The 72,089-nt window shown below is 33.8% G+C and overlaps 4 protein-coding genes across 4 annotated transcripts; 2 read left to right on the top strand and 2 right to left on the bottom strand.

The window, feature by feature from the left end:
• The first annotated feature begins 18,931 nt into the window (after window positions 1-18,931).
• On the top strand, window positions 18,932-24,209 carry LOC143551320 (ubiquitin carboxyl-terminal hydrolase 14-like). Its single transcript, XM_077041784.1, has 20 exons — window positions 18,932-19,111; window positions 19,924-20,095; window positions 20,202-20,314; window positions 20,390-20,726; window positions 20,869-20,963; window positions 21,053-21,186; window positions 21,291-21,347; window positions 21,440-21,517; window positions 21,660-21,714; window positions 21,798-21,827; window positions 21,949-22,029; window positions 22,128-22,326; window positions 22,410-22,467; window positions 22,561-22,683; window positions 22,796-22,884; window positions 22,982-23,071; window positions 23,144-23,308; window positions 23,395-23,510; window positions 23,578-23,692; window positions 23,808-24,209. The coding sequence occupies exons 1-20, from the start codon at window positions 19,010-19,012 to the stop codon at window positions 23,984-23,986; spliced, it is 2,388 nt and encodes a 795-aa protein (XP_076897899.1). The 5' UTR covers window positions 18,932-19,009; the 3' UTR covers window positions 23,987-24,209.
• Window positions 24,210-28,775: 4,566 nt separating this feature from the next.
• Window positions 28,776-34,336, bottom strand: LOC143551316 (uncharacterized). The gene is made up of 5 exons (XM_077041777.1): window positions 34,232-34,336; window positions 31,941-33,276; window positions 30,601-30,870; window positions 29,536-29,691; window positions 28,776-28,914 (listed from the first exon to the last, which is right to left on the bottom strand). Exons 2-5 carry the CDS (start codon window positions 32,952-32,954, stop codon window positions 28,795-28,797), a joined length of 1,560 nt encoding a protein of 519 aa, XP_076897892.1. The 5' UTR covers window positions 32,955-33,276; window positions 34,232-34,336; the 3' UTR covers window positions 28,776-28,794.
• A 13,406-nt stretch (window positions 34,337-47,742) lies between these two features.
• On the bottom strand, window positions 47,743-56,475 carry LOC143551315 (cyclic nucleotide-gated ion channel 4-like). The gene is made up of 7 exons (XM_077041776.1): window positions 55,942-56,475; window positions 51,240-51,455; window positions 50,819-51,135; window positions 50,303-50,411; window positions 49,978-50,214; window positions 48,885-48,971; window positions 47,743-48,377 (listed from the first exon to the last, which is right to left on the bottom strand). Exons 1-7 carry the CDS (start codon window positions 56,419-56,421, stop codon window positions 47,862-47,864), a joined length of 1,962 nt encoding a protein of 653 aa, XP_076897891.1. The 5' UTR covers window positions 56,422-56,475; the 3' UTR covers window positions 47,743-47,861.
• A 4,846-nt stretch (window positions 56,476-61,321) lies between these two features.
• On the top strand, window positions 61,322-61,768 carry LOC143551322 (uncharacterized). The gene has a single exon (XM_077041785.1). It carries the CDS (start codon window positions 61,322-61,324, stop codon window positions 61,766-61,768), a length of 447 nt encoding a protein of 148 aa, XP_076897900.1.
• The last annotated feature ends 10,321 nt before the right edge of the window (window positions 61,769-72,089 follow it).

Here is a 72,089-nt window from a genome sequence, read left to right as displayed (position 1 = left end):
AACTAAAATTAAAATTTTAATAAAACTAATATTACATTCTAATATAATTAATATTAAATTTGGCTTAATTAATTAATCTTCCCGACAATAGTTAGCTAGCAATAGATATTATTCTTATAACTAACCTTTGTGCAGAGTTATGTCAAGGAATAACGACTACGTACCGGAAGAAGAACCGATAATCTCTGCTGAGCAGGAGGATCCAGAGGAGGAGGACCCAGAAGAGGAACCGGAGGAGGATGAGGAAGAGGTGGAAGAAGAAGTTATTTGTAGAGAGCTACCCAGATATGTGCCTTATCTGTCCGGCTACAGATGCGATAGTTACCCACCCAGGTCACCACGTAGAGATCAAAACGAAGTTAACAGTCAGTACCATTCACCCGCAAGAGTAGCCAGATCACCTACTGAGCCTATTCAACTATCCCCAACGACTTCAGCTACTGCACGAGTCCGATAGACTGCTCGTATTCGGGTAACCCCGATTAACCCTACCTCAATTCCATTCAGATCTACCCACTACCAGGGAGGACCTTCACGTCCTAGGGCAGATACTTCATCTTCCTGTTCGTTGAGTATACCTACCCCTCGCCCTGACCTCCAAAACGCAGGAAACAACTCTTGGATGGTTGTTTTGACCGACTGTGTGATAGACCACTCGATAGCCATAGCTAACATTAACCAGGAAAGGAGGGACCTGACCCAGTGCTTATTGACGTTACAGCAGATAGTACTGAACTTGCAGCAGTCAGATGCCTACCACCGTTGGTGTTTGGATAGGGTGACAGTTCGACTATGGAACTGTTACTGGATGATTACGGTGTTGTTTTTATGTTTGTGGCTAGTCTATCGTTTGTATGGATAGATTCAGGATGTTACAGATACGTGTACGTGATATTTTGATACTCCATGTATGTATATAGTAGTATGTTATGTTAACATGGGGCACAATTTTGTACATTATTACAAGCACCGACCCTTACAGGATTAAGTCTCACTTAGTGACAGATTTTGATTATACAGGCAAGCACTGGCCTTTATCAGGCTAAGTCTATGTACCTTTTGTTATCAATATACAGGGCAGTTTGTGAAATACCAGTGTTTTATTTGATTTACTATGCAACCTTTATTGTGATTATAGTTACAATGTGTCGTACACTGGAATTAGTCTTAATTGACTTATATTTGTTTATCATTATAGAATGGTCCCAAAGAAAGCAAATCCTATGACTGGGGCAGAAATAGCCGAGATGATTGCTCGGCAAATGCAGGCAGTAATCCCACTTATTGTAACACAGGTGACTGCCGGTGTAAACACAAATATGCAAACAAACCAACAACCCATCAATAATGTACCCCCAAACAACACTGAAACTGTCACAAATAACATTCCCCCACCTAATACAAACGCCCCTCCCAATGCAAATAATCCCCCACCTGATACAAATAATGTCAACAACAATAATCCTCCACCGAACCCAAACAATAACAATAACAACCTTAATCCCCCTCGGAGAGAATATTCAATTAAGAACTTCATGGCCTGTAAACCGATTGACTTTAAAGGTGCCGAAGGGCCAAAGGGGTGATCAAATGGATCGAGAAAACTGAATCTGTCCTCAATATCAGCAATTGTCCACCCGAAAATATTGTCAAGTATGTTGCCTCTACATTTACTGATCACGCATTAATGTGGTGGAATACTACGGTGCAAATAAAAGGTCAAGATACGGTTAATCGCATGACATGGGCTGAACTCAAAACATTGACGCTAGAACATTTTTGCCCAAATAACGAAATACAGAGATTAGAACATGAACTTTGGAGCTTAGAAATGAAAGGAGCGGATCATTTGGGATATACAAACCGCTTTAATGAACTGACTCACTTAGTACCCTGGTTAGTAAGTCCCGAATACAAACGAGTTGAACGTTATATTTGGGGTTTAGCCCCGGAAGTGAGGAGTTTGATAAACTCCGTGGGTCACACGTCGTTTGAGAATGCCGTGACTCAAGCCGGCATTGTGACTTTTGACCTGGTAAGGAGTGGAGTATTGAGAAAGGCTGGAGAATCAGTAGGTATGAAACGAACCGACTACGGGACGAGATCACAAGGAGGACAATCAAACAAACGTGCACGTCCAACAATAAGAAATTATGCTATAACCGGTTCAGATACGAAACAAGACAGGTATAAGGGACCCTTGCCCAAGTGCGATAAATGTAATTACCATCATGTGGGAGAATGCAGACTACCGGTATATCAGAAATGTGGAAGAACTGGGCATTATGCCCCTAATTGCAGCACAGGTGCAGAAATTGTGAACCAACCAACCTAAACAACTCAACCTCGTCGTCCACAGCCACCCAGACTTCAGCCAATCCGCCAACAACCTATCCAACAGACTTCAGCCGCAACAATCTACCGTGCCTATTATGAATGCGGCAGTACAGATCATATTAGAAGAAATTGCCCCAAGTTGAATCCAAGAGCAATAGCTAGACCGAACCAAGCATTGACTTCAAATGCGCCTAGAGGACGCGCATTTGTAATTGGGTCAGGAGAAGCACGACAAGACCCGAATGTGGTGACAGGTACATTTATAGTCTCTGATCAATATGCTTCTGTATTATTTGACACGGGTGCCGATAGAAGCTTTGTTTCCACTAGTTTTGTATCCTTGGGAAATATGCCAGTTAGTGAACTAACAAATCCCTATACTATAGAACTCGCTAACGGTAACTCTATAACTGTCAATCAAATAGTCTAAAACTGTTCCATTATTCTAAATGATCACCCATTCTTTATTGACTTACTCTCGGTAGAGTTAGGAAGTTTTGATGTTATTGTCGGCATGGACTGGTTAACCAAGTATAAGGCAGAGATTGTGTGTAACAACAAGACGGTTAAAATTCCCCATTTGAATGGGGAGATGATTATGGTACAAGGAGAGAAGTCCGGTACGATATTACCTCTCCTGTCTCATCTTAAAGTGTTGAAGTGTTTACGCCAAGGGTGTATGGCGTTTTTGGCAAATGTAACCTTAAAGAACCTTGATGAGAAACGCATAAAAGAGATCCCCGTTGTACGTGAATACCCCGATGTCTTTCCCGATGATCTACCTGGATTACCACCGAACCGACAGGTTGAATTCCGTATTGACTTAATCCCAGGATCAGCCCCTATTGCTAAGGCACCTTATCGACTGGCACCCTCTGAAATGCAAGAATTATCCAACCAGTTACAGGAGTTGTTAGATAAGGGTTTTATACGTCCCAGTTATTCTCCTTGGGGAGTGCCGGTATTGTTCGTAAAGAAGAAAGATGGAAGTTTTAGAATGTGCATTGATTACCGGGAATTAAACAAAGTTACCATCAAAAACCGATACCCTCTTCCACGAATAGATGACTTATTTGATCAACTTCAAGGGGCAAACTATTTCTCGAAAATTGACCTTCGATCCGGTTACCATCAAGTTAAAATTCAAGAGGAAGATGTGTCTAAAACGGCGTTCCGAACTCGTTATGGCCACCACGAATTCTTAGTTATGCCGTTCGGGATGACTAATGCTCCCGCGGTTTTCATGGATCTTATGAATCGAGTTTGTAAACCGTACCTCGACAAATTCGTTATCGTGTTTATTGATGACATTTTGATATATTCGAAAACCAAAGAGGACCACGATCAGCACTCACGAACCATTTTGGAGTTGTTGAGGCAGAAAAAGTTGTATGCCAAATTATCAAAATGTGAATTTTGGCTACAAGAGGTTCAATTTCTAGGGCACGTTGTTAATCGACACGGAATCCATGTAGACCCGAGTAAGATTGAAGTCATCAAAAATTGGCAAGCCTCGAAGTAACCGAAAGAAATCCGTCAATTTTTTGGGTTAGCTGGGTATTATCGGCGCTTTATTGCTAACTTTTCTAGCATAGCCCAACCTTTAACCCTTTTGACTCAAAAAGATCGCGATTATGTGCGGGGAGAAGATCAAGAAGCGGCCTTTCAATTGCTGAAACAGAAACTATGTCAAGCCCCAATACTGAGTCTTCCAGAGGGAACTGATGACCTGGTAGTTTATTGTGACGCGTCCCGGAAAGGCTTAGGATGCGTACTAATGCAAAGAAATAAAGTCGTAGCATACGCTTCTCAACAATTAAAGGTAAACGAGAAGAATTACACCACCCATGACTTGGAACTGGGCGCGGTTATCTTTGCACTTAAGATTTGGAGGCACTACTTATATGGCACAAAATGTACAGTATACACCGACCACAAGAGTCTACAGCACATTTTCGACTAGAAAGAACTAAACATGAGGTAGAGGAGATGGGTAGAGCTGTTGAACGATTATGACTGTGAGATTCGATACCATCCGGGCAAGGCTAATATAGTAGCAGATGCTTTGAGCAGAAAAGACAGGATCAAACCACTACGGGTTCGAGCACTTGGAATGATTGTCTAAACCAGTCTCACCGAACAAATCTGTATTGCTCAAAACGAAGCTCTGAAAGGAGATCACTTGGAAAATGAAAATTTACATGGAACCGAACAAAACTTTGAAGAAAGAACCGACGAAATTTTATACTACAAAAACCGAGTTTGGATTCCCACTCTCAGCAATTTGCAGGACTTGATCATGGACGAAGCCCATAAGTCCAAATATTCCATTCACCCAGGGACAGATAAGATGTACAAGGACTTGAAAGAGTATTATTGGTGGCCTGGTATGAAGAAGGATATAGCCATGTATGTCAGTAAATGTTTAACGTGTGCGAGGGTTAAGGCCGAATATCAAAAACCTTCAGGAATGTTGCACCAACCGGAAATACCACAATGGAAATGGGAACAAATTACCATGGATTTTGTAACACACCTCCCTAAAACTTCCCGAGGAAACGATGCAATATGGGTGATAGTTGATCGATTAACCAAATCCGCACACTTCCTTCCAATTTGTAGCACTTACTCAACCGAAAAACTTGCTCACATTTACATAAATGAAATCGTATCCCGACACGGCGTACCCATTTCGATTATTTTTGATCGTGATAGCCATTTCACCTCTCGTTTCTGGCAAGCCATACAAGAAGCTTTGGGAACCCGAATTGACCTAAGCACCGCCTACCATTCCCAAACCGACGGTCAATCTGAGCGAACCATTCAAACCTTAGAAGATTTGCTTCGCGCTTGTGTACTAGACTTCGGTGGGAACTGGGATCAACATCTTCCACTGGTTGATTTTTGTACAATAATAGCTATCACAGTAGCATTCAAGCGGCACCATATGAATCGCTGTACGGGCGGAAATGTAGATCACCTTTGTGCTGGACTGAAGTCGGAGACACTCAAATTACCCGATCTGACCTGATTCAAGAAACCACCGATAAAACCCGTAAAATTTCCAACAAATTGAAAATCGCTCGAGATCGACAGAAAAGCTATGCTGATGTTCGTAGGAAACCGTTATCTTTTGAAGTAGGTGATAAAGTATTCCCCAAGGTATCCCCGTGGAAAGGCATCATTCGATTCGGTAAAACCGGTAAACTAGCTCCACGATACATTGGACCGTATGAAGTAATTTCTAAGATCGGTCCTGCAGCTTACCGACTGAAACTTCCTTTGGAGTTAAGTTCTATTCACGATGTCTTTCACGTATCAAACCTGAAAAAGTGCCTTACTGACGAAACCGAAATCGTACTGTTAAAAGACTTAAACATAAACGAAAAACTAAACTTCGTTGAAGAACCGGTGGAAATATTAGAGGGAAAAATTAAACAATTAAGACACAACAAAATCTCTCTAGTCAAAGTTCGGTGGAATTCAGAACGAGGACCCGAATTAACGTGGGAACGAAAATCTGAATTTAAGAAGAAATACCCGCACCTATTTCCAATCAAGGACAAAGTTGAATAATTGAATTTTGGGGACGAAATTTTTTAACGGGGGGAGAATGTGACACTTGAGCCAAAACAAGGTACACCTCAGTACGTATTTATCGATTTAGCAAATAAACGCTTTTTGCGTAACAAACGAACGATTAACCAAACGGGTGAGGTTATGACCCTGATATCCCAGGGGACCATCTATAAGTGATATACGTTTAATATAATCTAAAATATTAGTAATATGTCCTTAGTTCGATAGCAAACAAGTTAGACGAAAACATGCTCGTTTAACTACCCGCTATAGATTTAAACGCGAAAGATAGTTACAAACCAAGCATTGTATCATCCGTTAAGCCGAAAAAAACTTACCAAACACTTATTTGAAATGTTTTAAGCGATCCGTGAAAATATTTTCGATTTTTACAAACATATAGTATGTTTTTATAATTTTACACAAAACTAGCCGAAAAACACTCGTTTTCGCACTGTTTAACGCACCCGATAAGTTTTTCATGCCAAAAACCGAACCCGAACTAAATTTGGACATGGGATTTCGCATTTGGGCCTATAGAATCAGATTAATGGGCCAAATTGGGTCCAAGGGAGCCCAATCTTTCTTCCGGTCGCAAAGGAGGGTACCCCACCCCCCATTTTTTGAATAACTTCTTGTGTAAGACTCCTAAGCACATCATTTTCAACCCACATCATCTCCAAAGCAGCTCCAACTTCTGCTCTATCAACTCTCCAACAAAACCCTAGGTATTTTGATCATTTCATCATTTTTAACTTGATTTCATTAAGTTTAACAACATATAAACATGTTTTAATTGTTAAAAATCATAGTTAGCCATGTAAAACCCTCAAAAATCATTAAAAAATATAATTTCATGCTAAACCTAGTTTTGAATCAGAATCATGATATTTTTTGGCCATAAACACGGATTAGAGGGTTGAAACGGCGTTTTTACGGTTCAAAAGTTTGTTTTTTGTACACTAGCCGAAACCCTAAGTCAAGGGCTGTTATGTTGATAAAAATTGCTTGGTTTGGGATATAGGACTTGTATCTAGCCTACATAGGAACACAAGAGCTTGAAAAGTTGATTAGAAAGGCGGAAACGCACCAAAACCGCTAAGGTAATGCTGAGACACTCGCTTACGGGCTGTTTAGGTTAAGGTTGTGATGTGCATATTGTTAGGTCTTGAAATTTTGCAAGGACATCAGGGACCATATCATTGAGTCCCTGTTCAAATTTGGTAATTTTTTCGACCATCCGGAAATATTTGGCGAATTTATTACCTAATTGGGACGTTTATTTGGGAAAAATAGTTAAAATGCTTGAAAAATTATGAAATTTTGTGGGGAACTTAGGTTTAGTATATTTTGATCACATATAAAATTTGGGATCATTTGGAAAACTTTAAGGGTGTTTTGTGCATATGCGTTTGTATGAATTTTTATAGCCGAATATGGGCCGAAAAGAATATTGAACAAGCTTATTGCATTCTGGAATTGATACAGTTTTTTTAAGACATAATTTGAGTATTCAGGAATTTTTATGTAATTTTTGGAAATTGTTTGGGATAAATGGACGGTTTTCAGGCAAAATATAGCTGATAAAATGAATTTTTATAAATTAATAAATCAGTAAATAATTCCAGAAATATTTTTATAAAAATCTAAATATTTTAATTGATAAGTGGCTAAATTTTCATAATTTAATGATTAAAGTTTAATTAATTATGCTAATTTGAAGATTAAACAAATTCAGTTTTTATAAAAACCAGCAAGTTCGCGATTAACGAACCTGCGGGAATATCAAAACACCAAAAGTGATCAAAAATAATATTTTTGGATTAATTAAGTAAAAACGAACCTTTTTATGAGAAACCTGGACAATCTGGATAGATTGTGCATGTTTCTTCTCAAATCAAACTGAATAAACGGAAACGGGCCCCGTAGCTAATCCGGAACCCCAATATGTGATCTTTCTTTATAACTTAATCATTTTATTAACCAACACATTTACCGAAGTTTATTTCCCCATAACTTTTTTCAGAACGCGTAAACGAACAACTTGGCCCAGCTGGGAAAACGGGAAACCGAACCAAGTTCGGTTTTAAGTATCAGACATTGAACAACATCACAACCTAAGCCTATTACCACTTTCTGGGCGTTCCAGCTATACCCAGATTAGTTATACAGCCTAGTTTAGTATTGAGATTATAATAATACTAAAATATTGATATTATTATAATATTGATTATAGGAACTAATGATAGCAAACCGAATAAACCGCGAGCTGACACAGTGCTGAGTATCTACTAAATAGTGAGTTTCATGACCCCACTCTTTAAACAGTTTTACGAACTTTTGGGGTGAAAATCATATTTGATTATGTATACATATTTGAAATTTGTAATGTTGTGAATTATCTAAGTGCTAACACACGAAAGTCCTCACGATCACAGTGATTAACTTTGAGCCGGTGGCTTGTGAATAGTACTATTGGTTTGACAAACCCAAACGGAATCGGCCTGGTTTCCGTGTCACATAGCGCCGTTTGCGCATGACCATATTTATATATACAGGCTATGTAGTGTTAGACATAGCTACGTGGGCATGTTGTGGGCGGAAGGGGAGCCACAGTGGTTGATTGAGCGTGGGAAATGGATGCACGCAGCACATATAGTCAAGGCTTCACTGTAGCTTAGCATAATTACATCATTTACATACATACTTATATCATGATTACAAGTGTTAACTTGTGATTATTCATAACTGTTTTCTTGAAACTCGTGAAACTCACCAACTCCAGTAGTTGACCCGTTTTAAACTGCTTTTCAGGATTACCAAGGTTGGAATAAAGTGATTTCGTGCTATCTATTGTGGAACATGCTCGATGCTATGTGAATAGATGCAAGGTTATTAGTACAAATAGAATAGTTTAACGAACGTATTTTGTTGTAACACCTATTTTGAACTCAAAGATATATCAATGTAATATAATGTAAATTAGTTTGTAATGTTTCTTTATAAACAATGTTTTTGATACCAGAGGTGTTTGTTACATTCCCGTTTTACGCTTCCGCATTGTGCTAGTCGGGGTGTGACACATTTTAATTAAAAATATGTCATAAAATGTGTTTTTAATTACGATAATGCCATTTATATTGTAGACCATTGATTAAACACAATCAATGGTTCTGATTCATTTCTCGGACTTCTCACTGTAATATCACTTCTCACATTATCCATCCCCTATATATATATATATATATGTATGTATATGTATGTATAATTTCGCAAAACCGAGAATTTTTTTATGAAGCCAGGATGCAAGATAAATGTTTTAGTTTTTTTACTTTTTAATTTTTTTTTTGTTTTATGATTTTTTTAATATATTTTTTTGAAGGGGTTTTGTTTGCTTCAAAATGGTTCTCAAAGTTTTCAATTTCAAAATGTTCTCTTACGATCCTCACCCTATATATATATACATAAACACACACACACACACACACATATATATATATGTATATGCATAGGGTTTGGATCAAATACAAATGAAATTAACGCGCTAATTGTGAGAATCAAATAGAGTAATTATATATATATATATATATATTATATATATACAAGTAGAGTAATTATGTAATTACATCATAAGAGTAATTACATAATTACTCTACTTGATTCTCATAATTAGCACCTTAATTTCATTTGTACGCTAACTATACACACACACGAATACTAGAATAAAAACCAAGTTATATGAGAAAACTATGAAGACTGATCTAATGGTTCTTAAAAGGCCATGTTTTCAGCTGAATATCTTGATCAAAGGGTATTTTCGTAAACTGAGCCTAACGCATCAATCTATACATATCAATCTCCTAACAAGGTTATTCATTTACTTTTCTTATCTCTCTCTCTCTCTCTCTCTCTCTCTCTTATTTCTTATCACATTCGAGATCCAAATCCATCATGTACATACATAATCCAAATCCAAAGATCAGACCTTGGTAAGCATGTGTTCATCAATCATCCACCTGGTCAAGTGGGTTGGGTCAATGGCCAAAGCATTGAAGGCCTTGGGGAAGATACCAAGATCTGACCTGATTATATCTCGCCGACATGGTTCCATCACAGGGCTCTACTTGTCATTGCATCTAGCCAGAAGTTTTTAAGTTCGCGGAGTTTAGGTGGGTGGTGTCGGAGAAGCCGTTGGGGATTTATGACCCGGCCTTTGATAAGGATGCATGTGGCGTAGGGTTGTGGCGGAATTGTCGGGCACCGGTAACTAGAAAACGGTGGTTTGATTTTGAAGGTTACCGTTTGTTGTGAAATTAATTAAGGATGGGTTTCAGTATGTGTTGTTATTCCATTTGTTGTGAAATTAATTCGTTTTTTTAAAGTAATTTATTGTTAGGTTATGGATTTAGGTAAACAGAACACATTTTGGGAGCTTGATGAGTTTGAGAGATTTAATTCAACAAGTGACAAAAATAGGCTGTTACATTTTGGGAGTTTAGGTAATTAATATAATTTGTGTAATTTTGTGTTTATCGTGGTTGGGTAATTATGTAATTTGGATAATTTGTGTAATTGGTGTAGATGTAGTTGATAGTTTGTGTATTTAATTTTAGCTTTCTAAAATTTGATTTTTGTTTTGTGTTTGTTGGTGAATTTTTTGAGTTTCAAAGATAATGATGATGATGTTGATATTGAAGAAACACAGAACATGGTGTGTGTGTGTGTGTGTCTGTATGTGTGTATATATGTTGTAACTTGTTTAAATTAAGAGTACATTTTTTTTTGTGTAAATTAGGAAATTGTGTAAGATATATATATTTACATGTTTTACGTATGCTTTACAGTTTTTCAATTGCTACAATTTACCAATTACATGTTTTACATTTCGTAATATTAGTATAAAAGTGGAGAGAGAAAACGAATAAAATCGTGTCCCGCCTGCAAAAAGTAGGAAAAAGTAGGAGAGAAAAATAACGTTTACATGTTTTACGTATTGTCACACCCCAACCAAAGGCGGAATATGCTGGGGGCGTAATGTATTGATTGGACAGTATCTCAAAAGACACTAATTAAAGCGACAATAATTATTTAACCTCATTAACATTAAACAAGTACACAAATTCAATAAGTAAATACATCATAACTTGTAATTTTAATAAATATCCTAAGGTCAACTAACTATCTTCGATCTTGAATATATCAAACACTTGAACCTGTAACATGTATGAAAATAGAGTTTGTCAACACGAATGTTGGTGAGAATACATAAGTTTTAGTTGTATATATATAGGTAAATCACAATTCATATGTAAATGGTGAGTATTAAAAAACTTATGAACATGTAAACAACTAAATAGATGTGGACCCATTACAATTGATATGAAATCAATGTACTTGGGTAAATGTATGATCATACTAGATGAGGATGAGATACCAACCATCAAACATAAAATAAATACTTAAGCACATAGAGCATAGTCATAAAGCATGCAATAATCACACATAAACATAAATTGAATTGTGTTTTGAACAGGTGAGGAAATAAAACATGAGTAAAGTTAATAAGGTATACATGCTACCCCCAAAACATAAAAGATGAAAAAAGGGGATATGTAAACTCACCTTAACGAGTGGATTAGCGAAGATGAGATGACGATAAAATTAAGATAAAAACGGTTGAGTTCCTCGGGATACGTCGACAAAAGTTCCTAGTTGTTAACGATAATAAAAGTTAATTATAACGAAATAATTGTAACTACAAGACTATGATGGATTTAGGATTTGATAGAGTTTAAGTAAAAATTGTAATATAATATTATTATGTTTGTAAATAGTATAAGTAAGTTAAAGAGCACAAATAAATAAAATAAGGTGATACGACGTAACGGTTATTGATTGGTTTAAAAGGATTTGAAGTGTCTTAGGGTTTTGATTATTATATATATTACCTATTATTATAATTTGCATTTATGATTGATAAATAAAGTTAATATTAATTAATAAACATTAATATATATATATATATATATATATATATATATATATATTAACAGGAAAGTTAAAAGAAAATTTTATTTTGGACATCTAAGGTGGTTCGATAGGTGGTGTTAAAAAGAATATTATTATTATTATTAATGTTTTATTACGATTATCAATATTGATGGATAATAGAATAAATACGCATTATATGATATTTATGTATATGTATATATTTATTATATATTAACTATTGATTATATATTACATATATATATTTATACATTAACGAGAAAACATAAACAATTCAAAAGAAAAGAAAATTTATTTTGAACCTCTCAAGATAACATAGTTTATTCTAATGTAAGACGAAAATATATATTTATTGGTATTCATAATAATGTATGTATAAAAATATATCTATGTGTATATGTATATTTGTATATAATATATAGGTATCGTGGAAAGTTTAAAAGTCTGGGTAGGACTGTTCAAAGGGTAAGACCCTACCCATTTACCTAATACCCTACCCGGACTCTTTACCCTTTTAGGAAGAAATGTGGACCCGAGACCCTACCCTCTAAACAATAAAAGGGTCGGGTATAAATAAGGGTTTCAAGGGTCCAACCCTTTACCCTTTAAAGCAGTAATCGCAGTTCATCTTCTGCATTTACTAGTTGCATATATCATATATGACTTTAATATATAAATCCTAGAACCATTATACTTTAATTTAATAACACAGTAAATTCTAACTTCGAAAGTTTATCAACCATTTGAACCGATGCAAATAATATTCACATTCACAAATTTCATGTAGAGAACAATTCAGTGATTTTCATATATACATTATATGTTTCCAATCAGTAGTATGGCCTTTTATTTTTATTTTTATTAGTAGTTAGAAAATTTATGATGAATCATAAATAAAATACAAACCTCTCATACATTTCAGATTAATCACGAATCTGATGTATATAGAAACTAGTAAACGGGTAAAGGGTCTGAAAAAGGGTCGGACCCTTGAAACCTTTTTACCCTTTAAGGAGAAATTTAAATACCCTTTACCCGACCCTTATTATATATTCGGGTCTAATTAAGGGTTTTACGAGTCGGGTAAAAGGGTTTCAAGGGTCTGACCCTTATCTTGCTCACCCCTAAGTCTGGGAATCAATATCTTGGTGTTTGATTTAACAATATGACGTTTTTTAGTGGTACATAATTGTAATAATATCAATAATATGGTTAAAAGGCAAAAATAAAAAAGAAAACTTAAAATCGGGTTCAGGGGGTTCGAACCCGCGTCTGGACCGGTTCCAGGTGTTTTAACTCATGCCCACCAGCCACCACGCTGGTGTTCGCAATTGTGAAATACATCCGATGGAAAAATATATAACCAGACCTTATTCCATCCCAATTCGATCATAAACCCTAGATTTCAAATTGGCTTAAGTGATCCATGTTTGATTAAATTGGATTGGGGTTAATGTTTATTGCATCAAAGCGATGTGAATAGATAATTTAATCACCAGAAAATATTGCGGATTGAGGGTACACGGCGCACTAGGGTCGCGGCTCAATTCTGAACTCAAAGCTAACCAGAACGTCTTCTTGGCTTGAAATTAGGTTAGGGCTAAGTGTAAGGAGTGTGTGGGCGCGTTTAATTTAATTATAATAAAGTATTTATAGAGTTTTAGGATTGAGTTAGTCGCGGGTTGTTCTTGTTCAAATTAATTGTCATACCACGTTAATACCTTAATTAATTTGTCGGTGGGATGCGATTTTGGTTAGTAAACGATTTGGCAAGATCAATTTTGATTATTAAAGCCGAGAATTAAGGAACAAGCAAGGTGGGTTTGATTTGAGTCCGTCGGTGGGAGGAAAAAAAGAAAGAAAAAGAAATTTAATAGATTTGAATATTTTATATTCTAGCCCTTGGAGTTGGATAAGTTAGACAAGTTAGATTAAAGCATAGACAAAGGGTGAGTTTTGCAATTTCGTGATAGTTTTAATATTCTAATAAATAACTGAAACAAGACCGAGTGGCGGAAGGCGAATTAAATACCCAATGATCAAGAGAATAATTAAATTATTGATTTTAATAAATAACGAGAGTCCAGATAATAATAATGTTCTTTTTTTTATGGGTCAGGTTTCAGATTTGAAAAATAACGAATGTTACACGTATAGTTTAGATCTTTTACAAGAGTTTACTTCTTTTTACAAGAAGTTGTCCCACCTACAAAAAATAATAAAATAGTCAATTACCAAAATACCCTTCCGGCCATATTTTGAAGCTTATTTTACTTTTTAATGTGGGTTCACCTTCATATATTTATCTCAACCATTGATCTTTAAGACTAATGGTTTTAAACAAGTTTCCATAGTTTTACATATAAATGGGTTATACATATATATATATATGTGTGTGTGTGTTTGTGTGTGTGTGTGTTATTAACAAGTTTGCTGTGCATTAATTATTGTACATTGTGCTTTACTAATGATTTTTACAACTCTTTTTATTTTTAACCCCTGTACTCTTTATCTTTTACAAATTTGTCACAATAACATTTTTCATTTTTAATCAAACACTTTTCTACTTTCAAATTTGACCCCTTATACTTTTCATCTTTTACTATTTTTTTGTTTAATATTTTGGTCTAAATTTTGCAAGTTAACACACACTACAACACGTGTATGTGGTTCCACGCTTTCACGTCTATTATTTTCGTTTAATGGTCACGTCTCAATGCGCAAATCCTAAGTCTACTTAATTATTACTTTTGTGTTTTAATCTTATTTTTGTGTGTTAACACACCGCAACGGGTAGTCCAACGTTTTTACGTCTACTTTTTGTTTGGATTTCTTAATGGCTCACGAAAGTTACTAGGCATGGGAGTGGGGATGATCACCGAAGGAATGTTTTCGAGTGGAGTGGATGTGTAATCCATATCTCATCCATTTTGCTTTTTTGTATCGAATCATAATTATCAAATGTATATTTGAAAGTGAAACTATTTTTAAGTGTATTATAATTTCATATTCTATATAACGTAGTTCGGTTCATAATTCGATCTAACCAGTGATAATTCTTATAAAATGTAGGTTGGACATCTGCATGACAACTCATCAAAATCCTAATTATATTTTTTTCAACTAAAGTAATTTAAATACATATCATAACTGAATCAAATAAATGGTTTTACACCTCTATCGTAGCGCTTGGTGTTAATATTAGTTAAATCTAATTCATGGAGATCTTACTTATTTTTCCATTAACTAGCCCAATAATTACAGATTAGTATCTAACAGTTCAACATTAATGAATTAGTGAGTACAGTTTTAACTTTCATTTAAGACCCATCATCACCGAGTCCAATTTAAAAGCCTAATTTCTTAACCAAGTGTCTAAGCCCAGTCCATAAACATCTAAATATACAATTTTTAATTGTAACTTTAAAATGATTATATTTCGATTTATATCTAGCACAATCAAACTATTCCATATATGCATGGTTAGATATAATAACACAATGTGTCATGCAAAGTGATTACAACTCGTCTCCGACCACAACTGTGCTCGTATAATGGTCCGACTCAAGATTTGATGACTTGGTAATAGTAGTTCTAAACCTCATCCACAAGACCACTAACATAAAAACTACAAGGACGATTAACAAAGACAATCGAGATGTTGAGTTGTTTGAGGTTGCAGGTTTACTATCTCTCTCGGTAGTAGGTTTCACCTGTAATCGTGAATTAGATGGAAGAGGTGGCTTCTTATTTGAGTTGACTCGTGACATTACTTTTTTCTTGGTCGGCGTTTGGGAACCATTGTCTGTTGTCGATAAAGCCACCGAAGATGCATCAGTTTTCGGTGGCAATGAAACTACCTTTGAACTCTCGTTAGAAGAATTATTATCTACCGCTGAAACTTTCACAGCGTTTGGATTATTATCTGCCTCTGAAACTTTCACAAAGTTTGGATTATTATCCGTCTCTGAAGCTTTCTCAATGCTGGTATTATTTTTATCTTTCTCTGAAACTTTCACAACGTTCGGATTATTATTCTCCTCTGAAGCTTTCACAACGTTTGATTTATTGTTTGTCTCTGAAACTTTTACAACGTTTGGATTATTATATGTCTCTGGAACTTTTACAACATTACGATTATTCTCGTTGAATGAGTTGTCGGTTTTTTTATCTAGTCCTGACGGTGGATTCGTGGGCGGCGCGACAGTTGTTTTTGAAGGCTTTTTGCCACGCATTCGCTTCTTCTATATCATCGACCATATATGATAAAAACATAAATTCAGAATAATCTTTTAATATAAAACGTATAAATGAGAATAAAAATGTTTAAAACACAATTAGTAACATACCATTGCCGTATCAAACAAAACTGCTTTAAATATTGTAGACATACGACCCCGAGTTGAGGCGGATTTGGTCTTGGTGGATTGATCGCCATTAGGGCCGTTGTTGGAGATATCGCAATAAACCAAATTGTCATCGGAGGCGTGAGCGCTATCATGGCTCGAGCCTGATAGGGGTAACAATGATTTAAAAATCAAGCTTCTCCCTCTCTTCCTCTTCTTTATCTTGCTTGAACCTTCCTCCATAATTTCAATTCAAACAAAATGAAAAAGATGGATTGCATGCATGCATTTGACTTTTGCATAATATGGGAGAGATATTTTAGAGGAATTGATGGTCAATGTTTTTTAAGATTTTTTTAAAAATATTGTTAAGGCTAAAGGGATAAAGGAAATAACAAATGTTATATACTATAACTCATCGTAATTTTTTGTGGTCTTATATAATTTGTTCTCGTTCATCCCTAATTGTGGTAATAAGGCTTGGGTTCTCCAGCAAAGATTCAAGTTCGCTTCTCACCTGCATCACTTTTGGTGTATATTGACAACAAAGGATTTAAGCTAGGCTTTGCGAGGTTGTCAATTCGGATTCTGAACCCACCTGGGTTTTCGTCTCACCGTATGTTACGCTAGAGAGTTCTGCTCTTGTGGCGGCATAACGACTGTCAAGTGGCAGCTGGCAGTATGGTTTCTCAGGGAAACGCTCAAGCCAAACTCTGAAGCCAGCGAGAGCCTGGTTAAGACAACATAGTCTGCCCAGAGTGGGGCAACGGTGATCTCCAAATTGAAGAGTGCAGTAGCCTAAACACAAAAATAGTCGCCGTTCTAAAAAAAACTATAAAATTTTTACTAACTTGGCTTCATATAATGCTCGAGCCAAGTTCAAGCTCGAGACAACTTGGCTTCGTATAATCCTTAATAAGTCATATTATTATAGGGTAAAGTTAAAATGCAAAGAGAGACAAAAATGAGAAGTGTGAGAAGGATTTGTGATTACACAAAAAACTCCTAAAAATTCAAAATATATAATAAAAAAAATCACAACTCAATATATTAATAAAAATGAAAAAAAATTAAAAAACCAAAATGTTTTCCCCGTCATTCTCGTTCCCAAAAAAAATCCCGACGGAAAGACGCTGAGAAAAAAGACAAAATGCCGAAAATGAACAAACAAACAATGATAAACAAAAAAAGACACAATAGATCGCAAAATATAACAAAATGCCGAACAAAATATGACATAATGCTGAGGAATATAACACAATATCAAGAAAAAAAGACACTGTCACTCAACACCGTGTCTTTTTTTTGTGAAAACGAGAAAGACGGTGGAAATATTTTTGTGTTTTTATATTTTCGTTTTTGTATTAAGATTTGAGTTATGATTTTTTTTATTAATTTTTATTATTTTTTTTGAGGTTATTTTTTTGTTACAAATCTTTTTCATCCTTCTCACTTTTGTCCCAATTTGTAGAATAACTTGACCATATTCTTATATATTTACAATTTAATACTCTATTATTCTATACTTGTATAATTTAAAACCATTAACAAGTTATTTCATGTTTAAAAACATATAAAATCATATGAACCAAGTAAAAAATGAACCAACTTATTGAACCACGAGTCAACTCGAGTTGGAGACGATGTAAGAGAGGAGTTCAGTTTTTGGCAAGGATGAAATATAACGGGCTTGGATGATATAATTATTTAACTGGTTCGAGTTCATGTGTCCTTGATTCATATAGCTCATTTGGCAAGTGTACGTAGCCATCTAAATCTTATCTTAAAATAACAATATAGCAGTGAGTTAAGTTTTAAACTTTAAGTCAAACTATTTAAGAAAGAAAATCCAATAATTAACCAACTTTAAAGGATGAAGCAACATATGTAATAACGTAAATATGTAATGTGTGCTTAAAACGCTTTGCTATTTTTTTGTTGGGCCTGGATTGAATTCATTAGCCCAATGCAAAGTTGGAAGATATCGGCCGAATTGACCCGATATGTATGTGTACTTAAACGGTTAGACCCCTTGTATTTAAATGTTTATAAAGTACAACCCCCCCCCCCCCCCACACACACACACATATATATATTCTTTCACTTTAGGATTATTTATTTCTTCAAAGTTCAAGCTGCAATTCAGTTGGAATAAGCACACCTTATAGGATGATGACTAATAGTAAAAGCGTACAAGGTTGGTTCGATTTAGATATGGGGCCTTAATCATAACCATAACGAGCCTCTGCTATGGAAGATTGGTTTACCATAATTGAATGATCGGTTAACCATAGGTCGGTTATGAGTCGGTTTCGGTTAAGTTTGGTTAATTGTCCGACGTATTTATAAATTTTCCTTTTCTCTTGTTCCAGCTTAATTATGAAGTTTCAAACCTGAAATATGTCGGCTCCAAGCTTGGTTATATTGTTCCTAGGCCAGTGTAGACAGTTGCAACATGAATTCAAATGTTCAAAACTGAAAACGGATAACTTAAACAAAAGCATAAGATGGTTATTGTAAAACTATTGAAACCCGAGGGACGAAAAGAAAAGTGGATGGTGTGTAGAATTGAAGAGAAGAGAAGAGAAGAGAAGAGGAAGGACTCCTTTCCAAGAAAACTTTAACAAGGTCTCTTCCTCCTTTCTGGCGCAAAGTATATCATTATTATTATTATTATTATTATTATTATTAATTAGGGCTCCAAACACACACTCATTCAATTTTTTCAATTTAATTCAATGGAAATGGAACTGCTCCGTTCGCATCTGTCTAGGGTTCGTATTCCGGAGCCTACCAATCGCATTTACAAGCAGGAATGCTGCATCAGCTTCCATACTCCGGTTAGTTATCTCTTTTCATCTGACCTAGGGTTTACACTGATGCTATGCATGTGTCTGATTGTTAACCGTTAGGTAACGCATCATTTGTACTGAAACTGTCTATGCAATATGTTTGTTGATATCGAGTGACCTGCACTATGATTTTAGATGTAAGTGTTTGTTAATGCAAACAGTGTTGCATGATTATGAATGTTTGAAAGTTTTAGTTAGGAGGAGGAGGTTCATTTTGACTTGATTGTAAGTACAGGTATTGGTGTGATGATATGATTGTCTTGCATTTGTGAATATTCATGTTTTGTGAAACCTTATCATCATTTTTTTCATGTAATTTGGTTTATGGAAGTAGTAGTTATGACTCATTGCAGGTTTTGGTTAGGGGGATGTTAATTTTGGCATGATTTGGTATGATGATATGATTGCTTTACTAATGTGCATAATGATTTCTTGTGATTGTGAGATTTCATTGTCATTTTTGTTGATTTGATGTGAAGATATGATTGTATTGCCAATGTGCATACTATTTAAGTTCTACATATTATGTTTTTTCATGTCATTTGGTATGAAGTCTACTTTATGCTGCTAGCAATCTCTCTTCGAAGAGTTCAAATTCTGTGTAACTCATAATTTGGGAATTAATTTCTGAGTTCTTTAGATTGAAGGGAGTTATCTTTTATTCTTGTATTTTCTAATGTCAAAAAGTCATTGGTACTTGAAGTGCTTACTTATTTTTAATCAGTTTTTAAAACTTTTGTTGCGTGGTGTTCTGGACATGAATTTCCGATATGTTACCTTGTGTTTCTTTTTTTTTCCAGAGTTCGGAAGGTGGATTGTTTGTGGACATGAATACATTTCTTGCCTTTGGTAAAGATTACGTTGGTTGGAATTTTGAGAAAACTGGTAACCCGGTTTATTTGCATATAAAACAAACGAAGAAACCAATTCCTGAAGATAGACCTTTGAAGAAACCTACTCTATTGGCTATAGGTATTGCACGTGTCATTTTTTTAGTAATGGGATTATTCAAATTACTAATGAACCTTATGAAAATTGAACTTGCGGTTGATTCAAACTTTATGGCTTACTTTTGTAGGGATTGATGGAGGTTTTGATAACCAAGAACCCGAATATGATGAAACTTACAGCATAGTTATATTACCAGATTATGCAACTTTCCCTTTTCCATCAGTGGCTTTGCCTGAAAAGGTTTTTCTGTCACTTTTACTTTATTACTTAAAATGATTTTTAAGTAAAAAATGTTCATTCTTGTTTTCTTAACAGGTAAGGTTGGCAGTTGATGCAATTTTGATTGCAGAGGGTGCTGAACGTAAGGAGCAAATTGCATCATGGACAGCTGATAAAAAGCAAATTAGTGAACATGCATTGACTTTGAAACAGATAGATAATGGTGTCGTAATTCCTCCATCTGGATGGAAATGTGCCAAGTGTGACAAAACTGAAAATCTATGGTTGAATTTAACTGACGGAATGATTTTGTGTGGGCGAAAACTTTGGGATGGCAGTGGTGGTAATAACCATGCCATTGAACATTACAATGAAACTCATTATCCACTTGCTGTTAAGCTTGGAACAATAACTTCTGATCTGGAAGGAGCAGGTAATGTTACCTTTTTTAAGTAAATTGCCAAGCCATTATCATGCACACTCGCAATTGTACATTTATATATTACATACAATTATTGCAAACGTTATATGTTTTTTTCAAATATAATTTTAAGTTCTATATTATGGCAGCTCAGATGTTTTTTCTTATCCGGAGGATGAAAGTGTGACTGATCCTCTTTTGGCTGATCACCTGGCATTTTTTGGTATCGATTTTTCCTCCTTGCAGAAGGTAAGTATAATATTATTTTGGTATCTTGATAAACATTGTTGGGATGGTTAAATAAGGACATTGATATACGATTTAATTTAAAAATGCAGACAGAAATGACAACAGCTGAAAAGGAACTCGACCAGAATACAAACTTTGACTGGAATCGGATTCAAGAAAGTGGACAAGAAGTTGAACCAGTTTTTGGACCCGGGTATACGGGACTTACTAATCTTGGTAACAGGTAATCATTATTTTTCGTTTTTGATGAATAATTTTTATTTTTTTTAAGATATAGTCATTTGTGCTAATGTCTCATGAGTCTGTTATTTGGTTTGTTTCTTGCAGTTGTTATTTGGCTGCAACTATGCAAGTTATCTTCTCAACTCATTCGTTTTGCTCACGGTCTGTATATATTATACAAATGGCCTTTTTGATGATATTTATGCTGTTCAGTTTCTTCATGTTTTTATATAATCTTGTTTTACCTTCGTCAGATACTACAAGAATCAAAGTTTGAAATCGGCTTTTATTAATGCTCCTGCTGATCCAACTGTAGACCTGAATATGCAATTGTAAGCTGTTATTGTAGAGGGCGAGTGCCACCAAATATTTTTAAATGCAACTCAAATAGAAAATATAGTATATTAATTACTAAGATTTATGAGAGATTTGCCATCACTGTCTAAAGGTTGTCTTGTTTTCTTTGTTTGCCAGAACTAAACTTGCCCATGGTCTTCTTTCTGGTCAGTATTCTGTTCCAGCTATGCAGGTATGTTGATGATAGTAATTTAGCTTTATTTTGCATTTCTTTCTCCTATTGTGACTTGACCATCACTTATTTGTTTCACTCAGAATGATAATGCGGACTCATCTTCAAAGACGGTAAGTTTTTGACTTATTTTCGATTTTCTACTTGCTGTTCTCATCTATTAATGAAACTGGAGTTCTTTTTCTTCTTTTTTTTTACTATACTTTATCTATCTTTTGCAACTTTGTATATTAGAAACAAGAAGGCATTCGTCCCAGAATGTTCAAGGCGGTAATTGCAGCCAGTCATCCCGAATTTTCAACCATGCGTCAGCAGGTATTATCAAATATCTTAAAACATTATATTCTTCTGTTGGTTCATATTCTTTGTTATAATATTTTTAATGTAGATTACTGACACTAGATTATATATAGGATGCACTCGAGTTTTTCCTACATTTAATTGACCAAGTTGAGCGGGTCAATGCTAGTAATCCTGAAGCGGATCCCGCTAGGAGTTTCAAGTTTGGTATTGAAGAGCGCCTTCAGTGCCCTTCTGGGAAGGTTGCTTATAATAAAAGAAACGATTACACACTTTCCTTAAATATTCCATTAGAGAAGGCTACCAACAAAAGTGAGCTTTATACTTTTATCCCTTCCATTATTAAAAACTTTTGCTCTCTAGAAACCAATTTTTACTGGTTATTTAAATTTCAGAGGAGCTAGAAGAGTTTCACAAACTGAAGGCTCAGAAAGAGGCAGAGGGAAAGGAGATGTAAGTTAGAATGAGATATACCTTCTTTTTTACTTGCTTTTTTATTATAATTTAAAACACACAATTCATGAAAGTAAATTATTGTTGTAACAGATCTTCTGATGAAATTGTACGGCCGAGGGTGCCATTAAGTGATTGCCTAAATAGCTTTTCTCATCCAGAAGAGGTGCAAGGTTTCTATAGCACTGCATTAAAATCTAGGACAACTGCTATCAAGTAATCTATTTTGTTTTCTACTGCGCTCTTCATGTGCATGTTTGCTTATTTATTTATTTATTTATTTATTTTTGATTTTTTTTATTTGTTGCTGGTTTTTGCCTCTCTATAGAACTGCAGGTCTGACTACATTCCCTGATTATTTGGTGCTGCATATGAGGAAATTTGTTATGGAGGCTGGATGGGTGCCCAAGAAGCTTGGTATATCATACATACATACACATCTATCTCTAATTCTCTTCCTTTTGTTTTAAATTATCGTAAAATCATGTTTTGACATATTTGGTTCTGGTTGTAGACGTCTACATAGATGTTGATGATGTCATAGACATTAGTCACATGCGAAGCAAAGGCATTCAAGCAGGCGAAGAGTTGTTACCTGAAGATGGTATGCCAATATGTCATGCTACTATATAATATAATAATATAATTTTATTATTTAAGTTACAATTTCTAACAGGAGGTGAGGAAGAGTCAACAAAGCTTTTGCCTAATGAAGATATTGTTTCGCAACTTGCTTCAATGGGATTTAATCATCTTCATTGCCAAAAGGCTGCAATCAACACTTCAAATGCTGGGGTTGAAGAAGCAATGAACTGGTTGCTTTCACACATGGATGATCCAGGTTTTGTTTTTTTATTTATTTACAAGATTCATTTGTTTTACTTATTTAAGATTAGTATTCTAATGGGTATATTCTTTCACTTGTAGACATTGATGCTCCCATTCATAAAGAGGCGAAAAACAAGGTTGATCCATCAAAAGTTGCTACACTGGTGTCGTTTGGATTTGATGAAGAAATAGCTCGCAGGGCACTTAAGGCTTCGGTAAATATTCTTCATTTTTTTTTGTTCATTGTAGCATCTGTTTGTTTACTTACTGCTATTAAGACAGGGTGGTGACATTGAGAAGGCGACAGATTGGATATTTAACCCAACTGCTGATGTATCTATGGCGGATGCTGCAACATCAACCAGTGCAGAAGCCACATTATCTGATGGGGATGGAAGTTAGTTTTCTATACTTTTTTTTTATTATTATTTTTTATTTTTTGTTTTACTTTTTTATACTTTATTTGTATATGGTTGAAGAATATTAATATCATAAATGTTGGTGTTTTGCAGAATACCGACTGATTGGGCTGGTGAGTCACATGGGTACCTCGACTCAGTGCGGGCACTATGTTGCGCACATATACAAAGAAGGAATGTGGGTGATCTTTAATGATGATAAAGTGGGCGTATCCAAAAATCCTCCAAAAGACATGGCATACCTCTACTTTTATGAGAGGATTCGGAGCTGATTGTTGGCATCGAGAGTTTGGTTTGTGTTTGGAAGAGGGAAAAGGGAAAGAGAGGGTCGGTGCTAAAAAGGCTGATGGTTAAAAATTGTTACCGAATTGTGTTGGGAGATTTGATCAAGTGATGAAAACGTTGTTGGAATACTGAATGTTTTTCTTGTTATGTGATGATGATTAAGGTAAAAGTTTAAAACTCATTTGGTCTTTGCTCTGTCAATTTTGGGGGTTTCTTTTATAAATGTAACATTCTTGTTCTGGAAATTTAACTGATCTCAAGTGCCAAATTTAGTGGAGTTTTATAAACTTGATAATTACTAAAAAAATAAATTACATGGATAGTTGTTGTGGTCTCATCACACGGGCCATTCGTGTAATTACTAACCTTATTTTTTAATAAGTAATTTATATAAGTAGTTTGTGAACTTATTTTCAAAATGAAAATTTTACACTTTTTGGTGAAAGGAAAAACCCAACCGATCCCCTTGTTACCATCGTTCATATATGTTATACGCTTTTTTTGTTGGATTTGGTTTTTTGGTGAGTTATAGAAACCTTAGGAGTTAGGCCACGAACCACTTCCCCCCGGTAACCATTTCCATCATATAGCTACCTCCCAACTAATGCTACAGAATCAATTCGAATAATAAGAAACAGAATGAACACGCAGGTTTGATCAAGAACAATTGATCGACACTTCATTGATTAAACAAACCAAAACGGAAACTGAAAGTTGTCAAATATACAAACTCACAACCCATTACATAGGTCAGACCCAGATAACCTAATCTTAATTCTCTAGTCCTAAAAAAAGATGAACAAAACCACCCATAGTTATCTTGACCCGTTAAGATATTCCGGTAATATCCGTAAGAGTGTTTGTTGTTGGGATATGTGTTACTGAAAATCTCTCTCTGATTTCTACCTCTCTATTTGAAAATAGACTGAAAGATTCTTTTATTTATAGGCCTTGAAGGTATCTAACTCTTTTTTATTATTTGTAAGATAAGTTGTTTTAGTTCGTAACATGTTTCAACTTTCAACCTAGCTTTTCATAAATATGGAACCGGAACCACTAGATTTCAGTGTGTTGAAGAATTCTCTTTGTACTCCAATCTGTACGAAAGGCCCCCTTTCTGTTGGCGGGTATTGCGACGTGGCTTAATCCCTGGCCACTCCTTTAAGAATAGGACACAATAATATAACGCACATTAGAGAAGAGAGTACCCCATTTATTATAAGACGTCCTTTCTTAATAAATAAACAACTAACAAAATTCAAAACTAACTAAAGACCTACAAAGACTAAACCTCCCTTGATCCATTCGGTTTATGTCTTTACATGTGAATTCCAACTGCTACACACTTGGACCCAACATATGATAACAAGCCAAGATCAAAATTTCCGGTGGGCATATTGTTTGAACACACGTTTTTCTTTGAACAACCCTCGTTTCTTCTTAGTTGTTCGTCTATTGCATTAGCAACTCAAGATGTTTGTTATTCATCTTATTTTTAACTAAAATGCAAAAATAATTAACCAAATATTCAACAGAAGTTGGTGTTTACCCTAAAGATATCACAAACGGACTTGTAGTTTTCTTAATATAACAAACTTTCAAAATGTTGTGGACTTCGAGCACATTTTTCTTTTTTAAAATCTTTTTTCCTAAAATAGTACATTTAAGGAGAGATTTTCTCAAAATAGCCATATTCTTTTTTACATTTCCATAAAGTCCCTCCAAAACTCATCGGCGGAGACACGTTTTGAACCAAATCCGTCTTTGTCGATGAGTTTTGCTTAGGCCAATCAAAACTAGCCATTTGTTCCAAATTTGTCTTTGCTGACAAGTTTTGGATGAAATCTGTCTTGGACGACAACTTTTGAACCAAATTCAAATTCCAACATGAGATTCATTATTCCAATTATTCCAATATGAGCATTCAAATCTGTCTTGGACGAAATCGGCCCGTAGACTCTACCGGTAAGCATCCGGATGAGCATTCATTCTTCCAATTATGAGATCAAATTGTGTTGATTTATAATTAAAAAGATATACTTTGGAATAAAAGTACATTAAAACATCAAGTCAAACTTTAAGGACGGACCGGTTAAAATATGGTTATTTTGAGTCACCAGAAACATCACCAAATTGCGTGTATATCGACGGAAGGATCATCAAAATTTCAACCAAACAGAAGTTCAAATATTGGCTATTAGGTGTTTTAACCATCCAAAGTGTTTGAAATCTCTTCTACACGATTCGCAAGCTATTTTAACCCCTAAACGTTAATTTTGGCGTTCTATTGTCATAAATGGAGCTTGAGTTAAATTTCAACAATCATGATTACAAATCACTAGGAGTCTTATTATAATGAAATTAAGATCATGCGTTTAAACTAAGATGTTCATGTTAATGTGTTTAAACTGCTGGAACTAAGATTTTTAGTTAAAGAAGCAAACTATATTGTTTTTGCCCTAAACAAGTCAAAAATAAGAACTAGGGGTTCATAATCATTAATCAATGTTAAGTGCTGCATTGGAATCAGTAAAATTCAAATATCACGATAAACATAATGTATAAATAAAGTACTACAATTGACCAAATGGTGAATGGTTATGCAACTATGCTCAAAATGCATTCTTTGGCTAACAAGGACAGAAAAGGTAGGAACTATGACTGATCGAGGTGAGTTCATCCCACATTTTAAATATAGAATCTTATTAGAGCATCACAAGTGGAACACACCCGTTCTTGTTTTAAACTGCGAACTCAGTATGTTACATCAGGATTTAAACCAACCTACAAAAACATTTATTTCTTCTTCAATGGTTATTATATGTTCTTGTTTTAAACCGGCACCTCATCACCTACTTTACCCGTTGATTAATCTATACCAAGTGTGAATGGAGCCTACTCTTAGGTGTTTGTTGATGCCATTGTTCACAAACTAATGGGAGAAGTTACACCACCCAATGCGGAAAGAGGTTTGTAAATCCAAATGGTTCAATGTTATTTGTTTCTTCTCCTCTTGACACCAGCACCTACCCCGTACCACCTCCTCTCACCCTTACCTTGGCTCATCTCACCCTCGTGGCTCACCATCCTGCTGAATCCAATTCCCACACACCATCCTGCTGAATCCATTCAATAGGATGGTGAGCCATGAGGGTGAGATTACCAATACCCAGCTCTTCATCATCAGAGTTTATAATTTTATCATTTATTTATTTATGCTAATAAAAGATAAAATCATTATTTATAAAAAAAAAAGAGTGCATATGAGAATTATATAATCATCCATTTCAAGTATAAAAAGAGTCATGAGTTACAGATAAATATTTGTTCGCCAATTGTCCACGTACCATATTTATTACTAAAAATAAAAAAAAAAAAGAAAAAATATATATATAAATTGTTAAAAAAAAAAAAAGAAAAGAAAAGTGATATCCAGAATATGAATGTGTGGTCATGTAAGGAGCATTAGCATGTTTATTGTCGTAAACTTGCCTTGAAGCATTAGCATAGCTTGAGATTACGGACGCCTCCATGTTAGTCTGATCGTTCTCTTGTCAGCACGACCCAACATTATCTCTCTCCCTATAAAATGCTACACATTTACCTCCCCTCTCTCATCTCACACTCATGACTTTCCTCTCCCAAACCACACGGATAATTTCTCTTTCCACGCCATGTTTCTTTCACGACCTCTCTCTCTTGCACATCTACCCTCTTACTTCCACGTTTGCCGTCTAAGAAATTCAATAACCCCAACTATAGATGATCTCACATGCTCCAAACCATATATGTTAGTGTAAAATCAAAAGTTTTCAACAATAGTGTAAAATTGTCATTAAAGCTAGTTAAACTTATGATATTTATCCATTTTAGTTAAAAACAATTCAAAATAATTACCATTACAGTCTTTTAGTTTTATTACATGCAAGGCACCTATTATACTTCTGCTAAATATAGCATAGCAAATTCAGTATATATAATTTACTACTTAGTACTTAATACCCTACGTTCCATCAGCATCGTGTTTTGCCTTTTAAAACTTAACTGAATCATACACTTTTCTTTGTATAAAAGTAAACAACTATTAGAAGAGTAGAATCAGTAGTATTAAAAAAATATATTTTTCTAAAATTTAAAAAATATACGAATAATGCTAATAATGTATTATTTTATATAAATTAACTGACGAGAAATATATATATATTATTTGTTTATTTGTAGTACAAAAGATGAGTACAATAAGTACGAGGTGGAGGAACAAGTACAAGTAGCAAAAGCCCATGTAAGCCAACACATGAAGTACAATGCTTGTTGCGTACTACATAAATCAACAACTACTCTTATTGGTCACCAACCATTACATATAACTATATAAGCATAATCCCATTAATTAGGAGAACCTAAAATCAATCAATCGGGTCAAGTCTCGCGGGCCGAACTCTCAGAGGACTTAAAACATCATTGAGTGCAGCGTTGATGAAATCACATCTATCGAATGCTTGATGTTTCGTCAACTCTGCACTCAATTACGTTTTTACTTCTTTTCTGATGCATTTTCAATCTTCTTTACCACCACACGAGGCAAAATCAAAATCGACTGGGATTAAACGCATTTCAAGTTATACAAAAAGTGATCAGAACGAAAAACAAAAACGCCCCTTCCGATCTCGAGGATGCTGGTGTGTTTATTGTTTGTTACAATACCATAAAATCATGTAGTTACTAGAACTCTTTTTTTTCCTTCTTATTCCAGAAAAACACATTTTTAGGGGAGGAATGGTTATGTAACCTTTTGTTATGGGGTCATGAGTCCTTCAATTGTATAGAATAAATCCTCCACTAAATCTGTTTTAAATAAAAGATCTTGCAATGTGTGCATCACATCATATTCAGGGTCCAACTTCCTCTGCCAACCCTGCACCAAAATCAAGAAAAGTCAAGCAAATTTTAAAATTTGGTCAACTGAATGATCAATATTGGTAAGCACAGAAGTTGTTCATAACTTCATAAATCGTTGAAACCGATCAAACCAAAGCAAATTGGCCAGTTTAAGATTTTATATTGTTCGGCGGACGGTTTGGAACCTTTGTTAAATCTTTTTAGTTATTTTGGGATTCCTTATTTAACCTCCTTGCGACTTATTTAAGTCATTAGTTATAAGTTAAAAAGTTGCAACTTATGACTTATACATTCACAAAACCTAATTTTCCCAAATACCTTATAACTTATAACCCATAAGTTATAAGCTATAAGGAGGTAAAATAAGGAATCCCATACACCTTATGCTTTCATGTTTAGAATATGTTATACTCCAAACTAAAAGATTTTGAAACAAACTAAAATAAAAAACAAGTTTCAAACCGTTAAACTGGCCGGTTCGATCAACCCACCCAACCCGACCGGTTTACTTGTAGTTTCTGAAACCTAGTTAGCGGTTGGGCCCAAAGCCTTGACAAAAACCAGCAGAGCCAAACCGTTAACACTAACAAAGAAGAAAAGTATTCAAGAAAAATTGTTCATTGATGTAAGAAATTACCTCCAAAACCAAAGTAGTTACAATTACAGTGCACACATTGCCATCAATATTAACCCTGTGACGCCTGACTTGCTCAAGCAACTGTTGCATACAGTCTGCGGGATTTAAGGAATCACCTTCTGCAGAACTCCATAACTTAAATGATTTCTCAACATCCTGTCACAAATCACTTTCTTAAAGGTTGCACACCTCAAGAAACTATAAACATGTATACAATATAAAAATCATGTCATTATATAAACTAGAATAAAGGGAACTGTACTAAGTTGTAGCGGGTCCATTTGAAATATCAAAACGTATCGCTTTGGTAATTAAAAATAAATTCAAACAAATAAAAAGAGAAGGGGAAAAAAAGAGAAAAATTCAAATAGGTCGTAAACAAAAGAGATGAAATCGAACCTTAAAAATCCGTTTAACCAAAAGATAAAGCCGTGTAAAACCGTAATCCATCAAGATTTAGCATTATAATTAATTAAAATATTAAAGCATGTAAAAAACTATTTAGGTAAATAGAACAAAAAAAAAACTAAAAAAGCTTTTGCGACTTGTTCGTCTATGCTTCAACGACTTGCACATTATCATGCACAACTTTGTTTTGTACGAAACTTAAATCAAAACATAGATAAAAATAAGCACGCTAAAACGGTGTGCTCGAAGTTTTATAAGCATCATATTTTAAAGATATAAGCTAAAAAAAGGTTATGAGTGGGACACTTGTCACAATATTGTTGTGCCAACTGACAAAATATATTAAAAATATATACACAAAAGTATAGGGTTTAAGTGGTTAGTCTAATTAAATATGAGAGGGCTATATTGCAATTTGTAACTTCTTTAGAAGCCATGGTGTAAGAGATAAAATATGAGAAGGCTATAACTTCTTTAGAAGCCATAGTGTAAGTTAAATAACTCAGGCTTAATGGCTTGTACATTATGCTTAATCAAGTTGTAAGTGAAAAGTATTCTACACTCACAACGTGTCGATACATTTTACTAGTAATGTTTATTTATACAAGGTAAATACAATACAACCACACATATTGAAGTCAAAGGAGTTTGACTGACCTTGATGAACGCTGCAGGGTTCGGACAGCTTTGATGTTTGGAAAATTTAAGCGTGTGTTCAGCAGCAGAACGACCATCTTGAAGAGCAATAGCCTTGAAAAACTCGATCAGATGGACTCGATCTTTTTTGCAAAGTTCAGCAGTCATCCCAACATCAAGAAATATTACATGAGGTTTGGATTTAAACAGCCCAGTTTCTGAAGCTTTACCCTGTTTCATTCTTACAAGAATGTTTCCTGGATGCATATCCGCATGGATAAAATTATCAACCTAAAAATGCAAATTGAAACAAGTTTAGGGGCAAGATGGTCATTAACACTAAGCACACTTTTGTAGTTTAGAGTCTAGTTAAGGATTAAGCTTTTCTATAGTTTATTTTTGCAAACTAATTGGTTGTTCTGAAAGAGAATGCCTAAATTTATATCAACTTTAAACATTATTTCATGAAGTTAATACAAATAAATAATAACATAATAACATATCTTTAAAACCTCAATGCAAGATCAGTGTTCAAGCCTGTAAATGAGCTGAACGTTCAGTGAACTGTTCGCGAACCGTTTGGCAGGAAGTTCGTTTATTTAATAAACGAATAAACATGAACAAAAAATTTAGTTCATTAAGGTAAGCAAACAAATGTGAACATATGTCTTGTTTGTTCATTTAAGTCCGTTTATGTTTGTTTGTTCGTGTTCATTCATGTTCATTAGGCCCAACACATTGCTGTTTACATTTACTTTTAGTTGGCTTTAGCTCGCTTATGTTCATTTATCTATTTTCTATTAGGTCTGTGCGTGTCTTCATGAACTGTACGTTTATACTATTAACGCATGAGCATAAATGAACGCGAACAAGAAAACCACATTTGTTTGTTCAGTTAAAGTTATAAGAGCGAGTACGAGCACGCTTCGCTCGTGTTAGTTCGGTTCATCTACAGGCCTATCAGTGTTAAACTGCATGAAAATGTGAAATGCAACATAGTAACATACTTTCACTCTTTTCCATCATATATAAAGATTTCAATATTGTATGTAATATGCTTGTATTTGACTACTTTCATACAATTATACGTAAAATAATTGCACCACTTAGTATATGACAATGTTAAACACAATAACATGGAAATATAACTAGTATGCTTTACATACAATGGTAAGCAGTAAAGTAAGTTGCAGACAATGGAAAAAAAATGTGAGAGTATGTTACATTTTGGTGCAAGTGCCCTTGAAAACTTATAATAAAAAAATGTTTCTAGTTATATCTGGAAAGAAATATCATTTGTCACCTTATTACCTAACATATACATAGAGCAGAAACGAGAACATGAATATATAAATGCATACCAAAAGCATTTTTAGAAGTGCATGAGTCCCAATATGAGCAAGCCCAGATTTAACACCTACGTGTCCTTCAAGCTCATCAACATAATGCAAAATACATTCACCATGTTCAAAAGTTTCCACTAAAATAGCAGGATGTACAAGTGGATACAAAGGCCTCGGGAATGACACGTCTTTCCATTGTCTAAAATTGTAAATAAACCGACTCAAATGAGCCGCCTCTCGGGAAAGATCAACTTGAGACATCATAAAAACAGCAAATTGTTGAATGCTTTCATCAAGTCTCAACCATTTCAAAGTAGGAATAAACGCCGACACTTTCGCGAACAAATTTAATAATATAAAATCTCGTCTAATCGCTTCACTAACTCCCGGATGTCTAACCTTAACCGCAACAAGAATCGGCTTAATGCGTTGACCAGGATGACGAAACCTTAAAGTTGCTCGATGAACTTGTGCTATGCTTCCGGAAGCTACTGGTTCTTCCTCAAAATTTTCAAATATTTCGGGTAATAAACGACCGAATGCTTTTTCAATAGCTTTCTTTGTGTATGCATAGCTATGCGCTGGTGCTTTTGTTTGAAGATCTGCAAGCTCAGTGCATAGATCGTTAGGAAAAAGATCAGGCCTTGAAGCAGCCCACTGGCCCCATTTGATAAATGCAGGCCCTGCCTTTTCTAAAGTGTAATGAACACATCGTAACCACTTCTTACGAAACTCGACACCAAACGAGTCAGCAAATGGAGCCATAGCAATAGATGGTGCAAATAAAAAGGCTAAGTATACTGCTCTAACACATAATATTAAAACCTCCACAAGAGAGAATATAAACAAAGTTAAGTAAACGCGTCCGTCTTGCGCATGCGTGTAAAGATCGGTTTTATAAGAAAACCCATCGGCTTCAGCCCATGATCTTTGCGTGCACGCCAGCTCACCTAACACAAAAGCTAATATACCTGGAGCGATCAGCTGTGATCTACTCAAAGCAAAGCTAACTGCACAAGCGATCCTGTTCATTGATTGTGATGGCCAGTTATACGTACAAATATGTGAAACTGTTCTCCATGCAATTTGAGCATGGTGTGAAACTTTAGTGCTTGCTGATATGAAATATAATCTTTGAAAGTGTTTATAACTTCATAACGTTCTGTTTGTTTGATGGAATGTATGACAAGTGAGGCCTTTTCCATGAATGTTATATTGTGAATATAGTTTATGATAGGAGCGGGAAAACCTAACTGCCAATTGGGATCCATGATTGTTTACTTCAAAGAAAGAGGCCTTATTGATCGGCAGAAAGGAATGTGTTGCCCTTTTAACATTGGCAAGAGCCAATAACCTGCATAAAATGATATATCACCTCTGTTATTATGTCACATATGTGAGATAGACAAAATAACATAAAAACCATACTTAACACAGGCAGGATTAGGGCTGTAAATGAACCGAACATTCGGCTAATTGTCGCGAATTGTTTGGTGGGAAGTTCGTTTGCTTAATACATGAACGAGCACGAACAAGGAATTTCGCTCGATTAACTAAATGAACGAACACGAACAAGGTCCATGTTCGTTCAATTGTGTGTTGTGAATGTTGATAATGTGTCTGTTTACCCCGGTTTATGCTAGTTAATGTTTGCTCGTTTATAACTACTGTTCATTATTCATTAAAGGTTTCAATACTTTTTAATGACTTTTCTAATCTTATCATATAAATTTAAGCAAAATTATAAACCAGAAAACAAAAATATATATGAGTATGGTGTGATCAGCTTATATTTAAAATAAAAATAAGAATATGAATGTTAAAAAAAACACCTACAAACTTGGTAGCCGGACCAAACTGTTGGCACTGACCATTCTCGGTTAGCCAAATCAAATAGAACATTGTTTGTGTTCATTTGCGTTGGTACGAACACGAACAAGAAATTTCGGACGAACATGAATAAGGCCTTGTTCGGTTCGGTTCGTTTACAGCCCTAGGCAGAATGTACATGTTTGAAAATGTATATCAACTAAGTATTGCACGAACATAATAGGTGCTCAGACAAGGCCTACAATAGACTATAGGAACGAAAATTAGCCGGTCAATCATTATACGACTATTATCTCGTCATTCATGCTGGTGATGACTTAGGATTGAAACTAGCCCTAATTTTAAACCAGCGTTGGTTAATTTATCAAAATCAGCTGACTAATCATTTGCATAGGAAGCAATTTTCAAAGTGCAAACAAATAAAACTACATCAACTGAAACGTTAATAATGCTATATGACGAATTAATAAGCTACGTACCTGGAGAAAGCCATGTAAATTAGACGAAAATCGGTGGCGAATAATAATTAGGTATAAGAGAAGGCCTGCCGGCCTTTTCACCAGCTTAATTATTGAGTCATTGTTGGCCGTTGCCGGCGGCGGAATATGGTGGTTAGGTGAACGGAGGTTGATCGTGGACGCGACGGTGCGCGGTTGTTTATTATTATTCTTATTCTTGCCACGGAAGAAGGGTTACTGAAACGTGCCTATTGTCCCTGTTTTTGCGAATGATAATCAGTTTAGAGCTATAAGAATTTGTACCTTGTTCATTAAAGCTTGTTCGCTTTTGTTTTGGGATTTGGATCGGGAAGTAGAAAGATAAAATTTTACACAACATTCTCGGGTTTAAAATATAAGAAAAAGAAATGATAAGATTGAATAAGGAAAGAAAGGAAAAGAAATTATATACTTAAAAGACATTGTCGAGTTAAAATAAAATAAAAGAAAAGAAAGTGTTAATTACATTTTTGAGTTAGATTGGAAGGAAAAGATATGAAAAAATATTGTAACTTTACAATTATGCCCTCGTTTTTGAGTTAGATAGGAAGAAAAAGATGGGTAAATTAGTAATATATAAACTTTCCTTCATAATCCGGCCATATTTGGCAGAAAAGTTTTGGAGGAAAAAATGCCTAATGTTTCTTTCTATTCTCTTTCTTTTCTTTTAATAAAAAACTCAAGAATGAAACAAGAAAAATTTTCCTATTTTTTCTTTTCCAAACCCCTAAATAAAAAACTCAAGAATGCAGTGTTAGAGTTTGTTTGTTTGGTATAGCCAGTATAGTATAGGCTTGTGGAATGGGATGGACGGGATGATGAAATGACAATGAACGGAAATCGATGAAATAATGGAATGAAATAAATTATTATTATTATTATTATTATTATTATTTTATTGTCTAGTTTGGTTACTGAAGAGATATGATTAGGGCTGTCGCTTTTACCCGAAACTCAAAGCCCGACCCGAAAAAGCCCGTACCTGAACTAACCCGACCCGAAGAACCCGAACCCGAGAAAAGACTAACTCGAACCCGAACCAAAGTAATTTGGGTTGGTTCTCGGGTTTGATTTATAAGTTTCGAGTCAACCCGAATAAACTTCTAGTTTTAAAATTAAATATATATTTTTATGTATAATAAGCTAAGTTTTAGCCACTAAAGTTATCATAATCTAGCTCGAATCGACTGTTGTCATTCTAACTATTATGGATCGATTGTTTATTATTAATTTATGTTTTTCATTTATTAATAATAGCAACCAAAATCGAACAACCAAATCACGTCCGATTGAATAAAATTAAGGCTCAAGTTAGTTTTACTCTTCTTTGAATTTTTTTATCAAGTTATGTTGGTTTGTTATTTGATTATTTGTGTTATAAGTAAAGAAGAATATGTTGTTTTAATTTTAGCATTGTAGTTTTCATTTATTTTTTGTTTTTATGTTTTTTACTTTTGCTTGTTTGTTTTCTAGGATACTCAAAACCCAATTAACCTAACCCGAAAAAACCCGAACCCGATTAACCCAACCCGAAAAAACACGAACCCGAATTACCCGAACCCAAAAAACCCATGAGAGATTTGGGTTGGGTTTCGGGTCAAGAGTTAAAACTTTGAAACCCGAAGAACCCGATCCGAAAAACCCGAAACCCGAAAAACACCCCTAGATATGATATTGGAGACACGGTTAGACCCGGATCAGTATGGCAATTAGAACATCTAGAAAACCACAAGAAGACACCAAAAGGAACACTCTTGCGGAGCAAGCCCTCTCGGGCGAACACGTCCAAAACATCGCGCAAAAGAAGGTGCAAGTCTGCACCAACACAAGCGCCGGAACTGTACAGGAAAAGACACCAACAAGGCGAAAACACCTGTACAAACAGTAAGCGCGGGACCACCAATGCAAATACGCAAAAGAGATAATAGTAGTAAGAGTAAGCCCGACACAAAACGGCATCCACGATTTTCATTATGGTGGCTGTAGAGGGGACAACCCAATATGCCCCGAAACGTGGACCAATAGTCTCGCTTCATTCTTGTGCCCCTACGGCTATAAATAGGAGGTTACTTCAAATGATAAAATATTCCACCTTTCTAGCCATATACTCTTCATGCTCATACATTCCATGCATGAAGAGACCTTGATGAATGTTTGAAATACCCGCTCGATGTCACACCCTGCCTTTAGGACTGGGCGTATGACCAATAGTTGGTACTTGTTTTGTAAATATATCAAAGTTGAATTCATAGTGGAAGTCTTTGTTTCACAAAATATATTATATTCAAAACTCATGATTTAAACACCCGTTGGTGTTACAAAAGAGCTTATCTTGAAAATTTTAATTTACATCTATTTACATTATGAAAAACTTCATTTTAGCCAACAGATCTTCTAATAGCTAAACCATCATCCTCTATTCTCCAATTTAATCCTCACCTAAAATGTTTATAAAATACGTCAGCGACAATTGCTGGTAAACATGCTGACTCTAAAACATTTTATGGCCGTAGTTATTCCTCGGATACCTTGTGAACCGGCCAGTATTGGCAAAGGAAACAACCAAGTTAAATCATTTATAAACTTAAGCTCAAATCGAACCACTCAGCAAACATCGCAACGTTTGAGTACTAAGAAACTACCAATATACACAAGACCATTCCCCACTCGAATATAACTTAGATTATGCCAATCATGGCGGAGGAATGACCAAGCGTGGTGTGGTGTGGTGTGCCCACCGACTGATCACATATCTAATGATTCAGACAATGCATACAATAGCATGAGGGTTAGCGGTTACCTTTGTTTATAAATTTGCAGGGATACTTGGTCCCATGCAATAATTGTTGTGATTCTGGCAGAGGAATACGGTGGTTAGGTGAACGGGGGTTGGTTGAGGTTGATTGTGGAGGCGACGGTGCAAAGTTGTTTGATTCCAACTGTTCTTGCCACCAAGGGTTACGGAAATGCGCCTCTTGTCCCTGTTTCTGCGAATAATCGTTTTAGAGCTCTATGGATTTGTACCCTGTGGATTATGACTTGCACGCTTTTGTTTTGGGATTTGGATTGGGAAGTAGGAAGAGAGAAAATTTTTAGATTTTGTTTGGTATAGCCACAAAGGTAATGGAATGGTATGGACAAAGAAAGGAAATTGATGATATAATGGAATGAACAAGGATCTTGGACCTGGTTTAGATCTAAATGAGAGAACAACTAGAAAACCATAAGTAAAAGACAACAAAAAGGAACACTCTTGCAGAGAAAGCTCCATCGAGTGAACACGCCCAAAACACCATGTAAGAGAATGTACAAATATAGACCAACATAAGTGCCAGAACTGTACAGGAAAAGGCACCAGCATGGCGACGACACCTGTAAAGACAGTAAGCGTGGGACCACCATTGGAGATACGCAAAGAGACAATCGTACTAAGAGGTAGGCCTAGTGCAAAAAGGCATCCACGATCTTCATTATGGTGGCTGCAGAGGGGACAACCCAATATGCCCACGAAACATGGACCAACAATATCCCTTCATCGTTGTGCACCTTAGCTATAAACATGAGGTTCCATCAAATGGTAAAATATTCCAACTCTACCCCTCTCTAACCATAAACTCTTTGTGCTCATACATTCTATCCACGGAGAGACCTTGATGAAGGTTCTAAATACTCGCTCGAACCCGGCTTGAATTATTGTTTCTTTATTTACCATGGGGGAATCAATGAAATAAATCGTTATCTTGTGTTGTTTGGTAATTAGGAAAAAAATAAAGGAATGTAATTTAAATATGGAGGTTGTGGCTAGTGGTTGTGATGGAGATGGTGACCAATGGTTGATGGTGGTGCCGTCGGAGGTGGTAGTGGCGGGATGAGGTGAGCGATAGTGGTGTCAGCGGCTGTGGTTGTAGGGATCTACAACGAAAGTAGTGGTATGGGCCCGAAGATGGTTATGTTGGTGTGCTGGTGGGGGTGGTGGTCGGTGGTAGTGGTGGTGGTGTTGGTGATAGTGGTCAATAGTTGTGATGAAGAAGCGAATTGAATGGGGAGAAAAAAAATAAGTTAGAAGGAATGGGATTCTTCGTGGAATGGTTAATTCATCTATATTGACCAGCCAACCATCATTTTTTCATTCTACATTATTCCATTCCATTTCATTCTGCATGTAACTCATGTATACCAAACACTACATAATGCTATAAAATTATTTAACTAACTTTAAGGTAATGTATATAGTTATTTTATACTAAACCGATATAAGTATTTGAATTAACCAAGAGGTACACAAATGTGTTTTAAGCATGAATAGGTGCATATCATGTCTGAGTTTGGATATACTAAATTGTACTGAATCGCTAGTATTTACCTGCTACTCATGCATGCATACCATCAAGATTAAGAAAAGTTGTGCAATATAATTTGTTGCATTTTTCGTACATCATTTGTCCCAAGTTGGAGCCAATCTGTGATGAGTTTATAGCATGACGAAACCAATGACTCATATTAATAAAATTGGCCCTCAAGCAACCAAAGATGTCGAACAAGGATTTTGAGTAGTTGCCAAGTTTTAGTCAGAATGCTAAGCAAATGTGCTAGGTGAGAAGATCAAGTTGGTGATGTATGAGACTAGTAGTGAAGGTAAGGTGACTTCAGCTCAATGAAACACCAGGTGAATTTGCTCACAGATGGCAGTACGAGTAGCAAAGTGACATGCAACCACATAGATTATGGGCTATGTTCAATCTGGTTTCTAGAATCCAACAGAAACACAGTCGGTCGTGTTTAAGTTGGCTTGTCAAACCACAAGTTTGAAGATTGTGTCGAAGTCGTAAGTTCTCCGTTGTTAGTGGAAGCCAGTAGTTTATTATGTGGGTAGGGAGTATCCACAGAACCCGATATAGAGGGAAACATGAAGTGGAAGCAATGGATCATTGGAAAAGATAATGGACCTTGTACCCATGGATGGATTATGAGGGAAGAGATTTAGGTTTGTGACATGTTATTACAAGTATAAACTTGGATCCCACCTTCTGATATGGCCGAGCCAACACCACAGATGTGCACGCCGTTGATAACATGGAACGTCACTAGGAGAGATAATCCAATTCAACTACCTCAGATGGCTGAATACCTAAAATCCATTTTGGTCCAATGTCAGAAACCTAGAAACCACTTTTTTCTTAATAAACATACTACTTTAAGAAAAAAACAATCGATCCTTTTAAGCTTTTTGCTGAGAGGCCAAAGTGAAGCTTTTATTTCAGGGTGATGCAACCAATGCGTTGTGATGTATGATGACATGCATTTTTTGGCGATGAGAGTATGGCTAGTGCCAAATGGTTGAAGATTGCATATGCTAGTTTGTGTTAAACCATTTGGGTTTACCAGCTACTGTTGAAAACCATTCTAAGTGTCTTAATGGTTAAGGAAACTCGAGCAACGAAAATGCTTGCATCTTTCGCATATTAGTGGTATGGTGTTGGAGTCACTCTCCTAATATATCCATGGCATGAAGAAACCAGTGTTCGATGCCAATAAGCTTGCTATAGGCAACCAACGGTGCCCTACATGGCCTCAGTATATGACCCCTGAGGCTAGAGTCACTCTTTTTGAGAATTTGATTTCTATATTAGCTTTTCTAATTACCATATATTATATATCTTTCAAATATGTTTATTTACAAATTTTTGAAAAACGGTATTTTTTTTTTCATAAAAATTAGTCTTTTAGCCGTGTTAGTTCTCCTTTTATTTTATTCTTTTGTGGCATGAGATGGCATCGATGACATGATGCAATATGATTATTGTGATAGTTTATTTTATCCTCAGGAAAACATTTGTTAAATGTTATTGAATAATGTACCTAAAAGTACTTTCCTCTAAAGTGAAGTTCACTCTACATTCATTGCTAAACCTCCACGACTCTGTTTGGTATTAAGCAATGAAATTGATGAGAAGATAGAGTTGACAAAGGAATGTAAATGAATCATTACCATTCCGTTGTCCTTTTGTTAACTTGTGGAAAAAAAATGAGTGGTTATGTTGTGTTGTTTGATAGATAGCTATCAAAAGACGAAAAAATAAAATACAAATAACAGAACACTCATGCTCAAAATAAAAATTACCAAAACAAAAAAACGGCAATGGCGGTGGCGGGCGGCGGCAACGGTTGTCAAGTGGTGGTGGTGGTGACGGTGGCGGCAATGGCACGCTATAGTGGTGTTAGTGGTGCCAATAAAATATGGAAAAAGGGGAATGGAATGGAAATATAAAAGCAATTGATGGAGGATAAATGGTTTTGATGTGTTTTAAGAAAATGCGAATTTTTATGTAATGATTGATTCCATTCTATTGGCCAACTTAACACTATGTTTTTCCATCCCTCACAATAGTCGATTTCATACAGCCTTCAATTACTGCATACTAACACCCCATAATGTTAAACTCGAAGATGGATCGAATGTGATATAAGAAACGTAAAAAGCTCGAACATAATCAAGAAATGCTATTTATTTGTTTGATAAATTGTTTGTTGCTAAGTTAACCATTAAAATTGCCTACCAACTCATTGTAAACTAGCATCTAACACGATTTGTACACATACAACATTTTATGATGCCAACGATATAATGCATTTAGAACACCCTGTAAATGCAATGAACCTACTTGGTTGGAAAAGAAAAAAAAGATGTGGTCTAGACGTTTGTCTTTACTGCTTGGTGGTTTATTTGGAAAGCTCAAAGTGAGGATATTTTTGACTCTTGTAAAGATCATATTTTTTATTCGATTGTTTTGGTTTCTTTTTTATAGTTTTCGTCTCGCAATTGTAAGTTTAATTTGAACTGGGTAGAGCGATTTAGAAACCCTCTGCTCTATATTTAATTCTTTTTGTCCTTCAAGTTAAGCTTTTCTAACTCGAAGAGGTGTTATTTCAAGTTTGCTTTTCCAAAAAGAAAAAAAGAAAAGAAAAGAAAAAGAAAGAAAAACACACACATAAATGCTATTAACCTACGATAAGAATGTTTGGCCTTCAAAAACATTCAACAACAAAATGTTCACATCGCCCATTTAAAAACTCAAATAAAGTCATAGCCATGTTTATAACAAACTTAACTTAAAACATAAATATATGTTATGCAATGCCTGATGATTCTCATTTCCTTGAAACATTTATAGACCAATGCTTGGATCACAGTCGTACATAAAATACACCGACTTATATTGATCTCTTGGTCTATGAATGTTTATATGAGTTATGAAACTAGTTCTAAATCTGTCTAAAGTAAATAGCAACAAAAATTATGAAAATTACGGGAATCTACAAGCCAGTTTTGTGTGTCAATTCAACTTTATTAACAAAACAAACATTTTATTAATTTTATTAATAATACGCGACAAAAAGATGATACATTACAAAAATTAGTAGTTTCATGTATATGGTGATAACTAGTTACATGATATATATTTTTTTTTATCAATAGATACTACTATAAAAACCTTACAAAAATTTGGCCCATTTTCTATCAGCATCAATTTGAAGAATATAATATCATCGTACTCAGTATATCCCACCAATAACAATGCTATGGTAGGGTCTGAGGAGGGTAAGATGTAAACAGCCTTACCTCTATCCCATAGGGATAGAGAGGCTTCTTCCGGTGAGACCCCCGGCTCGATAGTAGTTTTGAATCAAGCCTTGGACATAAGACACATAACACTCAATCATCGGGACACCGGCTGATTGGTGCATGTGCCCTTGTCTTTCGGCTATCAACGCCACCACATGATGCCTGATTAACCTTCCGCCACTTTTAACGTTATTTTCACGTGATTAGTAAAATAACGTCAAAATTAGTGCAATTTTACTTTTGCCCACCCAAGGGTTCACACATATATACATTATATGTGCGCACCGCAAGCAGGGCGTGAATTTGAAGAATATAATGATTATAACAAAATAAAACATATAAGGGTGTTTTTTAATTCCCAAATAAAAAATTGGAAAAGATTATCTCCATATGTTGCGAAGATAAAAAAACAAACAATAATATAATACAAAAAAGGGTATGCGCCAATTGGGCTTACCTTAAAACATATATAAGGGGGTGTTTGGTACAGAGAATTGGGGGGTGAGAAATGGAAATGGAAACAATTCTTTTGTTTGTTTACGAAAGAAAGAGGTGAGAAATGGAAATAAACCATTTCCATTTCCCTGATTTCTTTTCTCTAAAAAAAGCGGAGAAATCATTTCTCTAGGGTTTCATTTCTCACTTCCATTCTCTTCCTTTTCACTTCTATCACCAGCTTCCTCCTTCAGAGCACCGCCCCTATTTGCCTACTGTTGTCGGGTTCAATTTCTGAACCCTAGGGTTTAGGACTCCACAACCTTTATAATCTCTTTCAGCAGCCGTAGCCGACCTGCTCTCGCTTGCGTTTCTTTAATCTTACAGCAACAGGTATTATTCATCTACATCTCTTCTGAATCTGCTCTTAGCTCATTGTATCCACCTTTATTTGCATAATAAACTTCGAATCCTTTTAATCTATCGTTTTTCTACAAAATAAGGATTTGAATCGGTGTAATATGCAATTGATGTGTCGATAGATTAGATTTGTTTGAATTCATGATTTGATTGTGATTGAATATCTGGACAGCTGAATTTTGAAATATGTTTTAGAGTAATTATTTGGCTTTATTTAGGTTAGGTTTTGATTATGACGATGTGTTCAGGAAATATATCTGCAGATTAATGCATTTCAATAGATTTTAGATGCTTTTTTTTGGTCTATGATAATTAAATAAAGATTAGTTATTTGATGTTTTGGTGTAAATTTTTATGAAACAGAAAGGAATGCAGTAAAAAGACTGATTTTAATCAGCAAGTGAAAGCAACAGTTTTAATATGATATTCATTTTGTGTATATTTTGCTTGCATATTTTTCGTGTTCATAAGAAATGGTTTAACTTCATGTATTTGCTTCTGCTTGTAAAGTTTTGTTTACACAAGTTTTCTTAATGCAAATGATTTGCTGCATAGAATCAACTGCTTAATTTTGCGTGCTTATTTTAGTTGCTTGTGTTGTAAAACTTTTACCATAATATTTCTTTCCCTAATTTTAATAATGGTTCGCTTTGTGGCAGTCATACTCGAATTTTGCACTTTAGCTTTAGCTCAATTTTGAGTTCTGTGTAGTTTCTTTTCTTTCACTTTAGCTCAATTTTGCACTTTAATTTGCTGCATTTTGGTGTGCACTTTGGCTTCGTTTTTGCATTAATTTACCTGCAATCTCTCGTGAGGTCTAGTTTAGTGTATAATAGGAACTATGAACTCTTTTGATTTGTTATATATATGAGGTCTAGTTTGTTTTTCTTGAATTTTCTTATATTTTTATGTGTAGATGGCAAGATCACCTTCCAAACAAAGAATAGTTGCCATAGGTCCATTTTATGTCACTTATGTTACGATTCGTTGGTGGATGTTGTGTACTTATCATTTGCGTCGGTCGATTGAGTCAATGACTTTACGTAAAAAAATATTTAATGAGTTACCATAATAGGCGTGAAAACATGGTGAGGATGGTTTATGAAAGTGATGTTACGAGTGTTGTTAACATAAGAATGAATATACATGCATTTACAACACTTTGTGATATGCTAGAAACTAGAGGGGGACTAAAGAATAGTAAAAACATGCTAGTCGATGAGCAAGTTGCTATGTTTTTACATACCTTGCTCATAATGCAAAGAATAGGATACTAGTCAACAGATTTCATCGGTCCGGGGAAACTGTAAGTCGGTATTTCAAGTTAGTCTTAAATGCTATATGTCGATTACACAAAGAACTCTACAAGTCACCCGTGCCAGTGCCAGATAATGAAACTGATGAAAGATGGAAATGGTTTAAGGTTAGTCAAACACATGTTTTATTAAAGATATTTTTTGCTAACATACATTAGTAAGTAATGATTTCTTTTAACTCAGGGTTGCTTAGGAGCATTAGATGGAACATACATTAAAGTTAAAGTCCCTGCTATTGATAGAAAACCATATAGGACAAGAAAAGGGCAGATTTGTACTAACGTACTCGGAGTATGTACGAGAGACCTTTTATTTACGTATGTCTTAGCGGGATGGGAGGGTTCTGCAGCTGATAGTAGAGTTTTGCGTGATGCAATCAGTAGACCCAATGGTCTTAAAATAACTCCAGGTATGTGATAGGCAATTTTCAAATAATATACATAGATTTAAGTATGATAATTAACATAGAGTTTATGGTTAATTGTAGGAACATACTACCTTTGTGATGCCGGTTATACAAATGGTGAAGGATTTTTAACTCCATATCGAGGTCAACGTTATCATCTTAACGATTGGTCTCGTCCTCCTACGAATGCTAAGGAGTTCTTTAATATGAGCATTCATCGGCCAGGAATGTTATAGAAAGATGTTTCGGAATGATTAAAGATAGATGGGCTATTTTGCGTGATAACTCATATCATCCCATAGAGTCCATGCCACGTATCATCATTGCTTGTTGTTTATTGCACAATTTCATACGAACAACAATGAGTGAAGACCCTCTTGATAACGAAATCCAAGTAAATCACACACAACCTGCAAATGACCATGACAATGTTATTTCTATGATCGAGCCCTCACAAGAATGGACCGATCGTAGAGACCTTCTTGCTAATGAAATGTTTAATAGTTGGAATGCGATGCGTGCGCAGCGTGCCAACAATGTTTCTTAATTATGTTTGACAATTATGTACTTTTTATTTGTAGAACCAAGGATGTTTCTTATTAATGTTTATTTATGCACTTTATTTGTTTCTTATTAATGTTTCTTGTTATATTTGTATTTGTAGTTACATGAATTATGATTTTTAATTGTATAATTATGCATTTGTACGTAGACATGGCAGATTCAAATATAGTGAGAGGAGTTACTCGGAGCAAGCATACCTGGACAAATGATGAAGATGCAAAGCTAATTGATGCATTAATGGAGATACATGCATCCGGAAAGTATGCTGGTGCTGACAATGGATTCAAACCAGGTTATTTAAATGGTGTTCAACAATTGCTAGATGTAAGTCTTCCTAACTCTGGCCTCAAAGCAGAACCACATATAAAGTCTAGGATGAAGACATGGAAGACACACTTTAGCATTGTATATGATATGGTGCATACAAGTGGGTTTGGTTGGGATGAACAAAAAAGTTGTATTATTGCCGATGATAGTGTTTGGAATGAATACGTGAAGGTATATTCTAAAAAATATGTTTTTTAGATTTTAAAATTTTAGTCTAATTTATTTGTAATTGTCTTGTAGTCTCACAAAGGTGCTGTGAATTTTCGTGACAAGTCATTTCCTTTCTATGACAAATTGTGTACCATATTCGGTAATGATAGAGCTACTGGTAGTAAAGTAGTTGACCTTGGAGAAGAAGATGTTGTTCAAGAGAGCAAAAAAGCTCACCTGTTGATATTGAAGACTTTGATTTTGTTGATGAAGCCGTTCCAAATGTTGATAGATCTGAAGGACAAACAGGAAGTGTAACAAGCAAGCGCAAAAGAGGTAGAAGCACGGATGCAGATGAGATATATCGAGAGTCTTGCAAAGATATCAAGGAAGTTTTGCTTCGATTTGGGGAGATGGTGGGTGAACAACTTAGCAAAGAAGGTGTGGAGGCTCGTGAAATCTATGAAAAGGTTAGTGATGAGTTGAAAGCTTTACCAGGTATCACTACGAAAAAACGGTTCAAAGCAGCTCATTTGATTGGTAAAGATGTTGATCTAGGACGTTCTTTTCTTGCGTTGACAATAGAAGAGAAAATTGAGATGGTCGAGTTGTATACCGATGGTTCAATGGGATAGTTGTGTATGGTTGAAGTATGTTTTGTATGTGAATTGGTTTTAACTATGGTTGATGTTTTTTGCTTAAAAACTATGTTTTGTATGTGAATTGGTTTGATCAATGCATATTTTGGTTGGAATTTATGCATCTTTTTATATGTTTTTTATTTTTTAATAAATATTTGTTATGAAAAAAATACTTGTGCTAATGATAAAGTTGATATAATTCTCTGTTTATTTTCTATGTACCAAACATGAGAAATGATTCTCAGCTATATTTCTCTACTGAAATCTCTGTACTACCAAACAGAACAGTCAATTCTCATTCTCCAGACCAATTCCCTTTCTCTGCAATTCCATTTCTCTATTCCATTTCTCTACAATTCCATTCTCTGTACCAAACACCCCCTAAGGGTGTTTATGAGACCTCGATTGGTTGTTGTTTCTAAAGGATAAGTCTGACACATGGGCCCATCCATTCATACGCATTTCCATGCATAGACATACATGCATACATCGATCTTCATTTGTCCAACATTTAGCCCCATGTGATTCTTTCTGATGAAATTCGAATTAAGATGAGTGGTGAAGTTTTGCTCATTGGTGGCCGCTGTGTTGAGGCGTTGACAGATGAAGATGTGGCACAGTGGAATCAACCTTGATCTTATCTTATGGACCTTCATCAGAATCCAAAACCAAGATTAATTCAACACATAATTACATGTTATTAGAATGCTTAAAAGCCATTGAAACCGGCCTTAACGGACGAACCAATGCCGGGCTAGGTGTTTAACGGTTTAGTTTACAAAAACTAAGTTTTACTGTTTGATTTAAGGTTTGGAATTGGCCTAGTAATTGAACCGGACGAGATATTAAAGTAGTAAAAACATATTCGTTAAAGTTTATATATTTTAATAAGAAACTAAAATTGTATTTAAACACGTATAAATTATTAATTTAACCGATTTTGGTGTATCGAGCTTTTTTTCCGTAAATCCCTCAATCCACCATAGGTAAAGCGTTCAAGTCTCTTTGTTAAGCCTAATATTGGTACGGTATGTGCTAAAAAATCCGACCTAAACCAAACCGTATAAATTATTAATTTAACCGATTTTGGTGTATCGAGCTTTTTTTCCGTAAATCCCTCAATCCACCATAGGTAAAGCGTTCAAGTCTCTTTGTTAAGCCTAATATTGGTACGGTATGTGCTAAAAAATCCGACCTAAACCAAACCGTATAAATTATTAATTTAACCGATTTTGGTGTATCGAGCTTTTTTTCCGTAAATCCCTCAATCCACCATAGGTAAAGCGTTCAAGTCTCTTTGTTAAGCCTAATATTCGTACGGTATGTGCTAAAAAATCCGACCTAAACCAAACCGTATAAATTATTAATTTAACCGGTTTTGGTGTATCGAGCTTTTTTTCCGTAAATCCCTCAATCCACCATAGGTAAAGCGTTCAAGTCTCTTTGTTAAGCCTAATATTGGTACTGTATGTGCTAAAAAATCCGACCTAAACCAAACCGTCTTAGCCTGTTCAACAAGTGAGGTCGAGAAATTCTGTCAAAACCAGTCAACCAGATAACAAAATCGGAAATCCTAAACTATTGCACAACTGTTAAATCAAATGTACTTCTAAATTTAGTTCATGAAATAATTGCTAGAGTTTTAAACAAATGAACATATTTCATATGTAAATATAGTTCCTTTTATTTATTTCACACACGACTACAAGCATCCCATGAATATACGATCTCAAAAGTCAAAGTCATCATGATTCGGCTTGGGTGAAGTCAACAAAGCCGCATAGAGTCTTAGCCGATCTTCCCCAAGCGAAGAGCACCTAGATAACGGTCTTCTTGGTCTGATGAATGACAATGATGTCAAAGTGAGTCGATGCCTGTACCGCCTCCAAGCCAATTGGATCGCAACCGCAGCCCAAGTCCGCCACCCTGGAGAATAATATCGTGCACTTCTCTTAACTTTTTCGTTCACAAATGTGTATCTAAAATGTTGTGTCACGTATTTAACGTCATCGGCTTCTAGCCCAAAAGCCTCAGTTGTCTCTAGGGTCACGAGTGTTGATGATGATGGTGGTACTCTTTCGATGAAGGGTTTCCGAAGGCACCATGATAAGAGCTCGTCGCCACTGAAGTTTCCCGGGCCTAACATGCAGCAACTGTTTACTCCGTCTCGGAGTACTTGGCTGCTTTGGAGATGGCCTCTTACTATGAAAAGCATTCTTTGTACCGGGTCTCCTTCTCTTGCTATCTACACCGATTACACAACACAAAAGCAGTCATCTTTTAGTTGATATTTATAACATGTTCAATGGTTTTTATAATCAGATTGTAAATATGTTAAATGGGGCTGACATGTTGTAATATTTCTCCAAAATACAACTTTTTGATACATGATATATAATGCTCTTAAAGCATAATTTAGAGGAAATTGTAATTGACGATTGACTTTGACAAAATGGTTTGGCTTTTTTTATTTACTCAAATATCATTAAGCTTTCTTTAAAATCAAGAAATGGCTCCTATTGAAAATCAAATCTACTGTGTTAAAGTGACCCAATCTAGTGTGCCAAAATGACACATGTCACGCCTTGATTGCTCAGAAAGTAAAAGTTAAAGGTCATGTTTATTTTGTTAATTATCTTATTCAAAATGGTTATGTTGATGATTTTCAGATATTTTTTACAATGTAGTTTGTGTTAGGGATCTCATCAGTCAGCATTGTGAATTATAAAGGTTTGGGCTTATGTGGACTTACAGTTTCTCCCTTAGTAAAAATGAGGGACTTCACACGATCACATATATTCTCGAGGACCAAATTGTCCATATGTTGAAATAAAGGTACCTGAGTAAAACATTTACCAGGTAAGATTTCAAGGTAATAAACGAAGACCACAAATTCCACCTAACCCCTTCAAGACTTGTCTCATCTATATTTTCAACCAAACTAGTTTGCATTTTTGTAATTCACGTCCAAATTATTATTATTATATATAATAATTTACAAGTTTTGTGCCGCAAAGCCCCTATTGGGCCACTTTGCGGCACCCTATTAGTAGTGTTGTGTTTCTTGTTTTTAAAGTTTCGGCCCGTAATGAACATAATGAAAACCTACCGGATGTGAATTTTGTTTTTGTTCTTTTTTTTCATTATTTTGTTTTAGTTACTGTATCGTGTCGAACGCGATGGAAACCGACCGAATTCGCGTAGACTCACCGTGTTTTGTTTCAGTTCCAGTACCGCAACGAAAACCGAACGAATGCTGATTTTTGTTTTTTAGTTTCGGTACCGTAATGAACATGACGAAAACCAATTTAATTCACGTAGACTCAACCGTCTCAAGGTCTGGGATCGATAACTGTCGGATTTTAGCAACGATCGAGTTTTATCGACCGACACCACGCCATTGGTCCACCCCAGTTTTTATAATTTTTTTTGTTTATTTTTGTCTTAATTTCGATACAATAACACATGTAACCGAAACCGACCGAATTTGCGTCGACTTACCATATCAACGTTTGAGTCTACCACCGCCTAGGTTTTACCAACCTGCCTAGCGCAACGCGCCAGGAAAAATACTAGTTGATTCTATTACTCAATAAACTATTAGCAGTGGCTGACTTGCACCTTTGGTGTAGGTGTCAGCCGACCCTTGAGAAATATTTTTTAAAGGTATATATATATATATATATATATATATATATATATATATATATATGTTAAAATCTCGATTGACCCCTGTAATATTTTAACACTAACCCTCTTTCGATCTGTTTGAATTTTTTTTTTGAGTCCACCACTAACTATTAGCAATATGTTGATTAACACACACAAGTTAAAACGTTATATACCTGCCTGACCAATTCCAAACATAGGTGATACTTAATGTCTCTCCGAAGGCCCTCGGGGAGATTGCGTATCATCTCACACTCATCGACACCGCGCATTGCTGCCCATCTTTGTCGCTCATAGTTTCTTACTCTTTGTTTGAACTCTTGAGGGAGGTGCCTCCTCCTCATCCACCACTCTATATTCCTCATTTTTAGTTGCATAGCTTGTTTCTTTGATGTTGTTGCATGCAAAAATACCTATATACATCCAAACCCAAGTTTAATTTACTCAAATTTTGACCTTTTATGTCAGAATCATCGTATTTATATGGATACGCGTATGTACCTTTATATTTCCAATCAACATAGTAACTAGAAGTAGACCGGTTGTGAGGACGATGATGATAAATACTACTTCTAGCCAGTCCGTTGTGCTCTCCAAGTTGCCAAATGTACTATATCATATATAATAAAAACGACAAAAATTCCATTCAATCACCCGAAAAACGAATATTTTTTAACTTTACTTTTATAAATACGGCTCTTTGAAAAGCATATAACAAATGAGCTTTTAGAGTTTCGGTTTTTTCTTGTTAAGTCATATTTCATGATAACAACAAAAACACAAAATTTCTTAACCTTTGATTCGATCCATGAAAGTCAATCATATGAGATAATGACTTTAAAGTCGTTATTTAATATATTAAACGACTTTACTTTAAATTGTTTAAAGTCATTATCTTAAATAACTAGATAACGACTTTACTGTAAAGTCATTATCTTAAATATAAAATTGATCGAATCTTTTGATCTAGACGGAATTCTTTATAAAAAACCAAAAGTATATAAAAAAGGTGGTTACCTAAGAGTCATAAGTCCCCAAAAGATAGGAAACAATATCTTTTCCAAACGGCTATCATTAGTAACTAGTTGAAGTGTCCATTTATAAGCTCCATAGCTAGAATTATCGTCATTCTGAAGGCAAGTCGTTCTCGCATCTTTGTCCGCGACCCACATGAGCCTCCCGGGATCCTTCAAGGACTTGTGTGCGCCATAATAAATAGGTTCTTGACATGTCAAAAACTTCCACAAACAACGTCCATTTGCTTCCATGCATTTTTCCTTCAAACATTTTGCAGCCCTTTGTGTGCCCAACAAGTACCAACAAGCTCCTACAGCCTACACTCAATAACCATCATTTAACCAACAATATAATGTACATGAAAACCAAACCCACTATTTGCGACAGCCAAAACCGTTATAATTAAGGAGAGAAAGCTTACATGAGAGGCAACGAAGTAAGCAATCAAGTTAAGAGCGATTCCCCACCAAACGGTGCCAAATATATAGCCGGAGAGATTTTGCATTCGTCGCAAAAGACATATCGAGTGATAGATCTTCGGAAGGTATTGGAACAAGAACATAACTAACGCAACCGTCATTATTTCGGTTGTCTTGCCCTTTTTTAACATTTCTGGGATTACCACCCATAGCACTATCTGCACAAAAAAATCATGATAAATTTAATAAATATAAATTTTACTATATTGTTTAAACAGATAAATGTGAGAAAATTAGAAAGATATAGTAAAAGAGAAAGTGGAACAAACACATTTTTCACAAAAATCCAAATACTTAACAATAATTAATAATATATGCTAATAAATCTGAAGAATGTGAAGGATATTGTAACAATAATTAATGTTATTAATAGTTTATGTTGAGCAAAAAATAATAATACTAGATAATAAACCAGAGAATGTGAAGGATGCTACAATATATTTTAATGATATTCCTAGTTTGTACGTGTGAACAATTAATAATATATGCTAATAATAGTTTAAAACTAAAGAATGTGATGCAGTAAGAAACTAAAAAAGAATGATAATCATAGTTTGTGTTGAACAATCTGAAGAATGTAACACAAGAAGGTGTGTATCGACAACTAACACATGTTTGAACCATTCGTATTTGATATTTTGGGTTCTTCGTGCATGAGCCTGCAATGCTACTTAGTTGAGTTAGCACGCAGGTCATTAATAGGAATGGTATGACCCCCAAAATCATCGAGTGTAATTTTTACACGACTTAATTTTACAAGTCGAAAACAATACTCGGCTAAATGAAATTAAGGTTAGCACAAAATAATAATAATAATAATAATAATAATAATAATAATTTCATAGTTTGTGTTGAACAATTAATCTGAAGAATGTAAGGATGTAACAATAATTAATTGGTATTCATAATTTGTGATGAAAAATTAATAATAAACCTATGCACCATTAATATTAATCTTATCCATAGTAAATTTGTGTTGAGCAATTAATAATATAATATTCGATATAAACCTGAGGAATAGGAAGGATGACGTAGATATCAAAGAGAACCGCCCTCCGAGCCACCGTTAAGAGGCGGTCTGCCACGTTGCATGACTTGTTGTCGTCACGTCGTAGGCTGACGTGGTGACGTGACCACCTGTTCAACTTGAACTGCAGCCACAGGTTAGCCACGTACAATGCGTCCGTCATGCACCGGACCACCGTGATCGTGACAGCAAACCACCCGTCGATGAACACACACATGAACGAGTCGCTTATCGACAGTGCGTAAAAGAAGAGCGGGTCAATGAACAAACCGGTGATGCATATCAACACGTAAACCGGGTCCCAAGCTTGTAAAATGCCGTCTACGATAATATTATTACCTTTACCCCGAATGTTTTTCATTTTAGTCCGGTCGGTGGACACCTCTTCCGCCGTGTCATCGCTGGAGTAGTCGGTGGTGGTGTCGGAATATGCATCGGAATATGCATCGGAATATTCGAATCTGCTACCCATTTTTGATGACCATATATTATGGTATATGTATACATATATTTATATATCTCATATGTCTTGGTATAACTGGTAGAGGGGTACGCGTGGAAAAAACATTAAAACAAGTGTGATGTTTTAAAGGGTAACTCAGGTTGGTTGATTTCAGATTTTCAGTACAGTACTAGATAGTAGATACATATGCGATGGGAATGTACTAAATTGCCCTTGTACTTTGTACATAGATCATGTGAACTAGTGGTTCTGTCTGTCAGTTTTTTGGCCCATACAATATGGGTTAAACCAGCATTTTTGGTTTGATATTTTGCCAAACCAAAGCCATGGACTCGCTACTAAAAAGGGTATGTTGGGTTTGAATGATTTAACGGTTTATCTTAAGTTCTTAACATAAAAACACTTATCAACACATGTTAACTAAAATTTGGACTTTACTACTTTCACATGGAATCCAATGTATTCAATTCTCTTCTACCAATAACTTTTTTATGGTGTGCGCCAACATGAAAAAAAGCATATCAACACACGTCTACTCAAATTTGCTTTTTAGAACATAAATTGATATATACGGTTTATATACAACAAAATGAAATATTTACCATTAACAGAAAGAACTATTGTATTACAAGATTTTGAATGTTAAGATTGTTTTGATTTTCATTGGTTAGATAAGAATATTTGGTGTGACTCAAGGATATAGCTTGGGGTTGGAAGTCTTTTTATTTAGTATCGATGGGAACACCACCCCGTGCTTGTGGTAAAAAAAACCCTAGAATATACATGTTGAACCCATACTACACGTCTCAGTTATTTTACAGCACACACACACACATATATATATATATATATATATTAATTATTACTATGTTATTATATTATAGTATAGTTTACTTTAAGTTAATCAGTATTACTATTATGTTATTATAATATTGATTTTAGTTATTATTACTATTATCATTTATTAGTAAATCTAATTATAATAATCATTTAATTGAATAAAAATAAAAAAGTTTACTATTATTAAGTATTTGCATATTAAAAATATAATATTAATTTTATTTTTATTACCATCATTAATTATTAGTATATATTGTTATAATAATTTTTTAATTGAATAAAATAAAAATGATAACTATTTCACAGACAGGATAATATGATGAATGTATTTCTTATGTTTTTGAAATGAGATGGAATGTGTGATCTCATGCCAATGTGGAGGAGCGAGTTGTAGGATGGATGAGATGAGTGAGATGTATTCCTACCACCCTAACAAAATTGATACCCTATCCTTTGTGCTGAGAGACGTTTTTCTGTAATTATATTGTTTTTTGTATAAAATTCTACTATTATAATTGTAAGCAAAATAATAAATTAGCTAGGTCGCGTGTTAATTAATTAATTATCAAATTGTGTATGAAAATTCATCTGATTCTTATTAATTATGTGATATATGTTTGTTGATTGTTGATATATGATTCCACGTTTGTTCAGAAAATAACCTTTTATATTATTTGAATTCTAGAAAATACGAGATATATATCATAACACAGTAACCAAATAACTGCCAAAAAAAATTATGTACAGTACTCCTGTCATTCGTAATGGGGTATGTTATTGGTTACCAAGTAATATTATACCTTCTTCAATCATTATGTAGATAGATCATATCTTTATTCTTGGTTTATACTGTTTATTATGTATACCATCTAATACTTTTATATTATAAAATATGTAAGATGAAATTTTCTCAAATGATGGAATCCTAGCAACTCCAAACCGGCCAGCCAATATGAAACCATCTCAGACCCGGCCATCTTGTAAGAGTTCTGTGCTAATGAACCATCATCGAGTAATTTTGATAAATCAAGATTTACTTTTCGATCAATCCATTTGCCCCTCATTCTTCGAGAATCAGAAAGATCATGCATTTTCAAGTTTGAATTTGTTCATTTGGAATCTGAGTTGTTCTACTTCATTTTTATTTACTTATTTAATTGATTTTGATTAAAGAAAAGAAAATAAGAACATATTTCGAAACAACTTAGGTTGTGGAGTTAAACATGCGCTCCCTTTGTGGGAATTCTGGGCAACCCCTAAGGCAGAAGTTTTTTGGATTTACATAACTAATAAAAATCGTATTGGAACTAGTCGTCCGTCGTAACTAAATATCGTTGGTTGTACATCAATTGCAATTTTGTCTATCATGGTAAACAATCGTTATTATCAACGAACTATCAGTGGTAATGCACTTCACCTGAATTATAACGAAGTGTCAACAACTAGGTTGTTAGTGGTAACTAAGTTACCACTGATGTTGAGGTTTTCCCACCGATGTAACTGTTTATTTGTCAACAATTACAATCGTCAACATAAATGTTGTGATGACTCGTTCCCAAATTAAGAAAGGTCTTTGGTCTATCTCTGGTATGCTTAGATCTGCATATATGTTTTTCTTAGTCTCTGTGACTTATCAGATTGATCGAACTTTTGTGAGTACCAACGAAATATTTCAATCTGAAAACAAGCAGACACGATTTACAAGAGATATCCAATCCCTAGGAATTCGATAGATATTCCCCGATTGTGTTCGATTCAAGTAGCGGATAATTTTGTATTCTGATAAACCATGTTTCTCTTTGCGGTGTTGATTATTAATATCCCAAACCAGCTCGAGTACATACTCGACTGCACAGAGTCATAAAGATGCAACTACAAGAGCTAAGAAAGTAGAATATAACTGCAATGAATCAAGAAGAACACTTAGGGTGATAATTATATCAACTTAAATTGACCACCAACTATGCATTATGCTATGCAATAGGTCGAGCTCACTGTCTAGAAACCTCTTTGGCACCACTTAACCAATAAACGATGGTTAAATACGACATCTATACTCTAAAGTAAGAAATTTTGACACAATAATAAGTTAGTTGATAACGTAATTGTCTCTCACCAAACCCTAATTCGTTTACTAGTTAGTTCTATATGGTATAACAACAAATTTTTGTTTTCAATAATTACAACTTTACAAGTACTACTCCATTATTCAATATATCAACTAAATAACATCCTACATGTGATGTGGTACTAATTAAGTAATTTCAAAAATGATATAAACTAACAGATCAAGGACAATAATAAGATATCAAACCTGGGGTATAGGAAGGATAACAAAGAGATCAAAACCGATGCTCTTCTTAGCGTTGGTCACTATTCGAGCCGCAACGCTACGTGTGACACCACCATCATGACGCGGTGATCGCCACCACCAGCTCATCTTTAACTGCAACCACATGTTCCACACGTGCAAGGCGTCCGTGACACACCTTAGAACCGTAATCGTGACAGCGAACCAGCCGTCTACGAACACGCACATGCACGAGTCGCTTATGGAGAGTGTGTAGAAGAAAAGTGGGTCAATGAAGAGACCAGTGGCGCAGACCAGAAGGAACACACGGTTCCATTCTTGAACCCATGCGGATCTAGGGTCCAAGAATGCTCGCCCACGTGGTGGGCACGTGTTAAGGAGGACATCTTTGCATTCTTTTGAACCTTCTTCAACTTCTTGTTCTTGGTCATCTTCAGAACTGGTTTCAGTGTAAGCATCTGCAATGTCATGGTGGCTATCCATGTTTTATGTGTGTGTTTATGTCATGTGTATGTATGTGTGTGTGTGTGTGTGTGTTTTCACCTTCACTGGGTGAGAGAGAGAGAGAGAGAAGGAGATGGGTGAGGATGGAGTTGAGTCAGGATAACAAGCAGATGGAATATATGCAAAGATTTTTTGGAGGGTAGGACTAGGAGCGATGATATGTCGAACAATAGAATTATGGTGTATAAAGAAAGAAGACGTTACTTAGATATTGCTCAGATTGTAAATAATTATTTAATTAATACCTATGGTTAAAATAATATATATCTTTTAACCATATGTTTACGAGTATTATTATTTGTATAATATTTTTATAATTTTTAAAATTCCAATAAAATATGATTTTTCATTTATTAAACAAGTAGTGTTTTGCCCAACGCATTGTGTCGGGGCAAGTCAGTAAAACCCAGGAGGTGGCAAAAACCAAACGTTGTCGGTCCCAAGCGTTGAGACGGAGTAACTCGATGCGATTTTGTTTGGTTTCTATTATGTGTGCCATCGTACCAGAACTAAAACCAAAAATAAAACAACATTATAAAAATTGAGGTGGACCAACAGGGTGGCGTCGGTCAGAAAACTCGAGCGTTGGTAAAACATCGTTGTCAATCCTGGGCTTTGAAGCGGGTGAGTCTACGTAAATTCGATCGATTTCTGTCATGTTCGTTACTGATACCTTAACTAAAACCACAAAGAAAAAAAAAACAAAATCGGCATTCGGTCGGTTTAAATGAACATATAGTAAATGAACATTATTAAAAATAATGCAAACATATTAATTAAAAATAATACAAATATATTAATTAATGTGTATATAATTAAGAATGGTTTGTGTTAATGAAGATAAACTGCAATCGGTTTATAAAGATATGTAATTTAAAAATAATACAAACATATATATTAATTAAATTTATGTTATTTAAAAGAAATCATTTTGGTATTTAATTGTTTAATTCTTAGTTAGCTTTGCATTAATGTGATGAATCTGTTGAAATTTCAGTTCTCCTAAGTTAAACTAACTAGAATTTAGGACCCCGCACTTCGCGACGGGACCGTTAAATCAAACAAAAAAAACACAAGTAAATAAAGCTAAACTATAAACTCGTTGCAAGTCGACGCGAGGTTAGTCTGTATCAAATTACGGCATTGAAACTAAGCAAAAGAAATAAACCCGCCAATGCCAAAGTACAACAAATTACATCATATGTAGAACCAAAAAACCCGGCACGTTACAGCTGCGAACTAACACAAATTCGATTAGTATCAGCGGTACCAACACAAATTCGTATACATAAATTAGTGAGCCAAAAAAATTATTTTAAAGGCGGGGTATTAAGCGTTGAAACGCGGATATAAATCCATGCGACAATGGGATATTTTTAAATCATGAATAAAGTTTCGTTTATTGTAAAGACGAACAATAAAAAATTTGAAAGTAAAGTTTAAGAAAATCGTTTAACCGACAAATAAAACATGTAAAGCCGATATTTGCCCAAATTTAATGTTTAAAAATATAGTTTGTTAAATATTTTAATTAGTTTAAACAAAAAGTAAAATAAAAGAAATAAAAATTATTATTTTTATTTATAGAATAATGGCTAGTGATTATAATTAACAAAATAGTAAAATATTGAATACTAAATTAAATAGTAAACTTATGAGTATGATTGAATCCTTCTTTTAATATATATTAATATATATGGTGCAAAGTGTTGGGTTTTTTCTTTTTTATCCTATCATATATGAAAGCTAAAATCAGAGATAATTTATACATATTATTATAACTTGGATCTTTTAAAAAGTCGAAGTAATTAAATATTTCAGATATGTAATTACATTAGTATTATATATATGAAATGAATTAAATTAAATATGGTAATTTATATGAGATATTTGACTTTTTAGTACTTTACACATAATTTTAATCATATCTTATCGCAAATATCGCTTTACAGATTATAAAATCATTATTAACAAGGTATTGTCGGTTGATAAAAACTAGACGTTGATAAAACCTAAGTGTTGTTGGTCCCAGACGTTAAGATTGTGAGTTTATGCGTATTTGTTCGATCCGTTATGCTCATTACGTTACCAAAATTAAAAAAACAAAAAGAAAAATCAGAGTGCCACAATCGGCACCTAGCGGCACCAAACTTTGAAAATGTAATATATATTAATAGTAGTAATAATAATAACTATTTAAATTTAAATTTTTAGTTAGTACCTTATACGTAACTTAATACACACGTGATCATATTTTTGCATCCTTTATCTTAGTTTTTATCATATATTCTAATTCTTTAGGAATGCGTTAACTATGCTTGTATACAGTAGATATATGCTCGTATTTACTAGCCACGTGAGGCAGGGCTTTCGTATAAATGAAAATTTTTATCGACTAATTGTTTTAATTTTTTTTATGTGAATGTAATTGTACTTACAAACTAAACCTTCGTTTAGATTTTATAGTCACAAATATACACCACAAAGAATACTCTAGTTTTACAATTTTTTTTGTAACAAAGTCATTTTATTTTACCAATAATACGAAAGATAAAAGGATTCAATTACAATAAAGAGGCAGGAAATCAGACAACAAGCTGTGCCGTTACCCTTTTTGAATAGCAAATCCGATCATATTGAAAACAAAGTTATCGTTCTTCGGCGTCGTTGAGTTACTGTGCACGACCCGCTGAACTCTTTTCAGAAACGTAACAGCATCGGGGACAAGATACCCAAATGTACCGAAAGCAAAAGAAATGAAGGCGTGTTGATTCTCAACACACGTCTTCTCGTACTTAGCAATTTTTCCTGATCATGTCTTTTACACGGCCTGCCTAGCAACAAACCCTGTGTCCCTAAGCCTGACAAGAGGAGACACCCTAGCAAGGTCCACAAGCATCCCCCCCCATCCAAACACAAGAATGTCAGCTAATCGGATAGTAGACCTTCCTTCATGCGGATCCGATAAAAAATTCACAGGAGCCTCTTTTTTTGCCGAGATTCCTGCCCTTTTTAACACATCATAAAGGATGTCCCTGACTAAATCATGCCTATATTTAAACCCAGGGAGTTCTTTGCAATGAATCGCAAGTTCACTAAAATTATGTAAACAAATTTTATAACAGACCGGGCATGGCTCATCAATTGGGGATAAGGGGATCATTAAACGATATTTAAGAATGGTCCGGTACTCAACTGCTGACATATGTTGGTCTAACCCTTCGATAAGGGTGACGCTCAAAAAGTCTTGAGTATGAGGAGCCTTAAAACATTCTAATATTGCTCTCTAACGAGAGGACAGACCAAACTTTCGACGGTTTTAGATTGTAAAAAAAAAAGATACAATATTAACAAAATCTATTTAGGATGAAATAAGTTAATTTGAGTATTATTTGTGACATTTGACAATATTTTTGTGGTAATTTGCTATGAATTATTTTCAATAGTGTATGACTTTTTGATATTTTCCCCTTTGAAATAAGTTAATTTTTCACTTGATCCGTTTCAATCCACTCATTTTTTGCATCAACTAGTTATCTTGGATTCACTGCTAATTCACTAGGAAGTTTTTGAAGTTAGCCAAGTCCACCGATTTTTATCAAAATAGTCATTTGACAAAATAAATATAAAAGGAAAGAAAAAAAGCGGTTAGTAAAAGAAAAAAAAAACACCTAGTGGCCAACTAAACACTAAAGGAGTCTGTAGCCGTTAGTTAAACACTAAAAACAAACCCTAGCCATTGGTTAAACACTAAAAAAGGCCTCGAGTTACGAGTAGCTGGCTAATTAGCCCTAAATCTTGATGTCTATTTAGAAGTTTTCTTGCTTAATTCGACAATTTTGATAAATTTTCATAATTCACTTTAATTAGTTCTATTTTAGCGGTAAGTTACTGTTTGTCATTAATTTTTATATTTAATAAAATGCCTGGTGATTTTAAACTTTTTATAATCAGGTCATTTAGCTAGCAATATGATCATTCAATTATTAAAATAGTTCATTTAGAAAGAATATAGTTATCAAACTAATATTTCAAAATTAAAATTTGTTGACTACGTTATCAGAGTTGCTATATCGTTTTTTCTCACTAAATTACCAAACTTGCTCATTTAAAAATATATATATATTTATTAAACGTATTGAATCGGTCTTTTGATAGTACCACTCAAAAATAAATACAGTACAATTTGTTAGTTATTTAAAATAAAAACATAGAAAAAATTTATGAAAATATATGGCCAAGAAATATTAACATGTTTCAGTTTTGTTTAAGGAAACACTCAAAACCCTTTTTCAATTCAATACAGTTCTACACTTCTACTGTTGTACAAATTTACATAATTGAACTATGATCCTAAATAAAATAATTATCTTATCTTAGTATTCTAATAAATAAGTACTATTATATGTTACTTGTCATCTTCTTAGCAACTCTCATAAATTTTAACCCATTTCATAAAATGGTATCTCATTAGGTTCAACTCGCTCCAATAATACTAATCGGATCCATTTTTTTAATTCTTTCTTTCTTTTCATCAAACCACCCTAATTCCAGCTACGTCGTTTCTTTGCCCCAATGATCTTACTATTCTAATAAATAAGTACTACTATATGCCACTTGTCATCTTCTTAGCAACTCTCACAAATTTTAACCCATTTTTATAAAATGGTATCTCATTAGGTTCAACCCGCCCCAATAATACTAATCGGATCCATTTTTTTAATTCTTTATTTCTTTTCATCAAACCCTAATTCCATCTACGCCATTCCTCTGCCTCTCTATTCCACCTTTCTCTCTTTTGTGCAAAATCAATCGCCACAGACGAGGCACAATTATTAGAAAAAACCAGATTAATAATCTGGGACGGGACGAAGCTCTAATGGCTCACAACCATGGCTTCCAAGCTCTTGACAGGTCTTTAAAAGATGTCTTATATTCTAATTTGCTATTTGGCGGAAAAGTTGTTGTATTTGGTGGAGACTTTCGACAAATCCTACCTGTAGTTCAAAAAGGCACTAGACAAGACATAGTAAACGCCTCTCTATGTTCTTCTTACGTTTTGAGTGAATGCAATGTCTTGAGATTAACAAAAAACCTAAGGTTAACTATGGGTAGGCCATCACCTGATGTTGAAGAAACCAAATTATTTGCAAAATGGCTTTTAAATATAGGTGAAGGTAATGTTGGAGGTCCTAATGATGGTGTTGCAACGATAGATATACATGACAATCTACTTATAAAAGATTCTGTTGATCCTCTATCTAAACTTTTTGACTTTGTATATCCTGATATTCTACAGAATTACGAGAACCAACGTTACCTTTAGAATAGAGCCATACTTGCACCAACAAACGAAATTGTTGATGAGATTAATGACAGTTTGCTCAAGTTTTTTCTAGGTGATGAAGTCGAGTACTTAAGTTCAGATACCATATGTAGTTCATAATATATCAATGACACGGTTGATGCAGTTTTATACTCGCATGAACTGCTTAATAGTCTAAGAATATCCGGACTATCAAACCACAAGCTTGTGCTAAAAGTTGGTGTTCCTATTATGCTCTTTAGAAATCTTAACCAGAAAGAAGACTTATGTAACGGTACTCGACTACAAATTATATCTTTGGTTACTCATGTAGTTGAAGTAAAACTTATTTCTGGAACTAACATTGGACATACAGTTTTAATCCATAGATCACCACTGACTCCAACAGACAACAAAATAGCATATAAATTTCAAAGACGACAGTTTCCCATTGCAGTATGTTTTACGATGACCATAAATAAAAGTAAAGGTCAATCATTATCTAGGGTTGGTTATCTAGGGTTGGTTTGTACTTGAAAGAACTCGTGTTCTCACATGGACAGCTATACGTCGCCTTGTTAAGAGTTACAAGCAGGTTTGGGCTCAAGATTCTGATTCTTGATTAAAACAAGGTAATCTGACCAATACAACCACAAATGTAGTGTACAAGAAAATGTTTTCTTATTTGTAGACTCATTGCGTAATGTTTTGCTTTGTAATTCCTGTAATTTTAATGAAAGTTATAATTGTATTAACAATATATGATCATTGTGTTACTGATTGAATTTTGTTTAACATTTAAATATTGTAATTTTCAATAATTCCCCGTGTAATACACGGGTCTCGAACTAGTGAAACTTATAATTAGCTACACTTTATTTAATTTTATTTATATTTAGCGATATCACTAAGTATTAATTAAGTTCCATAAATATTAAATTTATCATTTATTTATAAGCAATTTGAATATTTTTACAACAAAACAGTACTTAAACTTGATTAACATTTTCGTCTGAAAACTAGCATGTGATTAGATTGTTTTAACTTTTAAATATAATTTTCTTGTTGCTATTTTATATATCTATAAGGGAGTTTATGAAAGCTATGGCAGACCAAAGTGCCAACTAAAATATCTGAAATTAGCATATATAAATCTTATATTATAATTTATAAACTAAAAATTGACTCAAATTAGGACAATTAACCACTTAAGAAATATCATATGAGTCTAAAATCAGATTAATATATAGAATTAATAAAGATTATAATATACACTATCACGAATGATGTAAAATCAAGTAACTATCATCTTCAAATATCTATGGTCCTATTCAAATTGACATGATTGTTGCAATCACCTCTACCTGACCATTGATAGGTGAACTCAAATCAAGTTTTGTTCCGTACAAAAACTTGGTGGCGGGGATATAGAATAAAATGAGCTAAGCTTGAGCTTTAAACATATAGCTCGAAACGAGTCAAATATGAGCTTTCAAGTTTAAACAAGCTCGTTGTTTACACCCCTTATTAAACTCAACAAAATCACCGAAAACTTATACATTTCAATTTAACTTTATACAAACATAAGAAACTCGTTATGATTTATCTCATGATACACTTATTTATCATAACGCTAAACGTCTAATGGTTAAAATTGAGATACGTACGAACGCTATATATGCTACAAAGTAGTGTACGACGATATTGGTGGATGGAGATAGAAAATGGGCCACATATATAATTTGGGTTCAGGACGAAAGAAACATGATGCATAAGGTTTGGCAAAGAGCAAAGGAAATTTCCTTGTATTCAAATAAGTCTGAACAACCGCTGGTTCTTCGTTGCTTCGTCTGTTTTGGACTTTTGTCCTTCAAACATCTAATCATCCATGTCCTTGTTCCGTTTCATCACGTCTCGTTTCATCACTCTTTGATTGTGCAGTATATTTTATAAATTAATTATCTAATAATTTCACAAACCAAATTTATTAACAAGATAGTGCCTTACTATTTTTTTTTTGAACAGAAGAGAATCTCGCGTGTAAACCTACATTGTTTGGGACTATGTCCAAGGTCGACTCCTTGACTGTTGTGAGACCGTACCCCTCTGATGCACGGGAACCGGATGAAATCCGTAAACCCTCACAGCATGTCGGGTTCGTACCTAGGATTAAGACCTGATTCGTCCATTCACCTAGATGTCCATTGAATTGGCCCGAGCGAGAATCGAACTCGTGTCTCCACTAGGAAGGGCGGCTCTCTTACCTCCGAACCATTTTTTGAAGGTGGTTAATGTTTTATATAATTACTAGGTTATGTATCCGTGTGAAACACGGGTTAAAATAAATATTTTTCTTTTAATAATAACACATTGTGAAATACAAAAAATATGTTGAACATATATATAAAGATATAATATACGATACACTAAATTACACATTACACAATATAAAAATAAAAATTGTTAAAAATTCATAAATCTCTAAATATATCTTTATATATAATATTTGTAATTTTAATTGTAACTTTACCTTATATATTAAAAATTAGTAGTTTCATTTTGTTTATGCTTTTAACTCTAGACAATGCACCAAATAACTAACCATGAGTTAAAACAGGTTGCCTCAAAAGCAAACCAACCATCTATAGTGATTGGTCTTAGCTTTTGTTTATCTTCTTGCAAAACAAACATAAAATGAAAATTTCCTTATTTGAAATTAGTTTTATCTAAAGATATAGGCGTCTGTTTGGTATGGGGTAATGGAATGAACGAGTGAATGGAATGAACGAGTGAATGGAATGGACAAGGGAATGGAATGAACAAATAAATGAAATAAATCATTACAATTCCATTATCTTATTTGGTTACCACGTACGAATGAAATGAATAATCACTTTATTATTATTTTTTTATTAATTAGTAAACTATACACACATATATTTTTGTCGGTTAATGCAACGGTAATCACATAATACGATATATTAATAAAAATATAATAATAATAATAATAATTATTGATAATTTTTCATTCCATTTCTTGAAAAAATGAAAGAAAAAACACCTTTTACTAAGGAATGAAAAATGATATATATGGAAAGAATTCCATTCCATTGATGAATGCCAACCAAACATGTTTTATTTTATTCATTTGGAATGATCCATTCCATTCCGCCTATCATTACTTCATACCAAACACTACATAGGAGTTTTTTAAGAATAAAAGTGTGAGTTCCAATATTACTTCCAGATATGATTTCAGCGTCAATAACACGATTACTATATTGTATTTTCATAGGTAGTTTAGTTTCATTACATAGGCCATTTTTCTATTTAATATTTTAAGCAGCATCACTTCAACATCGGCTTTTGAGACTAATCTATGACTTGACAACCTTAGATTTTGAAGCCATTTAAAACATTAGAAAAGTAAATACCTTCTTGTAACTTATAATTTTATTTCTAACAGATACCAACCACCTGAACAATGGTAATATTTTTCATCTATCGGAAATGTTTATGTAAAAAGACTTTTTTTGTTTAATTGTTTATGTAAAAAGATCCTTTTTTATTTAAAATGAAAAACAACATTTTTTTTCCTAATAAGTGTTTTAATACTTTAAGAGTGTTTATTTTTCTTAAATCGTGTTGTTTTTAATCAATAAAATAAATTAAACAACATAACTTGATCAGCAAGTTGGTTCTTTTCTAATGTGACAATAATCTTATACACCCAAGCCTAACAAAAATTATTCAAATGATTTTTGTTTGTTGGGTGGAGGCATACGATACGATAAAAAGATAAAAAAACGCTTTATCATTTTTATAAAGACATTATATCATTATTCTTTAAATATATAATGATAATAAATATTATTACTATGATAAAGAACAATAAACACAGAAAGAGAGTAAACGAAAAAAATAATAAATAAATTTTACAAAAATTCTATAGGGTAATAATATGTCAAATAAAATTGCTAAAGGAATTAAAAGTCTAGTAGAGTGGTTATGACAAGTACATGAAGGGAGTACGTTTAACTTAACACATATTTTATACGCCTATATAACAATATGGTTGCACCAACGAATTTGTTATATATATATATATATATATGTATGGGGGATGGGTCAGGAGAAAAATGAGATTACTACGAGAAATGAATATGGGCTACTGGTTTTATTTTAGGTTTTAAATGCTTAAAAATAAATGAGAAAAGCATTAATGCATGATATCTCTTCAATTAATACAACTAATCAAATTATTGTAATTGGAAAATATTAAGAATTCATTTATTTTTTAACTTATTTTTTCTCTCTTGAATTTTTATTCTACACAAGTACAATTTATTCATACATTAAAATTTCTTTCTATCCAAAACCAATTTCTTTCAACTCAATATATTAATATCCATCAATACGTAGTTACATTGTGATAAATAGTAAAAAACAATATCTTGCACATGTTTGCATTAAATATTAACAAAAAATACACAACCTACACAAAAACATATAACTTACACTTGTTATAAGAATAAGAAAATATATAACCTACACACGAAAAACACATAACCGACATACAAAATTCAGCATCAATAAATTACACACGCACACGAAAACGTATAACCCACACACGAAAAAACATATAACCTACACTCGAAAATTTTATCCTACACAATTGCAATTTATTCATACATTAATTTTTTTTTCTATCCAAAACCAATTTCTTCCAACTCAATATATCAATATCCATCAACACGTAGGTACATTGTGATGAGTAATACAAAAAACTATCTTACATATGCTAGCATTAAATGTCAATAAAAAATATACATCCTACACAAAAACATGTAACATACACTTGTTCTAAGAATAAGAAAACATATATTATACACACGAAAAACATATAACTTACACACGTATAGAATATGTGTATCTTTGTCTAGTTTATATAATTTTTGATGTCAAATTACATATGCAAGTTGCATACTTTTTTGTATGTTGTACGTTTTTATTGCTCAAAACAAGTGTAGGTTATATAATTTTGTGTAGGTTGTATATTTTTTATTTATATTTAATGGACACATTTATATGATATTTTTTTATTATTATTTATCACAATAATTTTTCTAACTATATCAATTGAAAAAAAATATTATGTTTTGATATTTATTGTTAAAATTACATGTTGATATATTCTAACAAATTGAGTGGAAATGAATTATTTTTTTTAATAAAAAGAAATAGTATTATATGAATAAATTGTATTTTTGTTGGATAAATGAAGAGGATGTAAATAAATTATATATAAAACTAAATTAATGTTTTTATTTTTTTTAATTATTATGGTTAAATTAGTTAGGTATATTAATTAGAGGGGAATTTATTATGGTTATATTAGTTGTATTAATTGAATAGAGAGAATGTATTTATTGTTGTATTTATATTTTTTTCATTTATTTTTAAACATTTAAAACCTAAAAATAAAACTAGTGGTTTATATTCATTTCTCATAGTAATCTCATTTATCTTCTGACTTAAACACACACACGCACACACACACACACACACACACATATATATATACACACACAAGCTTTTGAGCTCGTGTGATGTACGGAAAGTTAAAATAAAATACAATTAAATTATAGAAATCAAATGATTAAATTAAAGAAAACCTATATAATTAAATAGCTTAATCAGTTCAAATTATATTTTTAATGGAATATTCATATGAATAGTGGTGTATTCTCACACAGTTTTTTTATAATCACGAAAAAGATGCTTCTGTTAGTTTTATAAGTTGTAATTATATTTTTTTAATGGAATAACAAATTGTAACAAAAGATTATAAGATGTTTTATTATGAATGACATAAAACAAACATTATATATAAAACCAGCATGACTAAAACACACTTTTGTATTACAATTTCGAAAGAGATGAATGGGAACTCCATGGATCCATGGAAGTTGAATGAATATGTGAGAATTAAATTGCTATTTATTCATAATTTCTTCGTATCTTTATCATTTTAGACATATAAATATTGTTCATTGATTTTTACAATGTTCATCTCATACTGAAAAGTTTTTATAAATTAATTTAATATAAAAAAGTAGATATAATTTTATTAAAGATATAAATATTTTGATTATATTGACATACATACTCGCATATTTTAATCCCTAAGATTTATGTAGTTAGTTATTTGATTAAATAATGAATTGATATGTTTTGATTACATTGACATAAACATGTTTTAATTAAAAATAGAAAATAGTTTGAGCATGAAATTTTGATTAGAATAAATCTCCAAGTGATACGTATCCAAGTTATTTTTTTTTTATTAGACTAGGTAGATATTTTAAGGGCCCGATATTTTCGCTTGTTAAACTCGAACATTGATTAAGAGAAAACAATGTTAACATGCACACATATTGAATGGCTATTAACTCACATGACTGTATCTAAAAGAAAAGAGAAGCGAAAAGAACACTTCAAGTAACCTTTAGCCCTTTATATAGGAAAACCAAGGTTAAGCATTTCACTACCTATAAACTTTGAATTTAGTTTTCACCGATATTCATTCTTATTGGTACTACCTCAACGGTACATTTTGTCTTGTTCAAAGTCAGGGTTTGATTAGAGTGATATGGTATCATTTAGGTAGACTCAAATCTGCGTTAACAAACAAAAAAACACCTATTTTGAGCAAAATACCTCATATTTTTATGTTATCAGTTAGGGACCTCCTCTTGATACACAATCCGTTAGGAAATACGAAGAAGAAGTAAGATCTCTATGGTGTCATCATGACCGCTTATTGGTGTGTTTGAATTTTGGAAGACAAGAAACGAGGCTATTTTATTTTAGAAAAAGTCAAGTCATCACGGTTTATTGGATTATGGAAGATATAAAGTCATCGAGTTTTCTTTGGATAAAATATAGATCGTCATCTAAATCATTATGTTATGCTGGAAAGATTTGTTTTATTTCTCTTAAACTTATTTGTCGTATTTGTGGCTTCTAGCTTCTTGCTAGTCTTCTTTAAATGAAAGTTGTCATTTGAAAAAAAAAATCGCACAAATCAACTCTTTTTTTTAAATTACCGAGATTGTCGGATGTAGTCACGATTTAAGGGTAACCCATGAAATAACAACCAAAATAAATAATTGACTAGCCTAGTCATAAGAATAACTTAATACACCAATGCAAATATTTCGGAACTTCTAGTCACGAAACTAATAATTAATAAAATAAAATATATTTGTATATATGTAAACAAAAATGAAAAGGACAAGCTTATAGCTATAATATATGTTGGACTATATTCTCTTCAGATGAATAAAAATAAAACAATTTTGGTTGTACAAAAATGGACCATAAGATTCGTGGCCTCATCTTTTTGGTGGTTTTCTACATTAAAAGTTTACTATTACATCATACCCTTTGGGGGTACTATCCTTTTTTGTCCCAACTGTAAAAACCACGGTCCTACAACATCACAAGCAAAACTCACGTTTGGATTCTTTTGACACAACCTAAGATGCTATTGTAGTCAAAACAATTAAAATCTAAAGATTTAAATGTTAGTTTCACGTCTAGATTACTTGAAAAAACAGACAACAAAAACACTTACACATAAAAATTTACAAAATTAAATTTACACCAAGACTCTTAATCCGTGCTCACCCTTTTGCATCTGTTTGTGATCCAAAGGAAAGAGTAGGCCTTATCATCACATACCAACGTATCTATTGAGCATTCCTTGAGCTGGAATATTTTCTCGTTTCTGGCTTTCCAAATCAATAAAAAAGAAACTACTATTATTGCCCTTATTTTCATACCTTTTTCCTTACCAAACTTGTACTTTTCTGGTAGTTTGAGAATAGATTGTATCGAACAACACAAGCTTGTATAAAGTAGATTGGCCCAAAATGAGATGATTGTTCTTAAAAGGTTTGAATAAGTACAATGCACAAAGAGATGGACTGATGTTTCTGTGTGTTGCCCAATCCACAACTCGCATCCTGAACATTTATACACGCATCCGTTTCTATAACAATATTGTAAGTGTGACTTCAATGATTAATCTTACAAAAAAAAGTGTGAACAACCAGACACCTTTTTTCTATTTTGTGCATTACAATAAAAACATTTTACGGGACATAACAACCTGGTATAAAGTTTAAATGATCAGGCTCGTTGTTGTGAAAGGGCTTTAAGCTTCAAGTTAAAGTGTTAGGTCACTACCACATAGGCAGTGAGACTTTAACTAATACACCCTTTTTAACAGCGGGTTGTTGTTCAAAGCCCCATTACCACGTTAAAAGCCCATCATTTCCTTATTAAAGGCGTTACCACGTTACCATGATACCATCCCCCCCCCCTTACCGCCCATGTGTTAAAACCTTGCCACAGTGTCAAAGCCCATTACCACGCCACATCACTTTTGCAGCCCCTGTTGAAGCCCCGCAACAACCGATCTTATAGTTAAATTTTTATATACGACTTAATGACTCTATACTATAACTGAAGCTTACTTGTTAAAATTAAATTACATGCGCGGTTATAAATAACTTGAGTTTTTTAAAGGCACTTGTCGCAGCCACAACAATGTCTCTCTTAACTCTCTTGACATAAATAACTTTATAACACGTAAAAAATTAGAAATAAAAAGATTATCAAGACAATGATTGTGCAAATGGCATCTTCTATGTATTTGAAACAAAAAACATTTTGCGGATGATGCAGTGTCATTCTGTCAAAACCACAAGGCAAACCGCCTGGTCCAGATGTCAATAATGGAGAGGGGGGCTTGGTTTATTGGGCCATTCGTTGTGTTATTTTAAGAGCTTTCGTGATGTCGTCAAGTGCAAGTTTGCCATATTATATTTTTATATGAGAAAATCATATAAATAAATTACTATATTTTAAAAGTTATGGGGCAAATATGAGTATCCGAATTTACTAAGCGTCGTTTTAATTTTTCTACCTGACTGGTTGTCTCTTCAATATACTAAGCGTTGTTTTATTTTATTTTTTTCAAGAACTAAGTTTTCTGAATTCTCACAAAACATTATTTTTGACAAACAAAATTTTCTATTTCTCTCCCGCATTATTATCACATTTTTTTCATGTTTCAAAAACTAGGTCGTTTTATAAACTTTTAATGCACTAGATTGATGCATACCCGAAAAATTTATTACTTATGTAGCATTTTATTTTTTCTTTAACTCTTGTCTATTAATGTTTCATTTTAATAGGTTCATTATATGAAAGTATTAATTCTTTTTACGTGATATGTAATCGTTAATATTATTTATACTTTGCATGTTGTAAAGTATATATATATTTTTTTAAAATTTGTAATAATATTATTTATTTATGATGACACTTATATGTATGAAATGTATCTTATTTTAATTTGTAATAGATATTATGTAAATTCAAAACTATACAACAATATCATAGTAAAAAAATGTAATATAGCTGCAAATCCTAACAAATGTTTTTTTAATTAAACTAATGGGCATATCCGATACCTGACAAATACTCAGCGGGTATTGAGTCGGGTAGAAAACACAATTTTACACTTATGTAAAGGATTGGAATTACCAATTAATGTAAACTTTGTTTTTTGTTGATGTATTCTACAAACCTATTAAGTATAGGTTATGTGTGGTTTATATTACACTAGGTTAGGTACCCGTGTAAAACACGGGTTAAGATAAATAAATTTATTTAATTAATAACACAATATGAAATATAAAAATATACTAAACATATAAAAAAATATAATATATGGTTGAATAGATTACATAATACACAATATGAAAATAAAAGATTGAAATTTCGTAAATCTCTAAATATTTTTTATACAATATTTGTAATTTAATTTATAACTATATCCTTAGTATTAAAATTAGTAGTTTCACTTTGTTTTTGGTTTCAACTTTAGATGATGACATACATAGTTGACCATGTGTTAAAACAAGTTTCTCAAAAACAAACAAACCATCTAAAGCGATTGATCTTAGCTTTTATTAATCTTCATTGCAAAACAAACCTAAAGTGAAAATTTCTTTTTTTGAAATTTGAAATTAATTATTTCATATAAATCAAAGTAAAAATCCGTTACTTATAAAAGTTTAATATTAATAACTAATACAATATATTTATATAAAACTAAACAATATATTTATGTTGGTATTAAATTTTTTAAACCATGAAATAATTATTAAAAAAGAAAATAATAGATTAAGAAGAAAAAAGATTTAAATATAAAACTATTAATAAGAAAAGAAATATATATTTAATATGAGAGAGACTTGGGAAAATT

This window comes from Bidens hawaiensis, unplaced genomic scaffold, assembly GCF_021521415.1.
Source record: "Bidens hawaiensis isolate Kalapana, Puna unplaced genomic scaffold, B.hawaiensis_p1.1 tig00016363_1, whole genome shotgun sequence".
Taxonomy (NCBI): domain Eukaryota; kingdom Viridiplantae; phylum Streptophyta; class Magnoliopsida; order Asterales; family Asteraceae; genus Bidens; species Bidens hawaiensis.
Note: the sequence above shows the minus strand (reverse complement) of the source record. Positions and strands in the feature narration are given on the sequence as shown.

Coding starts and splice junctions, on each gene's coding strand:
- LOC143551320 (XM_077041784.1), top strand. CDS start 19,010: ATGGAAATGGAACTGCTCCGTTCGCATCTGTCTAGGGTTCGTATTCCG. Junction 20,315..20,389: donor CAGTGGCTTTGCCTGAAAAG/GTTTTTCTGTCA, acceptor TTTTCTTAACAG/GTAAGGTTGGCAGTTGATGC. Junction 22,030..22,127: donor TTTCAACCATGCGTCAGCAG/GTATTATCAAAT, acceptor GATTATATATAG/GATGCACTCGAGTTTTTCCT.
- LOC143551316 (XM_077041777.1), bottom strand. CDS start 32,954: ATGAACAGGATCGCTTGTGCAGTTAGCTTTGCTTTGAGTAGATCACAG. Junction 30,871..31,940: donor CACTTCTAAAAATGCTTTTG/GTATGCATTTAT, acceptor TTGCATTTTTAG/GTTGATAATTTTATCCATGC. Junction 29,692..30,600: donor ACCCTGCAGCGTTCATCAAG/GTCAGTCAAACT, acceptor GATTTGTGACAG/GATGTTGAGAAATCATTTAA.
- LOC143551315 (XM_077041776.1), bottom strand. CDS start 56,421: ATGGATAGCCACCATGACATTGCAGATGCTTACACTGAAACCAGTTCT. Junction 51,136..51,239: donor CTTACTTCGTTGCCTCTCAT/GTAAGCTTTCTC, acceptor TATTGAGTGTAG/GCTGTAGGAGCTTGTTGGTA. Junction 50,215..50,302: donor TGTTGATTGGAAATATAAAG/GTACATACGCGT, acceptor GGATGTATATAG/GTATTTTTGCATGCAACAAC.
- LOC143551322 (XM_077041785.1), top strand. CDS start 61,322: ATGGCTCACAACCATGGCTTCCAAGCTCTTGACAGGTCTTTAAAAGAT.